This window comes from Thamnophis sirtalis, unplaced genomic scaffold (genome assembly GCF_051295495.1).
Source record: "Thamnophis sirtalis isolate CommonGarterSnake01/CBP01778 unplaced genomic scaffold, rThaSir2_p1.2 scaffold_2, whole genome shotgun sequence".
In the NCBI taxonomy this organism is placed as follows: domain Eukaryota; kingdom Metazoa; phylum Chordata; class Lepidosauria; order Squamata; family Natricidae; genus Thamnophis; species Thamnophis sirtalis.
In genome coordinates this window covers 104,734,730-104,806,484 of record NW_028261382.1, presented here as the reverse complement: position 1 = coordinate 104,806,484, position 71,755 = coordinate 104,734,730, and the positions used below count along the sequence as shown (strand labels likewise).

Below are 71,755 nucleotides of genomic sequence, written 5' to 3'. Positions count from 1 at the left end.
AAAATAGAATAGAAAATAGAATAGAAAATAGAATAGAAAATAGAATGGAATAGGGAATAGGGGTTGGGATGGGATGGGATAGAATGGAATAGAATGGAATGGAATGGAATAGAATAGAATAGAATAGAATAGGGAATAGGGAATAGGGGATGGGATGGGATAGAATAAAATAGAAAATAGAATGGAATAGGAAATAGGGGATAGGATGGGATGGAGTAGAGTAGAATAGAATAGAGTATAGAAAATAGAATAGAAAATAGAATGGAATAGGGAATAGGGGATGGGATGGGATGGGATGGGATGGGATAGAATGGAGTAGAATAGAATAGAATGTAATATAATGGAATGGAATAGAATAGAATAGGGAATGTAGGATGGGATGGGATAGAATAGAATAAAATAGAAAATAGAATGGAATAGAAAATAGGGGATTGGATGGGATGGAGTAGAGTAGAGTAGAGTAGAATAGGACAGAATAGAGTATAGAAAATAGAATAGAATAGGGAATAGGGGATGGGATAGAATGAAATAGAATAGAATGGGATGGGATGGGATAGAATGGAATAGAATAGAATGGAATAGAATGGAATAGAATAGGGAATGGAGGATGGGATGGGATAGAATAGAATAGAAAATAGAATGGAATAGGAAATAGGGGATTGGGTGGGATGGAGTAGAGTAGAGTAGAATAGAATAGAACAGAACAGAATAGAGTATAGAAAATAGAATAGAAAATAGAATGGAATAGGGAATAGGAAATAGAGGATGGGATGGCATAGCATAGCATAGCATAGCATAACAGAGTTTGAAGGGACCTCGGTGTTCTTCTAGTCCAATCCCCTGCTCAGGCAGGAAACCCATTTCAGACAAGTCCAATCTCTTGTTTAAAATTTCCGGTGTTGGAGCATTCACAACTTCTGTAGGCAAATTGTTCCACCGATTGATTGTTCTAACTGTCAGGAAATTTCTTAGTTCTAGGTTGCTTCTCTCTATCCAGACGACCACAGTGTGAAATCAGAAACTTAGACATTTTCCTTGGACTACGATTTGATCCTGCAGGGATCCATGAGTGGGCTGAAGTGCTGACAATTCTTTAATGCAACTAGGCACAATTTAACTGGCCTACATGGAAAAACTTTCCCAAGACTATCCATAACAATAATAACACGGGAGAGGTTGCTTTCTTAACAAGATCTAACGCCAAAGGAATCCAGACGTATCCATTGCAGTGAAAGTCTGAACCGCACGTTTTAACCAAATGACTTATTAAAGCCGCCAAAATATTTCTCTTTCTAAAGAGCCATCTCATAGTACTGGCTGACATGTAATAATTTGATCCCGGCTGAAACCAAGACCGTGCTAGGCAGGAAAGACGCCGGGTTTAATCTACGCAGTATAATTACAACGTATAACTTTGACAGATCTTCTAATATGATCTTTGCCTGAAGTCGGCGCGCTGGCTGAAAGGGCTGCGGATTCAAGAAACCCCCAACCTCTACAAATTTCATTTAGTCATTTTTTTTAGTCATTTTATTAAGATTTATAGGCCGCCCTTTTCCCTGAGGGGACTCAGGGCAGCTTACAATCACAGGGAAGGGGGTGCAATATCAAAGACAAACAATATGTGAACAAACGAAAGAAAATAATAAAACACAACTTGCATTCAACAGTCAACACTCGGGCGGGTAAATTGGGGACCTATCCCCAGGCCTGATGGGAGAGCCAGGTCTTGAGGGCTGTGCGGAAGGTCTGGATGGTGGTGAGGGTACGGATCTCGACGGGGAGGTCGTTCCACAGGGTCGGAGCTGCAACAGAAAAGGCTCTCCTCCGTGTAGTCGCCAGTCGACATTGACTGGCGGATGGAGTTCGGAGGAGGCCCAGTCTGTGCGATCTAATCGGTCGGAGGGAGGTGATCGGCAGAAGGCGGTCTCTCAAATTTGTATTTATTTAATTTATTTATTAGTTTGCCAAACATGTACAAGACAGCAGGTAGAAGTATGAACATGGACATGAACACAGGAAATGGGTATGAATAAATGGGGAGAGTAGGACAGGGACGATGGGTACGCTGGTGCGCTTATGCACGCCCCCTTTACGGATCAACCATGAAGTGACCATGAGGCGCCTCCTGCACCTCAAAAATAATAAGACCTCCCCCAAAATAAGGCCAAGCGCTTATTTCGGGGCATCAAAAGAAAAATAAGACCCTGTCTTATTTTCGGAGAAACACATTATCAAGAGACTCAAGAGGCTTTCTTTCCTCCATGCATTTATCCAAGCTACCATAGGTCAGAGAGGTGCGTTTCCTTGGCTATTTCTCAATGTGCTCTCATGCTATATTGATCTCTGCAGGCTGTTTAAGTGGATAGCTAAAATTGTTCCGCTAACGCAGCATCGAAATCGTTCCGGCTTAATGTAGCAGAACCATTTCAAAAAGAATAACCGGATAAATTTAGCTTGGAAGTATTGACCATCCTGTAAGTACATCCTGTTTTCCTTTCGTGGTGGGGGTAGTGGGGTGTTTATTCTCCCAGCTTGTAGCCTACAATTCTCGCTCAGTCACAGGTTCAGCTGCTGGGCGCCATTAGAATCATCCAGAAAAATAACAAGCTCTGGAATAATATCTCTAGGGCCTTGGGTTGGTTTTAAACCTTGCCTTTTCTAGAAGTGCATTTCTAGAAACTGTTGCGTCTTCTAGACACGCGTCTTGTAACGTTGCATTTTCTGGAAATGCCTTTTGTTTGCAACTTTCCATTTTCTAGAAAGGCATTTTGAGATGTTGCATTTTCTAGAAATGCCCTTTGTTTGTAACTTTCTAGAACTGCATTTTGAGATTTTGCATTTTCTAGAAATGCCCTTTGTTTATAACTTTGCATTTTCTAGAAATAGCTTTTGTTTGTAGCTGCATTTTCTAGAAATGCATTTTGAGACGTTGCATTTTCTAGAAATGCCTTTTGTTCGTAACTTTACATTTTCTAGAACTGCATTTTGAGATGTTGCATTTTCTAGAAATGCCCTTTGTTTATAACTATGCATTTTCTAGAAATAGCTTTTGTTTGTAGCTGCATTTTCTAGAAATGCATTTTGAGACGTTGCATTTTCTAGAAATGCTTTATGTTTGTAACTTTACATTTTCTAGAACTGCATTTTGAGATGTTGCATTTTTCTAGAAATGCCCTTTCTTTATAACTTTGCATTCTCTAGAAATAGCTTTTGTTTGTAACTTTGCATTTTCTGGAAATGCATTTTGAGACGTTGCATTTTCTAGAAATGGCTTTTGTTTGGGTCTGTGCATTTTCTAGAAGTGGTCATATGATCACCATTTGCGAAGACCTGACAAGCAAAAGTCAACAAGGAAGACAGACTCACTTAATGACCGTGCTACTCCCTTAATAGCTGCAGTGATTCACTACAACCTACGAAACTACTCCATTGGCGGATGTGATTGATGATACACCTTGAGGGGAAGATGGTGAAACAGGGTCATGATTGGGGTGTAAATTACCCGGGGTTGGCTTGCTTTAAAAGAAATCCAGTTATTTATTAGGAACTCCATGTCCACATGTTCCCACATGAAGCTAACTCTTACCCCAGGTAATTTACATCCCAATCATGACCCTGTTTCCCCACCCTCCCCTCAAGGTGTGTCATCAATCACATTCACCAACGGAGCAGTTTTGCGGGTTGTAGAGATCACTCCCCTCCGGGCTGCTGTGGGTAACTCTGGGAGATGGCCTTGAGAGAGATACGTTGGAAATGTCCTTCTGTTTTTGGCTGACATGCTGCTCTGTTGGTTTCCCATCCCCCTAGCCTATGGCAACTCGAGAGCAGGCCAGGATGCTTTGCAAGTTGGCTGCAAGGGAGAGATTTGCTCTTACCCAATAAAGAAGAACCGCATAGAGAGCCTTCTTCCCCTGCCATGCTCATTATAACATTCAGGAGAATCTGCCATATGTGGAAGCCAGGAGGACAACTTAGATGATGCAATGTCATATTTTCACAAGGACTAGCCTCAAATGAAAGGATCGCCCCCCCCCCCCTTTCAGGTTGAAAGCGGATGAATGCTATCATAGAAGCAAGGCAGGAAGGAAATCCACAGGAAGCGATCCTGTATTTATGGAATTTCAGCAGCCCAGCCACAGATGGCCCGGCCTCTCCAGGGAATCCCATCTGGATACAGTTGGGCTGCTACTCCCCAAATACTCCCAGCCTTGATTCATCTTCCAGTTGGCCTGCCCTCTCCTGGTGTCCTCGAAAGGACACCTCGCGTCATCGTATGCATTATTCCCAGCCAGACCGAGTTCTAATCCCTGCTCTCTGGGAAGTTTTTGTGGAGAAAGGTAGCTTATGAAGGATGCCACTCCATAGGATGGGATGGGATAGAATAAGGATAGGGATAGAATGGAATGGAATAGGAATAGGAATAGAAAACAGAATAGAATAGAAAATAGAATAGAAAATAAAATAGAAAATAGAATAGAAAATAGAATAGAAAATAGAATAGAAAATAGAATAGAAAATAGAATAGAAAATAGAATAGAAAATAGAATAGAAAATAGAATAGAAAACAGAATAGAAAATAGAATAGAATATAATAGGGATAGGGAATAAGAATAGAATAGGAATAGGAATAGGAAAGAATAGAAAAGAAAATAGAATAGAATAGAAAATAGAATAGAATAGAAAATAGAATAGAATAGAAAATAGAATATAATATAATAGGGATAGGGAATAAGAATAGGAATAGGAATAGGAAAGAATAGAAAAGAAAATAGAATAGAAAATAGAATAGAAAATAGAATAGAATATAATAGGGATAGGGAATAAGAATAGAATAGGAATAGGAAAGTATAGAAAAGAAAATAGAATAGAATAGAAAATAGAATAGAAAATAGAATAGAATAGAAAATAGAATAGAAAATTCAAATGATGTGCGGATGGGCGGGGGGGAGGGAGCTGGAACCGGTTCTAAACGGCACTGTAGATTTGTGGAATCTCTTCTATAGAAGAGGTTAGAACTGGCAGGAACCCACCCCTGCCTGTACCAGAAGGGGGTTGGACTAGAAGACCTCCAAGGTCCCTTCCAATCCTATTATTCTGTGTTGTATGTTTGTCTATCCACTGTCTTATGCAGAGCATTGGCTCCCTCTAGTGCTCTGCTAGGGAAGCGCGAATAAGAACAGATAGGTCCCCTTCCAAATGTATTTAAAGCAATAATGTCAAACTTGGTAAATTTAAGATGTCTTCAACCTTTATGATGCATTGATTTTAAACCCATTGATAGCTGAGGAATTCTGGGAGTCGAATTCTCAAAGCGGCTAAGGAAACACCAGTTTAAGGTGAATATCAAGAGTTTCCAATGCAGATGACCAAAGGCAGATAATTTTGTTCCATTTTACGACTGTCCTGGATACAGTTGTTAAGTGAATCATTGCAGTTGTTAATTTAGTCACGCGGCTGTTGTTAAGCGAAACTGCCTTCCTCATTGACTATGCTGATCCGAAGGTCACAAAACCTGATCACATGATCCTGGGACATCGTGACCGTCATAATTATGAGTCAGTTGCCAAACCTCCAAATGTTGATCCTGTGACCATGGAGATACTGCAACAGCCGTTTGAAAATCAGCCTTAAATCACTTTTTTTAAAGTGACGTTGTAACTTGGAGTAGTCACTAAGCGGACTGTTTGCGACACGCCAATACAGGTAGTCCTCAACTTATGACCACAATTGAGCTCAACATTTCTGTTGCTAATTTTGTTAAGTGAGTTTTATCCCATTTTACAACCTTCTTCTTCCCATAGTTGTTAAGTGAATCAATGGTGTCGATAAGCTAGTAACACGGTTGTTAAGTGAATCTGGCTGCCCAGTTTTGCTGATCATCTCACTTGTTACTCACATCGTGGCTTGTTAGAGTGACGGGATGTCACATAGAAGGAAAGAAAGGCAGATGTGAAGTAGCCACGTTCTCCACGCCACTCGTTCTTCTTTTGCAACATCGGATTTGTCATCGCCTTCCCAACTCTGTTTCAATGAGTACAATTTGTACTCGCCACTCTTAAGAAAGATGTGGTTAGGGGCAGGAAGTCCTAGGTAGACCAGACAGGAAATACAACCGGATGAGCTGATGATTTTATGCTTATTTTATTTTATTCATTTGCATCCTGCGTTTACTCTTCTTACAAATACCTCAAGGTGGTGAATTTCTCCAATGCACCATCCTCCCACAGCAACAACCATCCTGTGAGGTGGGTTGGGCTAAGAGAGAAAGACTGGCCCTAAGTCACCCAGCCAGCTTTCATGCCTAAGGTGGGACTAGAACTCACCATCACCTGGCGATTGGCCCAAAGTCATCCAGCCAGCTTTCATGCCTAAGGTGGGACTAGAACTCACCATCACCTGGCGATTGGCCCAAAGTCACCCAGCCAGCTTTCATGCCTAAGGTGGGACTAGAACTCACCATCACCTGGCGATTGGCCCAAAGTCACCCAGCCAGCTTTCATGCCTAAGGTGGGACTAGAACTCACCATCACCTGGCGATTGGCCCAAAGTCACCCAGCCAGCTTTCATGCCTAAGGTGGGACTAGAACTCACCATCACCTGGTGATTGGCCCAAAGTCACCCAGCCAGCTTTTATGCCTAAGGTGGGACTAGAACTCACCATCACCTGGCGATTGGTCCAAAGTCACCCAGCCAGCTTTCATGGCTAAGGTGGGACTAGAACTCAGCATCACCTGGCGATTGGCCCAAAGTCACCCAGCCAGCTTTCATTCCTAAGGTGGGACTAGAACTCACCATCACCTGGTGATTGGCCCAAAGTCAACCAAACAGCTTTCATGCCTAAGGTGGGACTAGAACTCACCACCTCCTGGTGATTGGCCCAAAGTCACCCAGCCAGCTTTCATTCCTAAGGTGGGACTAGAACTCACCATCACCTGGCGATTGGCCCAAAGTCACCCAGCCAGCTTTCATGCCTAAGGTGGGACTAGAACTCACCATCACCTGGTGATTGGCCCAAAGTCATCCAGCCAGCTTTCATGCCTAAGGTGGGACTAGAACTCACCATCACCTGGCGATTGGCCCTAAGTCACCCAGCCAGCTTTCATGCCTAAGGTGGGACTAGAACTCACCATCACCTGGCGATTGGCCCAAAGTCACCCAGCCAGCTTTCATGCCTAAGGTGGGACTAGAACTCACCATCACCTGGCGATTGGCCCAAAGTCACCCAGCCAGCTTTCATGCCTAAGGTGGGACTAGAACTCACCATCACCTGGTGATTGGCCCAAAGTCACCCAGCCAGCTTTTATGCCTAAGGTGGGACTAGAACTCACCATCACCTGGTGATTGGTCCAAAGTCACCCAGCCAGCTTTCATGGCTAAGGTGGGACTAGAACTCAGCATCACCTGGTGATTGGCCCAAAGTCACCCAGCCAGCTTTCATTCCTAAGGTGGGACTAGAACTCACCATCACCTGGTGATTGGCCCAAAGTCAACCAAACAGCTTTCATGCCTAAGGTGGGACTAGAACTCACCACCTCCTGGCGATTGACCCAAAGTCACCCAGCCAGCTTTCATGCCTAAGGTGGGACTAGAACTCACCACCTCCTGGCGATTGACCCAAAGTCACCCAGCCAGCTTTCATGCCTAAGGTGGGACTAGAACTCACCATCACCTGGTGATTGGCCCAAAGTCACCCAGCCAGCTTTCATTCCTAAGGTGGGACTAGAACTCACCATCACCTGGTGATTGGCCCAAAGTCACCCAGCCAGCTTTCATGCCTAAGGTGGGACTAGAACTCACCATCACCTTGTGATTGGCCCAAAGTCAACCAAACAGCTTTCATGCCTAAGGTGGGACTAGAACTCACTGTCTCCTGCTTTCTAGCCTAGTGCCTTAACTCCAAGATCCAACTGGCTCTTAGAAAATATATCATACTGAAGAGGAAAATATGTAAATACAACATGGGTAGGAGGGAAGGGAGAGAGGAGGAGAGAAGAAAGGAGAGGGAAAGAAGAAAGGGAAAAGGAGAGGAAGAAAGGGAGGGGTAGTAAGAGTAGGAGAGAGGGCAGGAAAGGGGACGAAGAGGGGAGAAGTGGAGGAGAGGAAGGGGAAGAAGAAAAGAGAAAGGAGAGGAGGAAAGAAGGAGAGAAGAAGGGAAGGTAGGAGAAAAGGAGAGAGAAGTAAAAGTTGGGTTATTGTAAGACAAGATGGATGTACGGGATGGCAGGAGAGCAATCTCGATTATACTATTAAATTTTTAGGGGAAGAATTGAATTGTTAAAATTGTTAAAAGATAACACATAATATTAACAATATCTACGGGAATGTATATTTGTGAATGTATGCATGAGAACAAAAATTTAAAACTTACAAAAAAAAGAAATCCCACTGGAATCCCATGCAGATTTTACTCCGTTAATCGGTGCTGACTCTAGGGGGCGGTATTTATCATCTGTGTTTCAAGGCTATTGAGCCAGTGCTGTCCAAAGATATTCCTGCGATCCTAATGGCCAGGGTGAAGTCACAGAACGCTGTTCCTTCCCAGTGAAGTGCTACTTATTTATCTACTCACATTTGCATGCTTTCACACTGCTAGGTTAACAATTGAAATTAAAATAATTTAAAAATCAAAATTACAAGGAAATTGGTACAGTTTTCCTGACTGTATGGATCAGTGTTTCCCAAACTTGGCAACTTTAAGACTTGTGGACTTCAACTCCCAGAATTCTCCAGCTAGCTCTTCTGGCTGAAGAACTCTGGGAGTTGAAGTCCACAAGTCTTAAAGTTGCCAAGTTTGGGAAACACTGGTATGGATGATCAGCCCGTGGAACAGACTGCCTCATGAAGTGTGCCAGGTTCTCTTGTACTGCAAAAGAGATGAAAGCTCCCTTGTAGCACTGATGCTATTACCTAGTTGGGTAATGAAACGTCTGCAAGGAAAACCACCAAGCTCAGAGACCACCAGGGACCCCGCAAACTAAAATAAAATTCCTTCATATTATTATCTAGGCTGAAGACATCTGATCTTGCATGACTGGGCAAGAGAAGGATCTGGAGAAATTTCAGGCTTCAAATTCTTAGAAAGGGAAACCAAAAATGCTGCTTTTTTAAATAAATATCACCACATCACCATGGAAATTTATAAAAGGATATTGCCCAAGGGGAAAAGCTGAATAACGGGACAACTAAACTTATCAACTAAACCCATAAATGGGAAGGCTGCTTTTACCCTCTTTGTGCACTAGGTGAAGTCATGATTTAATTATAGCTTAGAGAGAATAGAGCAGAATTGGTGGGATTTGTGTATCACGCAAGGTCATATTATCAGTACACAGATTCGCCCATGCTAACCCATGGCTTATTAAGTATGGCTTACTGAACAAACCACAGTTTATTGGCTGAGTGCCGAGAGATTGTTAATAGATATCCAAACAAAACTCCTTGGTGTGGGGGGGGGGGATGGTGATTTGTCAATGCAGCCAGTGTCTGGAGGGGGAGGGGGAGGAAACAAGAAAGGAAGGAAGGAAAGAAAGGAGAAAAAGAAAGAAAGAAAGAAAGAAAGAAAGAAAGAAAGAAAGAAAGAAAGAAAAGGAAGGGAGGGAGGATGGGAGAAAAAAGAAAGAGAAACAAAGAAAGAAATTGATGAAAGAAATGTCCTTCTGGGTTCGGCTCCAAGTGGGGAAAAAGACACTGTAGACATGGAGGCTGCTTGGAAAGATGGTTTTAATGGTGGACAGGACCACATGGCTTGAGTCCTGAACAGAAAAGGTGATCACATGCTTCAATGTTGGTGGAGAAGAAGAGAAGGGCCGAGGGAGGGGCTTGCTAGGCTTTTTATAACCTGTTTAGTCCCACCTCTCTGTTTCCTGTTCCTGTGTAAGAAATGTATTCTGATTGGTTGTCAGACTCCCATGGGGCCATGCAGGGGCAACTCTCTGGGCTGTGTTTTGAATCCAGGTTTGGTTGAGTTCTCAGATGCCATGTGGTCAGTTGGGGCCAATATTATCATGCTTTCCTGTAGCTGAAGTGGAGAAGTCTTTATTATGTAAAGTGGACTAGCTTGGCCTTCTTAATGGCCCATTAACAAAGTGGGGACGGGCAGGAAGCTACAGGCAGCTATTCTGTCTTTTAAAACATGTTTTTCTTTTCACATCCAGAGAAATTTTCTGTCTTTTCAATATTTCCTAGGATATTTCATTTTTCTGGGAGAGGGCTGGGTGATAACTTCCTACAAAAGAAAAAGAAAGAAAGAAAGAAAGAAAGAAAGAAAGAAAGAAAGAAAGAAAAGAAAGAAAGAAAGAAAGAAAGAAAGAAAGAAAGAAAGAAAGAAAGAAAGAAAGAAAGAAAGAAAGAAAGAAAGAAAAGGAAGAAAAGGAAGTGGAATAGTAATAAGGATACAAACTTGTTGGTTTTAGTAGAACATATAGTATCTCACCTTTGATCTGTGCCCTTCACAACAGGAGGCCAAAGGGCCAATCCTGGGAACAGAGGAAAGAGATAATGCTGATAAGGCTAGTGAGGAGTATTGTAAAGCCAGGATGTTATTCTATGATGTCTCTAACTGTATAAAAAGGAGCTACACCTTCTCTGAAGGGGAGCTCTTCCCTGTCTTTAAACTTTGATCAAAGATTAAATGCTGATTGTTATTCAAGCCTCTGTTTAAGTCTCATGCTTGGCTCGTTGTGACTTGGATGTGTTCTCAAACTTCCATGGGTCTGAACGTATTCTCAAACCTTACAGAAGAAAAGGAAGGAAGGAAGGAAGGAAGAAAAAAGAGAAAAAGAGAGAAAGGAAAAAGAAAGGGAGGGAGGGAGAAAAAAGAAATAGAAAGAAATGGAAAGAGAGAAGGAAGGAAAGAAAGAAAGGAAAGGAAAGGAAGGAAGCAGTGGTGGGTTTCAAATTTTTTTAGAACCTTTTCTGTAGGTGTGGCCTGCTTTGTGGGAGTGGCTTGCCGGCCATGTGACTGGGTGGGAGTGGCTTGCCGGCCATGTGACCGGATGGGAGTGACTTGGCAGTCATGTGACTTGGTGGGCATGGCCAACTTGTAAAATATGGTGAAACTCACTTAACAACGCTCTTGCTTAGCAACCAAAATGTTCCCTCAGAAACTCTGGCATTTGAAGCACGCAAGTCTTGAAGCTGTCAAGTTACAAGACCCTTGCACCCCTAACCCTTTAGAAAAAAACCCCTAGGGGTGTTCAAACTTGAGAGCTTTAAGACTTGTGGACTTCAACTCCCAGAATTCCTCCTCTTGCTCCTCATCTTGATGATGTGCGGAGAGGCGGGGGGGGAGGGAGCTGGAACCGGTTCTAAACGGCACCGTAGATTTGTGGAACCTCTTCTATAGAAGAGTTTAGAACTGGCAGGAACCCACCCCTGGAAGGAAGGAAGGAAGGAAGGAAGGAAGGAAGGAAGGAAGGAAGGAAGGAAGGAAGGAAGGAAGGAAGGAAGGAAGGAAGGAAGGAAGGAAGTTCATCAGGCTGGTCTTAGCACAATGAACTCTGACCTCGTCTTTTTGCTCTCCTGACTTTCTGGGGTCAACAGAGGAATGTTAAAGAGGAATAAAGAATTTCTACCAACCACATTCCAGAGTAGAGGGCGTTTTATTGCCAAACCTGTGTAATGCCACAGGCAGTCCTCAACTTACAACCATTCATTTAGCGAGTATTCAAAGTTTCAAGAGCACTGAAAAAACTGACTGGCATTTATGACGGCTGCGGCATCCTCACAATCACGTGATCAAAATTCAGGGGCTGCGCCACCAGCATGTTCTGTATTAATGATGGTTGCAACATCCCTTGGGGTCATATCATTTGAACCGTCACTAAATGAATGTCTGTAAGTCAAGGACTACCTGGAATAGACCAGAAACAAAGTGAGAAAATACTATTTGCATATCCCCCGGTGGGATCCTTTTTTTACCAATTTATTCAGGATGGAGTGTCCTTAAACATTGCAAGCTCCTAATCCTGGAACGACTCTGTGAGTCTGTGAGTGTGTGTGTGTGTGTGTGTGATTGTGTTTGTGTGTGCTGGATCCAAGTCCCTGCCAATCTTGAATGTTGATTCACAACTTAGGAGAGTTTCTCAACCTTCCCGAGGTGGATCTGGCCCCCTGAAATATGAAACCTGAACTTTGCTTGCTGGAAAATCAATAATTACCTCCGTGGCTTTCTGCCTTTTCATCAGACCAGGTTCTTCCGGTTTTCCCTCGGCAGTCAGGTTCCGCTCGAGCAGAGGTACGAGACCTTGTTTTGACTGTGTGGGACCGAAGCCCAGGTTGCGTTGGGAATCGGGCCCTGATCACAGCGTGGTTTCGTGGATGAGCTGCCGCCAAATTCAACTGCAATTTCTCTCCATGGAAATTGAGGCCAAGGCAGAAGGATGCTCTCATCGCAGGCTTTTGATTGGCTAGTGAGAATTTTAGGTTTCTGCTGTCGGTCGCTAAAAACGGAAAAGTTGCTGCTCCAAACAATGAAAGTGGGAACATCCGTCACTTGGTATAGGACGGTGATGGCAAACCTTTTTCTCATTGGAGAGCCGAGGTGGCGCAGTGGTTAAATGCAGCACTGCAGGCTACTTCAGCTGACTGCAGTTCTGCAGTTCAAATCTCACCAGGCTCAAGGTTGACTCAGCCTTCCATCCTTCCGAGGTGGGTAAAATGAGGACCCGGATTGTTGTTGGGGGCAATATGCTGACTCTGTAAACCGCTTAGTCCGTGATCTTCTTTTGTGACCTTCCGACAAGCAAAGTCAACAGGGGAGTCAGATTCCCTGAACAAACGGGCTACTAGCTTAACAACCGCAGTGATTCACTTAACAACTGCAGCAAGAAAGGTCGCAAAATGGGCCAAAACCAGAGGTGATATTCAGCCGGTTTGGATATGTTTGGTCACACCAGTAGTGGAAATCATGGGTGAGCCCACCTGCCTTGGCTCTCTGCTGTCCTATTTAGGCATGTTTCTGAGGCCGGGCGCATTTGCGGAAGGCACGCACGAGAGCAAAGTGCATGTCAACTTATAATAGCCAAGTTGGCATGAAAAAGGGAGGGAGGATTTCATGCATACCTTCAACCAGAGTCGGATCTCAGATTTCTACAGCCGGCATGTGAGGCGCAAAGTTCACAGCTTGCTGCAGCACCTCGTTGGTGGATATGATTTATGACACAGACTGAGGGGAGGGAAGACGCAGGGGTAAAGTGCAGAGACCATTAACTGGAAATCAGTTTCGGCTCCGCAGAAGAACATGCCAAAATGTTGCTCCTAATAAATGAATAGATTTCTTTTGAACTTTGTCTCGAGGTTCATAAATTAATTAGGGCATCCTTTGGAAACTTCACAGCGCATGCACGCAAAGCCGGGTGCATGCGTGGAAGGCGCATGTGTTCCTCCTTCCGGTGACAACGAGATGTGCAACCCACCACTGGGCAAAACTCAATTTACACATGTTTCACTTTACAATATAAATTTTGGGCTCAATTGTGGTCGTAACTCGAGGACTACCTGTAAACCTTTTTTTTTTTGCAAGGTTCACCTTTAAGATGCAGATTTCCCCTTTGCAAAATATGCCCATTTTTACATGCAAATGTGCAGGGCTTGAACAAGAGATGAATTAACCTTTGCCCTAAAATACTTTTGCTTTGACGTTCATCTTTCGTAGAGTTGTTGCAATTATTATATCTACCAGCACTATAAGGCCTGATGCCCTCCAATGATGTTTCCCAGCCCTCAGCCAGTAGGGATGCTGGAAATCTAAGTCCCAGTTTCATGAACCGTGTTGTGTGAAAACATTCAGATCTGGTTCACACCTTGCACTCTCTTGTGTAAGCTTGGCTGTAGCCTCCCTTGTCTCGCCCAACATACTTTGCACCGCACACACAGCACAGACCCTGCCATCTTTCCTGTTTCTCCATTACTCACCTGCAAAACATTTCACCTGGATTCCTTTCCAGGCATATATTGACAGGTTGAAAAGGGTTTCGATTGCAATTTCCTTCTCGGGCAGGAGATTGAAAACCTGTAAGCAAACAAGCAAACAAACCAACCAGATTATCTTCAAACACACACATATAAGGCTAAAAGAAGGGAATGTAACAGGTAGAGGAAGCCCTTGCCATATCTGGATATAAAATATATATCAAACAACCCTCTAGAAGTATAAAAATCATTTTAAAAATTGCTAACCAATTCGAAATCCTTTTTGGTACAGGTACTGGTCTACAAACCAGCAGGCAGTGAGTTCTAGTCTCACCTAGTTGAAAGTCGCCTAGGTGAAAGTTGGCATTAGGCATGAAAGCCAGTTGGGTGACTTTTGGCCAATCACCAGGAGATGGTGAGTTCTAGTTCTGGCTTACGTATGAAAGCCAGCTGGGTGACTTTGAGTCAGTCACCAGGGGACGGTATATAAGTCTAACTGCTATTGCTGTTGCTATTGCTATTGCTATGCTATGCTATGCTATTTTACTCTACTCTACTCTACTCTACTCTACTCTACTCTACTCTACTCTACTCTACTCTACTCTACTCTACTCTACTCTACTCTACTCTACTCTACTCTAAATTGCCTCCTTGTATAATCTTGTCATTTGGTCCTATCGCAGCCACTGAAGAGTAGTGCTTCTGATCGCATAAGGAGTTTTACTCCATCCAGGTAACTTCCGTTAGCAGCCCGATAAGGATCATATGATAGTGTTTCCTAGAAATAAACCCTTCAGTTTGGGGGTTGGTTATTTCAAGTGTACAAAACTGTTTGTGAATGATACCTCGGGCTTTGCACTTTTCTAGTTATTCTGCCAATGCTTTGCACTTTTGCACTTGGAACCAACCGTATTTTTGTATTCTGGAATGACTCATTTGATTAATGGTTTCTGGGAAGGGTTTTTTTTCTTTCTTTCTGTTCATATAATACTCCGTATAAACAACCAACCTTTGCCCTCTTCCTTCTTCGTTTCACCACTGCCTGCAACAACATCACGACACACAAACAGTTCTCGACTGGCGATCATTATTGGGACCAGAATTTGTGCTGCTAACCAAAGCAGTTGTTAAATGAGACGGCTCACTTTCATGACCATTTTTGCCACCTTCTTGAAGCAAATCACTGCAGTTGGTGTGAATCCAGCTTCCCCTGTTGGCTTGATGGAAGCCAGTTGCAAAGCTCACAAATGTGCAATCCCACCAATCCGGGATGCTGCAACTGTTGTAAACAGAGGCAGTCCTCTACTTATGACAATTGAACAAAAAATTTATGTTGCTAAGTGAGACATTTGCTAAAGGAGGTTTTCCCCATTTTACGACCTTTCTTGCCACTGTTGTTAAGTGAATCCCTGCAGTTGTGAAGTTAGTCACACGGTTGTTAAGTGAAATTGGCTGCCCCGTTGACTTGGCTTGCCGGAAGGTCTCAAAAGAGAATCGTTGGGACACTGCAACCGTCATAAATATGAGTCAGTTCCCGAGCAGCCGGATTTTGATCACATGACCATGGGGATGCGACAACGGTCACAAGTAGGAAAAATTGTCACTTTTTACAGTGTTTTTGTAACTTGAAAGGTCACTACTCTGTTTCCCTGAAAATAAGACCTCCCTGGATAATAAGGCCAATCGGGCTCTTGAGTGCATGCGCTAAATGCCGGGGCATAGCGTCTGCAACCCACCACTGCTTCAGGTGCTTTGGAAAATAGGCCGACCCCCTCTTCTTTGTGGCAGCCTTTCAAATATTCAAACACTAAATTCATCTGTAGCCTTTTCTCAGGTCTCCAAACACCACACACATTCCTGCTGTAACTGAGTCCGTTTACTTTGCAAAATAGTCCTTAATCCTGTAAATAATTATAGTCCCACCTGCCAGCACCACACCTCTTATTAGGTAAGCAACTGGCAGTTTGAGCAGCGGGTTTTATGCTGGTAATGTTTCTCTTTTATGCTTATAGCAATAGGCGGCCAGATTGTTGTTTTTTTTCTTGGTCACGAGGAAGACGGCCACGTTGCTCTGCTCCTCCTTCCTCTCCAGTGTGCTACGAAATGAAAATGGGATTTTCCCAGGGCAGAGAACTCTGAAGTGTCCAGAAAGGACAGTTTCTCTAAATCCAAAGGAAAGAAGAAATCAGCCATGGAACAGAAAGAAAATGTTCCTTTTTAAGGGGAAGCAATTGTTCACGGGATGGCACCTTTTTCTGGTTCGTTACAGAAACGAACGCTTGGCGTTTTTGTGCAGCCTTTCCTAAAGTGACATGATCCAGATATGTTCGCATTATTCCACATCCCAGAAAACAGGGTTTCGCCCAAATGTCTCAACAAATTTAAGGCGTGTTGACTTTAACGCCCAGAATTTGCAACAAATCTCAATGCATTTAAGATGTGTAGACGTTAACTCAAAGAATTGTCAACAAATCTCAACAAATTTAAGGTGTGTAGACTTTAACTCCCAGAATTTGCAACCAATCTCAATGCACTTAAGACTTTAACTCAAAGAATTGTCAACAAATCTCAACAAATTTAAGGTGTGTAGACTTTAACACCCAGAATTCTCAGCAAATCTCAACAAATTTAAGATGTTTTCATCCCCTGATTAATTGTTCTCAGGAAATGTCTCCTTAGTTCTAGGTTGCTTCTCTCCACCATTAGTTTCCATCCCTTGCTTCTTGTCCTGACTGTTCCCCCTGTCAGAAAACTCCTCATTTCTACTATCAACCAACGGTGCTGCAGTTGCCTTCAGCAATTGTGGGAGCTCCATGATCCCTGGAGGCTTTCAAGAAGCGACAGGATTGCCATCTGCCAGAAATGGTGTAGGGTCTCAAGTTTGGGCGGGGAGGGAGGGTTGATTGGATGACCTACAAGGTCCCTTTTGACTCCGTTATTCTGTAATTCTTAGTGTCAGGAAATTCTTCCTTATTTCTAGGTTGAATTTCTCCTTGATCAGTCTGTCAGAAATGATATGTGTATGGGAGGTCTCCTGCTTGGGCAAGGGGTTGGACTAGATGACCTCCAAGGCAGGGGTCTCCATCCATGGCCACTTTAAGAGCTGTGGACTTCAACTCCCAGAATTCCTCAGCTAGCTTGCTGTCTGAGGAATTCTGGGAGTTGAAGTCCACAGCTCTTAAAGTGGCCAAGGTTGGAGACCCCTGCTCCGAGGTCCCTTCCGACTGTTATTGGTCGGAAATGGGAGCGAGAGGTTCCCGCCCATTTTCCCTTCGAAGGCCTCGAGAGCCCGCTTCCTTTGCTCCTCGCCCTTCTGCGCCTGCGTGTGTCGCTCCTCCTCCGGGAGTCCATGGCCACGCCCCTCACCTCTCGGCCACGCCCCTTTTTCCTGACGGGGAGGCCGGCGCAGCGCTGTCTCCTCAGCAGTCCGGCTTGAGCCGGCGGGGCGGAGAGTGGTCCCTTTTTTTCGGCTCCCGGGCAGGCTCGGGGGGCGGTGGGGCCGGGCTGGGGCGATGGAGGAGTTGTTGTTGCCCACGGCCGTGCTGGAAGTCTGCGTCTTGGTCGGAGTCTCGCGGGAGAAAGCCAGAGAAGCGCGTCAGGTATAAACACGCGTGTCGGGGAAACGTCGGAATGCGTTTGGAGGCAGTTTGGCCCGCGGGGTGGGTGAGGGGGTAAAGGTTCGCCCGTGCCTTCGCTTCCTCCTCGGCCGCCTCGTTGCCTGGAAATCCGGCAGTCCCAAAGGTGGGAGCCTTTCGCAAGGAGGAGGAAGCTTTTCCCGGATCTACCTGCGGGTCGCCTCCTCCTCCTGCAAGACCTGGCGGCGATTTGCAGGCTCACCTGCCTGACCCGGAATCCAGGCTTCTGCTTTATTGATTTCTTGTATTTTTACAACCTTGGTATGAAGGTTGCCAGGTCTTGGCACGGATTAGGGGAGCATGTTAAAACCTTCCTTCCTTCCTCAGTCACTCCCTCCCCTTCTCTCTCTCTTTTCCTCCAATTCTTTTCCTTTCTTCATTCCTTCCCACCTCCCTCCCTCCCCTTCTTTTTCTCCCTCCCTCCTCTCCCTTCCTTCTTTGCTCACACACTCCCTTCCCTTCTCTCCTTTCCTCTCTCTCTCTTTCCTCCCATTCCTTTCCTTTCTTCATTCCTTCCCACCTCCCTCTGTCCCCTTCTTTTTATCCCTCCCTCCCTCCCTCCTCTTCCTTCCTTCCTTGCTCACACACTCCCTTCCCTTCTCTCCTTTCCTCTCTCTCTCTTTCCTCCTATTCCTTTCCTTTCTTCATTCCTTCCCACCTCCCTCTCTCCCTCCCCTACTTTTTCTCCCTCCCTCCCTCCCTCCTCTTTTCCTTTCTTCATTCCTTTTTTCTTCCCACCCTCTTTTGTTCCTTCTTTCTTTCTTTCCTTCCTCCTTCCCTTCCTTTCATCCCTCCCTTCCTTCTTTCCTTACTAGCACTAGCACTTAGACTTATATGCCGCTTCACAGTGCTTTACCACACTTTCTAAGTGGTTTATAGAGTAAGCCTATTGCGCCCCCCCCCCAAATCTGGGTCCTCATTTTACTCTCCTGGGAAGGGTGAGTTAATAGCACTAGACTTATATATCGCTTCCCAGTGCTTTACAGCCCTCTCTGAGTGGTTTATAGAGTCAGCCTATTGACCCCCAACATTCTGGGTCCTCTTTTTACTGACCTCGGGGGGACGGAAGGCTGAGTCAACCTTGAGCCAGTCAGGACCGAACTCTTGGCAGGAGTAGCCTGCAGAACTTCATTCTAATAACTGGGAGGGAGGTGAGAGACTGAAGGAAGGAAAGAAGGAAATGAAAGAAGGAAGGAGACGGAAGGAAGGAAATGAAAAGGAAGGAGAGAGATGGATGGAAGGAAAGAAGGAAATGAAAATGAAGGAGAGAGAAGGAAGGAAAGAAGGAAATGAAAGAAGGAAGGAGACGGAAGGAAGGAAATGAAAAGGAAGGAGAGAGATGGATGGAAGAAAAGAAGGAAATGAAAAGGAAGGAGTGTGGTTGTAAGTGTGAAAAACGATCCTAAGTCACTTATTTTTCAGTGCCGTTGTAACTCTGAACCGTCACTAAACGAACTGTTGTATGACGAGGAGTGCCTGTATTTCTTTTTGTCACCTTTGTATGAATCCACCAGATCTTGGCAGAAATTTGAAAAAAATGGCAAATAAACCCAACCCATGGACTACAGCAAGTCCTTGAGTTTTGACCACGACTCCGTTGGTGAGACAGTTGTTGTGTGAGTTTTGCCCCCTTTTACGACCCTTTCTCGCCATGGTTGTTAAGTGAATCACTGCAGCTAAGTTAGTAACGTGGTCGTTAAGTGAATCTAGCTTCCCCATAGACTTTGCTTGTCAGTAGGTCGCAAAAGCGGATCACGTGACCCCGGGACACCGCAACCGTCATAAATATGAGTCAGTTGCCAAGCGTTTGAATTTTGATCGTGTGCCCATGGGGCTGCAACAGTGGTCGTTAAGTGTGAAAAACAGTCATCGCTCGCTTTTTCCAGTGCCGTTGTAACTTCGCAAAGGTCACTGAATAAGCTCTTTTAAGTTGAGATTCCTATCTGTAATTATTGTGCGACCTTAAAGAGAGCTGATCGTGTTGTTGTTCAGCACTGTTAATTTCCCAGTGGAAAGGCTTGATTCTTAGGCTGAGGTTTGAATTTATTCGTTACTAGTGCTGATTGCACGGGTATTTTATTTATAGGGGGAAAATATCTGGACCAAACATAATTTCTAATGTTGGATTTTTCCCCTTACCAGAGGAAGCCCCCTTTAGGAGTACTGTGAAGCCGTTACCATGGCAACTCCACTGTGCTGTACAGTAGAATTCATTTTATGGTAGTACAGTAGAAGCCATTTTAAGGCACAACAGGCTGCATCTTAATAGAACACACCTACTCCGGAGGGGTGTTAGGAATGTCTTACCCCCACAATATTTGTTTCCAGAGAGTAAGTCATCTGTGTACCAGGTTTGGTTGAAATTGCTCGAGGCGTTCCACAGTTATGCTGGAACACACACACACACACACACAAACAAACACAAACACAAACACACTGCCATTTTTATATAGATAGAAGATTTTGAATCCATTAAATGTATTTTTCTGCTCACTTCATTATTAACCCATTATTTATTTATTAAGCTTATTTGGTACCCATCTCACTACAGGTAGTCCTAGACTTACGGCAGTTCATTTAGTGAACATTCAAAGTTACAACGGCACTGAAAAAAGTGACTTACGACTCTTTTTCACACTTGTTGCAGGATTTCCATGGTCACATGATCAAAATTCAGATGTTTGGCAATGGGGATACCAGATTTGCTTAACAACTGGGTACTACCTTATCAGCTGCAGTGATTCACTTAATGACTGTGGCACAAAAGGTCGTAAAATGGGGGCAAAACAAATGTCTCAACAACAAAAATTTTGGGCTCAATTATGGACGTAGGTCGAGGACTACCTGTGTTGGAGTGACTCTGGGCAGCTTTTAATACAGCAAAAACAAGACTATACAGGTAGTCATTGATTTGGTGACCAAAGTTACAACAGGGCACTGAAAAAAATTGATTCACATTTATGACTGTTGCAGATTTCCTGTGGTCCCATGGTCAGAATTCAGATGCTTGGCCACTGACTCACATTTATGACGGTTGCAGTGTCCTGGAACAAGGGATAGCCTTTCCCAACCTTCTGGCAGGCAAAGACAATGGGGGAAGCCAGATTCACTTAACAACCGGGTGTTACTCCCTTATCAACTGCAGTGATTCACTTAACAACTTTGGCAGTCAAGGTTGTAAAATGGAGCAAAAGTCACTTCACAACAGTCTTTGCTTAGCAAGAGAAATTTTGGGGCTCAATTGTGTTTGTAAGTGGAGATCTACCTGAAAAATGTTAAAAATGTTAACAAGGTTAAAATTAACAGGAATTCAATAAAATTAGCAATCAAGTAGACATAGGCATTGGTGGGGCCAACTTTCTTGGTCCACCTCTGAAAGCCACCATCTTTTTTAAAAATGTTTTTTATTAGGTAAACATTTAAAACATTGGACATAGTGCGACATTTCTGGCATAGTCATTTCCATGGAGTTTTTTTGATCTTACAGCAATAACAGTTTATATCCGTTACATAGGCGTGTATAGTCAGTCAAATTACCTACTCATTAATCCCTTTCATTATATAGTTACTATCATTACATATACATATCCAATTCCTACCTAGCGTACAATATTAATACCATATTTTCCAGTTCTTAGCTTATCTGTGTTTTTCTGTCCCAACCTTTTCTCTTCGTTTCTAACCATCGGTACCATTTGTCCCAGATTTCATGGTATTCCATCTCACCCTCGTCTTTGAGCTCTGGAGTCAGCCTGTCCATTTCTGCGCACATCAATATCTTCTTTATTATTTCTTGTTCCCGGGGAATCTCTTTTGCTTTCCCAATTTTGTGCGAAGTCCACTCTTTATTTATATATACATTATCTATCTATCTATCTATCTATCTATCTATCTATCTATCTATCTATCTATCTATCTATCTATCTATCTATCATCTGTATCTATCTATCTATCTATCTATCTATCTATCTATCTATCTATCTATCTATCTATCTATCTATTCTTTTTAAACAAAACAACACATACAAAACAAAGCAAGAGAAGAGAAAAAAAACCAGCGTTCTTCTATTTCATCAAGCATGTCGTTCGGTTACAGATTTTTGTGCATCAATTCTTAAGATTAAGATTAACATCAGTGGTTTTGCATTAAACATAACTAGATATTTCACTGAGGGTTGAGGATTATGTATTCAAATTACCATTAATATTCTTTCATTTGTAACAATCCTTATTTCCTTGAATTCATAATTATCTATCAAATAAGAATGAGTCTTTAAAGTATTATAATATCACCTGTCTCCAAGGAGAAAAAGCGGAAATTAGAACAAAGAATTCCCATTAATTTATAATATACATTCATATTTTTCAATTGACCATAATGTCACCACGAAGACCACTCTTGCTGCCATTAAAATATGCAATGTTAAATATAATTCACCTTTGCTATATTTTTCTTTTGCGATCCCTTAATAGAAATATTTCTGGCCTCAACTCTTCGATTTAACATCTCTTCCAACCACTTTCTTATCTGGTGCCAAAAGGCCCAGCTTTCGAGCACTCCCACCACATATGGTAGAAGGTCCCTAGCGTAACATTGCATTTCCAACATTGCCATTATCTTCTTGTTGTTGGGTTTTTAAAACCACTGTTATCTGACACTGGTTGCCCCAAAGGTGCTTTCTCAAGAGGCAACTGGACTTTCTGGTTCCAGCTGTCCAATTGCCTCTTGAAAAAGCACCTTTAAGCACAACGATGACAACTGGAGAACCTCCATAGACATTCAGACTCTGGTTGGCTATTTTTTTCCACCTCCCAATGACCATTTGCAGCTTCTGCCTCTTGCCAGTTTTTGTGTGCCAACATGTTGGATTCCTTGAGAGCATTTCTATTATCTGAAGTTGGGGAAGAGGTTGATTTGAGGCTCTCAACCCATTTCACATTTTTCTCAGTGATTGCAGACTTCAAATCCTTTGTGTACTAAGTTTGTTGACGGTACTTTGCTAATTTTAGGTCAGTCCGATCTGAAGGCAGAGGTGGGATTCGGCAGGTTCTGACCAGTTCTGGAGAACCGGTAGCGGAAATTTTGAGTAGTTCGGAGAACCGGTAAATACCACCTCTGGCTGGCCCCGCCCCCCATCTATTCTCTGCCTCCCGAGTCCCAGCTGATTGGAAGAGAATGGAGATTTTACAGTATCCTTCCCCTGCCATGCCCACCAAGCCACACCCACCAAGCCATGCCACGCCCACCAAGCCACGGCCACAGAACTAGTGGTAAAAAAAATTGAATCCCACCATTGACACCAACCCTTTCTTGCTTTTACTCAATTGTACCAGAGGTAGTATTCTACCGGATCGGATTGGTTTGACCGAACCGGTAGCGGAAATTTTAATAGTGCGGAGAACCGGTAAATACCACCTCTGACTGAGCCAGCCCGCATCTATTCTCTGCCTCCTGAGTTGCAGCTGATCGGGAGGAAATGGGAATTTTGCAGTAACCTTCCCCTGGAGTGTGGAGGGAATAGGGAATTCACAATATCCTTCCCCTGCCATGGCCACCAAGGCAGAGGTGGGATTCAGCAGGTTCTGACCAGTTCTGGAGAACCGGTAGCAGAAATTTTGAGTAGTTCGGAGAACCGGTAAATGCCACCTCTGGCTGGCCCCACCCCCATCTATTCTCTGTCTCCCGCGTCCCAGCTGCTTGGAAGAGAATGGAAATTTTACAGTGTTCTTCCCCTGCCACGCCCACCAAGCCACACCCACCAAGCCACGCCACGCCCATCAAGTCACGCCTACGTAACCGTTAGTTAAAAATGTTGAATCCCCCCCACTGCCTCAGGTGGCATCAGAAACCTTTGAATGCAATTTTAGAGGTTCCCAAAACGAACTGAAAAAAGACTATTTTACATCCATGACTGGGAAGGAATCCCATGATCATTGTCACATTTAAGAATAAAAAAAAAATTGCATTTAACATTTATTCTGGCCCCATTTTAAATTGCCCCGTAAGACTCTGGCCAAAAGTATCTTACTTTAGTTTAGAAAATATTAAGTATCTCTCGTACTTAGAAGGCCTGCCTGCGATTGTCATATTTATGTGCAACTCTTAGTTTGCACAAATGTTCCTAATGCAGAATAGCAGGGGGTTTTTTTGGTCTGTTTTGCATGATACATACATGTCGTAATAAGGGTGGGACGAAACGTATCTTCCCATTTGCAAAAGAAACAGGATGTAACTGAGCCGGTTTTATTTTTCTTTAATTGGCTGCAGTTTATATATCAATAGCATTGCTCATTTCCCTTCTTTATAACGTTTGTTTTTCTAGTTTAAGAAAATGCAGAATGATGAAGCTACTTGTTTAATTCTCATTCTTATTCGGTTAATTGCTACCGCGTTTGATGATAAGCAGATCCAGAATTAACCAAAGCTGTACTTTTGAAGTGGGTGATTAAATATGATTTTGTCTAATGCCTACGTTGTCATAACGGAGATGTTGCCTTATTTTTTTGGCCTCACACAAGTGGTTAATATTCCTTTGAGTTTGGGGGACTTGAGTGAGCCAGGAAAAATATTTTGAACTTGGTTGCTCATCTTATTTTATTTCTTATTTAGCTGTGTACCCCGAAGATAAGACCGGGTCTTATTTTCTTTTGACACCTGAAATAAGCGCTTGATATTTTCGGGGAGATCTTATTATTTTTAAAACGAGGGAGGCGGTGAGCATGGTCACCTCATGGCTGCTGCTGTGTTGCAATATTTTCAGGGTGGGCTTATTTTAGCACATGCGCTCAAAAGCCCAACCGGCCTTATTATCCTGGGAGGTCTTATTTTCAGGGAAACAGGGTAGGTTCAAGGACAAGCAGCAGATTACAGCACTGTGATTAGCATTAGAAGCATTAAAAGATACTAATAAATAGAAGGAAGTTCTATCTAGATTTGTGTTAGTCCTCTGCTTACAACCATTATTTAGTGACTGATGTTACAACAGCACTGAAAGAAGTGATTTGACCATTTTCCACATGGCCTTTGTGGCATTCCCCAGGATCGCGTGATCAAAATTCAGATGCTTGACAACTGATTCGTATTTATGACGGCTGCAGTGTCCGTCCCCCCGGGGGGGGGCATGTGATTTACCCTTTGCAATCCTTCCAACAAGCAAAATCAGTGAGGAAGCCGGATTTAGTTAATAGCCATGTTGCTAACTTTAATAACTGCAGCAATTCATTTAAAAACATTGTAAGAAAGGCCATAAAAAGAGGCGAAACTCACTTAACAACTGTCTCACTTAGCAACAGCACTTAGACTTATATACGACTTCATAGTGCTTTTACAGCCCTCGCTAAGCGGTTTACAGAGTCAGCCTCTTGCTCCCAACAACCTGGGTCCTCATTTTACCCACCTCGGAAGGACGGAAGGCCAAGTCAACCTTGAGCTGGTCAGGATTAAACTGCTGGCAGTGGGCAGAGTTAGCCTGCAATACTGCATTCTAGCCACTGGGAGGGAGGGAGGGAAGGAAGGAAGGAAGGAAGGAAGGAAGGAAGGAAGGAAGGAAGGAAGGAAGGAAGGACTTAGATTTATATACCGCTTCACAGGGATTTCCACCCCTCTCTAAGCGGTTTACAGAATCAGCTTGTTGCCCCCAACAATGTGGGTCCTCGTTTTACCGACCGCAGAAGGACGGAAAGCTGAGTCAACCTTGAGCCTAGTGAGATTTGAACTGCCAATTGCGGGCAGCCCGCGGTCAGCAGAAGTAGCCTGCTGTCCTGCACTCTAACCCCTGCGCCTCATACAACAGAAATGTTGGTCACAATTGTGGTCGTAAGTTAAGGACTTCCGAGAAAGTGAAAACAGCTGCCCAGGTTTCTCACACCCACTGTAATTTTGTAATATATGAGGTAGGACAAGAATGGCCCTACCTACCAAGGCTGAGACAGTGCCATGCCTAGCATGGTATAAAGTTTGCTTTTTTTTGCTCAGAATTAGATGATTTATTTCCTTCTGGTTCTGTGGACACTGCAACATATGTTGTAATGCGATGGCACAATCTCTCTCTCTCTCTCCAGGCTGAGTCATAGGGCTATTTCCAATCAGCTAATGAGGAAAAACAGCAGAGAAAATTTCCAAGGGTACTTATTGTTCCCCCTGCCTTTAAAAAAACAAAAGCAAAAAAAAATCCTTCATTTTTCTCTTGTCTGCGAGCGTGTTACTTTTTTCCAGCTAGTTTGTAAGTTACACAATACAATACAATACAATACAATACAATACAATACAATACAATACAATACAATACAATACAATACAATACAATAGCAGAGTTGGAAGGGACCTTGGAGGTCTTCTAGTCCAACCCCCTGCCTTGGTAGGAAACCCTATACCGTTTCAGACAAATGGCTATCCAACATCTTCTTAAAGACTTGCAGTGTTGGGGCATTCACAACTTCTGGAGGCAATTTGTTCTACTGATTAATTGTTCTAACTGTCAACACCTCTCCATTAATTAATTAGGAAAGAAAGACCACAAGACTCCATGTGTGGAAATCAAGTGTACTTTTACTAATTAAGAATGATTAAAGGCATAGCGAAGCAAAGTCTGATTATTTAGGCGCGAAAGCAATTGATATATAGAACAGCCCATTCCCCACCCCTTGGCATCACAGTAACAGTCCAATCATAATTCTTCCAAGTGTCAGGTGTGAGATAACTTCAAAAGGCATCACAAAGATGGAATGTCGGTGCCGTTAGTCCTGGCGGGAAACACCCATGCATGCGTAGTCCGATTAGCCGGTGAACTCCAGAACCTTCCTCCAGCACAATGAGTAACCCCTCCCAAAGACCATGCCCTCCCTCCCCGTTTCATGGCAGCCGAAGCGATAGCAAAGCAGAGGCTGACACTAACTGTCAGGACATTTCTCCTCAGTTCTAAGTTGCTTCTCTTCTTGATTAGTTTCCACCCATTGCTTCTTGTTCTGCCCTCAGGTGCCTTGGAGAATAGTTTGACTCCCTCTTCTTTGTGGCAACCCCTGAGATATTGGAACTCTGCTATCACGTCTCCTCTAGTCCTTCTTTTCATTAAACTAGACAAAGCCCAGTTCCTGCAACCATTTTACATACAGTTGCAAGAAAAAGTATGTGAACCCCTTGGGATTACATGGAGTTTTGCATGAATTGGTCATGAAATGTGCTCTGAACTTCATCTAAGTCACAACAATAGACAAACACAGTCTGCTGAAAATAATTCTACACAAACATTAGATGTTGCCATGGTTTAATTGCACATAACATGTAAACATTCACAGTGCAGGGAGGAAAAAGTATGTGAGCCCCTAGCCTAATGACGTCTCCAAGAGCTAATTGGAGCCAGGAGTGAGCCAACCTTGACTCCAATCAGTGTGATGATATTGGATGTGTTGCTGACAGCTGTTCTGCCCTTTAAAAACACAGACCTGTTGTGGGTTTACTGGTTTCAAGAAGCACGGTCTGATGTGAACCATGCCTCGCAGAAAAGAGCTCTCAGAAGACCTACGATCAAGAATTGTTGACTTGCATGAAGCTGGAAAGGGTTACAAAAGTATCTCCAAAAGCCTTGATGTTCATGTGTCCATGGTAAGACAGACTGTCTACAAATGGAGAAAGTTTAGCACTCTTGCTACTCTCCCTAGATGTGGTCGTCCTGTAAAAATGACTGCAAGAGCACAGTGCAGAATGCTTCATGAGGTAAAGAAGAACGTGGCACGACAAAACCGCGCTCGACTAAAGCGGTCCCGATTAAACCGCGCCGCTGACGTCATCAACAGGGCGACAACAGCGAGAGCGGAGAAAGAAGGGCGCTTTAAATAGCGCTTTGAAAGCAAGCCGATTCAACTTAAGGTAAGGGTTAGGTTTAGGGTTAGTTTTAGGGTTAGGTTAAGGGTTAGGGTTAGGTTTAGGGTTAGGATTAGGTTTAGGGTTAGGTTAAGGGTTAGGTTTAGGGTTAGCTTTAGGGTTAGGTTAAGGGTTAGGGTTAGGTTTAGGGTTAGGATTAGGTTTAGGGGGGTTAGGTTTAGGTTTAGGGGTTAATTTTAGGTTTAGCGTTTACAGTGTGCTTCTGTCTCCGCGCTGTTGTCGCCCTGTGATGACGACAGCTACGCGGTTTCGTCGAGCGCGCTTTAGTCGAACGCGGTTTTGTGGTGGAACCAAAGAAGAATCCTAGAGTGTCAGCTAAAGACCTATAGAAATCTCTGGCACATGCTAACATTTTTATTGACACATCTACAATAAGGAAAACATTAAACAAGAATGGAGTACATGGGAGGACACCACGCAGGAAGCCATTGCTGTCCCAAAAAAAAATATTGCAGCACGTTTGAAGTTTGCAAAAGAGCACCTGGATGTTCCACATCACTACTGGCAAAATATACTGCGGACAGATGAAACCAAAATTGAGTTGTTTGGGAAAAACACACAACACTATGTGTGGAGAAAAAAAGGCACAGCACACCAACATCAAAACCTCATCCCCACTGTAAAACATGGCGGAGGGAGCATCGTGGTTTGGGGCTGCTTTGCTGCCTCAGGGCCTGGACGGATTGTTGTCATTGATGGGAAAATGAATTCCAGGGTTTATCAAGACATTTTGCAGGAAAACGTACGACCATCTGTCTGCCAACTGAAGCTCCGCAGGGGATGGGTGACGCAACAGGACAATGACCCAAAGCACACAAGTAAGTCAACACAAAAATGGCTTCAACAGCACAGGATACGCCCTCTGGAGTGGCCCAGTCAGAGTCCTGACCTCAACCCGATTGAAATGCTGTGGCATGACCTTAAGAGAACGATTCACACCAGACATCCCAAGAATATTGCTACACTGAAAGAGTTTTGTGAAGAGGAGTGGTTCACAATTACTCCACATCGTTGTGCAGGTCTGATCTGCAACTACAGGAAACGTTTGGTTGAGGTTATTGCTGCCAAAGGAGGGTCAACCAGTTATTAAGTCCAAGGGTTCACATACTTTTTCCTCCCTGCACTGTGAATGTTTCCACGTTATGTTCCATTAAACCATGGCAACATCTAATGTTTGTGTAGTATTATTTTCAGCAGACTGTGTTTTTCTATTGTTGTGACTTAGATGAAGTTCAGAGCACATTTTATGACCAATTCATGCAAAACTCCACATAATCCCAAGGGGTTCACATACATTTTCTTGCAACTGTAGATTGGTGTAGTGGTGAAGGCTGCGAGTTCTAGTCCTCCCTTATGGATGAATACCTAATCTGGGCCAGCCATTTGCTTTCAGCCCAACCACCTCACAGAGCTGGGGGTATCTGGTGGGGAAAATGGGAGATAGAATAGAAAATAGAATATAAAATAGAATAGAATGGAATGGAATAGAATAGGTCTGGAAGGGACTTTGGAGGTCTTCTAGTCCAACCCCCTGCTTTAGCAGGAGACCGTGTACCATTTCAGATAAGTGGCTGTCCAGTTTCTTCTTAAAAACCTGCCAGCGTTCCAAGTATCATGCAGAATTAAATCAGAGTCCAAGGCAAAATGATCCTTAAAGTTCCAATTTGATAAGTCAGACATCTTAGCACATCTGTGAAATCCCAATTCTGGAAATTACATCGGATTCCCACCCAGTTGACAATTCATGATCTTGTCCCCACACCCACAAATCCATCACATGGTCCAATCTTCTTCCACGCTGGCATCTCCACCCAGCTGGTTCCGGTCAGGTGCAGAGGTGCGGAGACAAAAGATGACCTTGGGCTTCTAAAAAAGAATGACAACAACACATTCCACAATTCTACTCCTTTCTATTCCCCCCTCCCAACTACTACACTAATGAAACAGCATAATGAAATAAGAGAGAGTGTGGCAGGCCAAAGATCCTAAAAGGGATATAACTGCAGGCCTGACACCTACCAGTGATGAAGCACCCACAACATCTGAAAATAAGCCGTTCTACTTGTTAATTGTCCTCACCGTTAAGTTTCTCTAGATAATGAGGCGAGAGCTTCACTTCTAGGCCACGAACAAACAATCATATGTGAGAATTTTAGTTGTACATAGATGATATTCAAGGAGGTTTTGGAGAGCTATATAAAAATAAGCCCATGGAAGGAAAAGAGAGCAGCTTAATATTAAAAAAAGGTGACGTCACATATTGCCTGTCACAAAATCCATCCCAGTTTTCTTACTTTTGTTTTATGTTTATTTAGCTTGCACAACAAAAGGACGTGAGAAACCTCCCACTCGAACCTGAAGTTCTCTCCGTTTTTGTACCTCCGTTTATCAGCAAGGAAGATTTGCAAGCTCTTCCTCTAAATAGCAACGCTCTCAATAAGACCAAACGCCGCTCGTTCCGAAAAAGGAAGGAGAAATTTAAGACGGAGGAGGCCAAGACTGCGAACGGAGCCCCCAAAACACCCGAGGAGGAAGACGTCGCTGTCCCCAAAGATGTTGACCTGAATGGACTGCCCCAGCTTTGTTTTCCAGGTTATTTCTCTTTATTTATTAAGATTTATGTCTGTCTGTCTGTCTCTGTCTGTCTACCACTTACCTACATCTATCTGTCTGTTTTTATGTCTGTCTGTCTGTCTGTCTGTCTGTCTATCTATCTATCTATCTATCTATCTATCTATCTATCTATCTATCTATCTATCTATCTATCAATCATCTACCTACCTACCTACCTACCTACCTACCTACCTACCTACCTACCTACCATCTATCTACTATCTATCTATATCTATCTATCTATCTATCTATCTATCTATCTATCTATCTATCTATCTATCTATCTATCATCTATCTATCTATCTATCTATCTATCTATCTATCTATCTATCATCTACCTACCTACCTACCTACCATCTATCTACTATCTATCTATCTATATCTATCTATCTATCTATCTATCTATCTATCTATCTATCTATCTATCTATCTATCTATCTATCTATCTATCTATCATCTACCTACCTACCTACCTACCATCTATCTACTATCTATCTATCTATATCTATCTATCTATCTATCTATCTATCTATCTATCTATCTATCTATCTATCAATCATCTATCTATCTATCTATCTATCTATCTATCTATCTATCTGTCTGTCTGTCTGTCTATCTATCATCTACCTACCTACCTACCTACCTACCTACCTACCTACCTACACCACAATGTAGAAAAGATGTGGAGATTCTAGAAAGAGTGCAGAGAAGAGCAACAAAGATGATTAGGGGACTGGAGGCTAAAACATATGAAGAAGGGCTGCAGGAACTGGGTATGTCTAGTTTAATAGAAAGAAGGACTAGGGGAGAAATGATAGCAGTCTTCCAATATCTCAAGGGTTGCCACAAAGAAGAGGGAGTCAAACCATTCTCCAAGGCACCTGAGGGCAGAACAAGAAGCAATGGGTGGAAACTAATCAAGGAGAGAAGTAACTTAGAACTGAGGAGAAATTTCCTGACAGTGAGAACAAAGAATCAGTGGAACAGAAGTTGCCTCCAGAAGTTGTGAATGCTCCAACACTGGAAGTTTTTAAGAAGATGTTGGATAGTCGTTTGTCTGAAGTGGTATAGGGTTTCCTGCCTAAGCAGGGAGTTGGACTAGAAGACCTCCAAGGTCCCTTCCAACTCTGCTATTGTATTGTGTTGTGTTGTATTATATTGTATTGTATTAAGGACTACCTGTATGTTGGAATCTTTTGAAGACGTCGTTTTAGGGAGCTTTCCCCCCTATTTTATCATTCGATCACTAATCTGTATTGTTAATGTTTATAGGCTTATATTTGATAGCTTTTTGCTTTTATTGCTTCTGTGGAATTCTATGCCATGGAAGTGTATCAGCTTTGTATTCTGTGTAAGCCATTGAAAGTTTCTTGACTGCTGTATGGAGAAATGTGAATAGTCATAAATAAGAAAATTCCAAAGGTTTAAAAGTGAACGTTGAAAGTTGCAACAGCACTGAAAATTGTGACTTATGACCGTTTTTCAGAGTTACGACCTTTGCAGCATCCCCAGGGTCATGTGAACAAAATTCAGACTGGTTCATAATTATGAATGCCCCAACACTGGAAGTCTTTAAGGAGATGCTGGATAGCCATTTGTCTGAAACGTTATAGGGTTTCCTGCCTAGGCAGGGGGTTGGACTAGAAGACCTCCAAGGTCCCTTCCAACTCTGCTATTGTATTGTAAATATGTGAATTATGGTCCTTTTCCTGATATTCTGCGATATTCCGCGATCCCTGAGCTCTTTTTCTGCAATGCTTTTATTTATTTTTTTGTTTCATATATTTTTTTACAGGAGGATTTTATGTCACCTGTGAATCCAGAGAGGACCAATTTCATTTTCTCGTTTTCACAGATGTTTTAGGAAACCGAACTTACGGAGTTGTGGCCCAGTATTATCAGCCTATGCAAGTATGATTTTTAAAAAAAATATTTTGACCTTAATCAAGCTATTCCAGTGCTGGATCATTGACTAATTTCAGAATGTATTGATGAAAGATAGTCCTCTACTTACGACCAGCCCCTTAGCAACCATTTGAAAACCCCAAAAATGGGACTTAGAACCCAGATTCCAAGCTCCGACATCTTCCCCTGGCTCCCAAAATCATACCACTGTATTGTGCGCCCAGCAATTACGTTTGCAACCATTTACAGTGCCACGTGTCCTGTGAACCCCAATTGACAGTATATTTTAGTAGAAACCATTACCGTATTTGTCAGACTATAAGATGCACCGGTGTATAAGACGCACTAAGATTTTAAAGAGGCAAATAAGATAAAAAAGATTTTGTCCTTCCCAGCCCCCCAGGAGCACTCGGGCAGAAAACAGGCCATTTTTCGCAAAAAACTGAGTCATTTTTGCCTTTCCCCAGTCCTGCTGAAGCCTGCAGAGTGCTGTTGGCTGGGGGAAGGCAAAAACGCCTCAATTTTTTGCCAAAATGGGATGCGGAGGTGGAGCATCGGGAAGCCAAAAATGGCTATATTTGGCGAATAAGATACATGAACATTTTACATGCTCTTTTAGGGGGGGAAGGTTCATCATATACCCTGAAAAATATGGTAGTTACTGCTGGTTTCAATCAAAAACTGCTCCATAGCAAACAATAGGTGACTATGGCGGTTGCTGGGGGCTTAGCGTAATGATTGCTATTAAAAAAAGGTTGCAAAATGCAGTCCCGTCACGTGTTGGCTCACTTTACAACCATCCCAACTGTCTCCCTTACAGTCGTAACTCAAGAACTAACTTGATTTTGAGTCTTCATCTCTTGCTTTGAGATTTTCTTACTTTTGCAACTTGGTTTTCCAAGAGAGGCTATAACCCTTGATCATATTTTCTAGTCGTAAAATTCTGTCTCTTGATTTGGCTAACTTTGTAATATAGAGTGGTGTAGTTTTGGGTCTTTGTGTGTATGTGAATGACTTTCCCGTCCTTGAAAGGCAACTAAGTCACAAGCAGTTGTGTGTGTTGTTTTTTTTCTTTAGGAGGGACGCCTTTACAATGGGCAGGCACATTGGGATAAGCTCCAGAGCTCTAGATCTGATGCCTACTTCGTACCGTTCGCTGTTTGTGTCATATCCAGGTACCCATATTTCAACGCCTTGAAGGACTGTTTGTCTTGGTAAGGATAAATAATTTGGGTGGCTTTTTTCTTTGTGAGCTGCTGGGATAGAGCCACAATTTTCTTTGCAATTGCATGTAGTCCTCGACTTACAACAGTTCATTTACCAAGCAACCAGACAGGTTTCCAAATAGCATCCAAAAGTAAATCAGAGTCCAAGGCAAAGTATTCCTCAAAGTTCCAATTTACGAAGAGAGCCATGTTGGCACATCTGGGGAAAACCCGAATCTGAAAGCTTCCTGGTTTTCCCCACCCAGTTGAAAGTTCAAGATCTTGCCCCCACACCCACAAGTCCATCACACGATCCAATCTCCCACAGCTATGCTGGCAGCTTCCACCCATCCAATTCCGGTCAGGTGCAGAGATGCAGAGAATACAAAGGATGATCTTGGCTTTCTAGAAAGAATGTTGTTATAGCTACACAGCATCTAACTCCGTACAGTCCCCACTCCCATTTTCCTACAATAGAAAATGCATAGAAAGTATGGCAGGCCAAAGATCCAAAAGAAAAGATGGCTGCAGGCCTGACAAGCAGCTTGATTGGACCATGTGACTGATTGTTTGGGAAAGGAGGGTAAACTTTTACTTGTAATTCGGTGATACCGGCGGGAACCTTTAGAGTCGGTTTTCACCAGTCTGTTGACAATATGATATGTCCAATAAACCTGTTTGTTGAGGAACCTGCTTGCCTCGGAGTCCTGCTTGCATATTACTTGGAATCCTGACACCACTTTGCAGTAGCTTCTTAAAAGATTTTGATAACAAACGAGCTCTCCTGTTTCAAATTTTGCAGCTCCTAAATTTTTAAAGCGAGGTGCTGAATTTTATGTCCTACTGACTTGACTTTAATTTCATAGAGTAATAATAAGCTGGCAGGAGCGGAGCTGCAAAACGAGATTAAATTTGCACGAATTGTTCTGCAAGCTTCGTTGGTTTGAATCTTAAGATCCGTACTCGAAAAAGGAAAAGAACAGAATTGCATTAAATTAAAGAGCAATAGGATGGTACATTGTTTGCAGAAGAAGCAAATGTTTGAAAGGCATGGGAATTCTACTCACCTTACTTTTTTAAAAATTGCAGTTTGTTGCTACGGCTGAAGCCTTACAAAGAGTCAGAAGTCGAGGAACATATAAAAGAATTTGCCGCAAAGTTATCTCTGATACCCAGGCCTCCTCCTGGGCAACTTCATCTGGTAAAAATACTTAAAATATATTATACTTTCTATGACTTCCTGTGCTTTAGTGCAAACAAGGAGTAGTGTTTGAGAAGAGAACGGTGAGGATTTCCTTCTCGACCTTTTGTAAGCCCAACAGGAAACACGGATGAGATGAGCTAAATTTACTTTATTGTACACATTAACACAATCTCGTAAATCTGAAAGTACAGATCTCCCACTAACGCATTTTATCTGCTTGATCTATTAGGGTGGGTCTTTTTTTAAAGTTCCTATCTCTGGCTGTTGAGCAGCTGAGGGCTACCCATCCTTTTATCTGATCGTTCCCTAGATAGCATCTCTTCCTCTCGTCCCTCAAAAGTCATTCTCACACACCCTTTCAGTCGTTTTCCCACTGCAAAACGCCCGTCTTATTCTTTTCTTGATGCCTGTTGGGGCATTCACCATCCAAATGGAGAACGGCCTTGATTTCTCATGTCGCTAAACTTTCTCTTTCTCCTTTGCTCTTTCTGCCTTCCTAGGATTTCCTTGTTGATCCTCTTTTGTCTGAAGCCACTTTTGGCAAGAGGGATTCGAGCTCTTCTTTCCTTTCCCGGATCTCACCTTTCTGCTTTCTTTAACCTAGTCCCCCTTACACCTTTTCTGCACTCTGCGTAGTGTTGCTCACACCAAAAGAGAAAACGGAATCCGATGTAAGTATACCCAGGATTCTTAGATATACTATTGGAAATAGCAATAGCAATAGCAGTTAGACTTATATAAGCCCTATGAAGCGGTATATAAATCTAACTGCTATTGCTATTCCACTCCGATCCTCTTTAGAAAACGTGTTGTAATCTCCTTCTGCTGTTTGCGGCGATGAAACCCGCCATAACTGAACTCCCGCCATCTTTTTCCTCTTCTACTAGCTATTTAATGCGAAGCCCCTCCAAGTCGTCTTTCCATCTCACGAAGACCCCGACAGCCCGCTTGTTGATCTGGATCTACATCTTCCCTTCCTTTGCTTCAAGCCCGAACAGATTTTACAGGTAAAAGGGTCGTTTTTAAACTGATCGACGTTTTCTGCATCAATCTAGGAAAACCCGAAATGTGAAAGCTTCCAGGTTTTCTCACCCAGGTGAAAGTTCAAGATCGTGCCCTCACACACCCCAAAGTCCATCACGTGGTCCAATCTTCCACTGCCACGCTGGCAGCTTCCATCCATCCAGTTTCGGCCAGGTGCTGAGACAAAGGATGACCTTGACTTTCTAGAAAGAATGTTGTTATGGCTACATATCACCCAACTCCGTATAATCCCCTCTCCCATTTTCCCACCATTGAAAATGAATATTTATTTTTATTTTTTTATTTATTTATAAAATTTATATGCCGCCCAATCCCGAAGGACTCCGGGCGGCTTACAAAAAAGAGAGAGAGAGAGAAAAAGACACATAACCATTAAAAAAAAAACCTTTCTTTCTCTGTATTGGCTCATCCCAAGGGACCATACAGACAGAAAACCATTATTTTTATTGTTGCCTTTGTTACATTTGTGTTGCATTTATTTATTTATCAGCACAAATGCAATACACACACACACACACATACATACATACATACATACATACATACATACATACACGGCTGTGTGTGTGTATGTTCCAGCATAACTCTGAAACGCCTCGAGCAATTTCAACCAAACTTGGTACACAGATTATTTACCCTCTGGAAACAAATACTGTGGGGGTAAGACACCCGTAACACCTCTCTGGGTATGTGTTCTGTTAAGATACAGCCTGTTGTGCCTTAAAATGGCTTCTACCGTCCTGCCTTAAAATGGCTTCTACTCTACAGTGCTGTGGGAGTTGCCATGGTAACAGCTTCACCGTACTCCACAAGGGAGCTCCCTCTGGTAAGAGGAAAAATCCAACATTAGAAATTGCAGCGACGTTCATGGAAGGAGGGTTGGGATAAATAAATCCTCTGGCAACGCCGGGTTGCCAGTTAGTATATGTATAAAAGGGATGGTGATCTGTTGGTTTTCCTTTCTTTCCAGATACTTACCTGCATTTTAACTGAACGGAAAATTGTCTTCTTCTGCTCCGACTGGGCCCTGCTGACCCTCGTAGCTGAGTGCTTCATGCTGTACATCCATCCCATTCAGTGGCAACACACGTTCGTACCCATCCTATCCCGTCAGATGCTGGATTTTGTCATGGCCCCCACCTCCTTCCTGATGGGCTGTCATATCGACCACTTTGAGGAGGTTTGCAAGGTTGGTTGGGAATTATTTCTAGATCTACAATTTATTTATTTATTTGTGTTTTTTTAATCTCATCTTTATTAATTTATATACAAGTCAAGGCAGTCAACATACCTAATATCCTTCTTTCCTCTCTTCTCCCCACAACAACAATTTTATGCTTGTTGGGTTGAGCTGAGAGAGGCGATTTGTTCCAGTATTGCCCAGCCGGCTTTCATGTCTAAGGTGGGACTAGAACTCACCATCATCTAGTGTTTAGCTCAAGGCTACCCACTCGGTTTACATGTCTACGTCAGGACTAGAACTCACCATCACCCGGTGATTGGCTCAAAGTCACCCAGCCAGTTTTCATGCCTAAGGTGGTACTAGAACTCATCATCATCATCTGGTGTTTAGCTCAAGGGCACCCACTTGGTTTTCATATCAAAGTCAGGACTAGAACTCACCATCACCTGGTGATTGGCTCAAAGTCACCTAGCCAGCTTTCATGTCTAAGTCAGGACTAGAACTCACCATCATCTAGTGTTTAGCTCAAGGCTACCCACTCGGTTTACATGTCTACGTCAGGACTAGAACTCACCATCACCCGGTGATTGGCTCAAAGTCACCCAGCCAGCTTTCATGTCTACGGAGGAACTAGAACTCCCAATCTAGGTTAGCTCTTTCACCACAACACGGAAATGGTTCTCAAACTTCACTTTTATCTTTACACAAGCTTCAGAGAAAGCTGTAACCAAATTGCATTTGTTTATCCGGTTGATAAAAATATTATTTGCTATTGCTCTGTATTCAGGAAATCTCTTAACCACATTTTATCAGCTTGTCAATTACGGGATGCATTTAGATTTTTAAATTGCGCTATCCAATCCCTTGTGGCATACGTGTTACAGGATCTTGACAGAAGACTTTTTTTAAAAAAATGAATGTCTTAGGGAAAAAAATGGCATCCGGTTTTTGATTTTTATTTTATTTTACTAAAAACACAAAGACGTTAGTGATTCAATATCCATAGATTAGGTCAATAGCTCAGCAGGCACCTAATGAGATTTCTACATTAACGTATCAAAGACTTGTTGCCTGTTAAAACAGCCGATTATTTTTAAGTCTACAAGAAACCCAGAAGTGGGAATAAGCTACCCCACTGAAGATTTAGTATTTAATTAGTTATTAAATTTACATGCTGTCCATCTCACTATCAGACCCGATCTGCTGCTCCTTGGCTCCCAAAAAGACAGTCCCCCCCCCACCCTTCCTCTGCACCACTTTGGGCCAATGCAACTTTGTGCTAATGCCCTTATAACCTCCAGCTTAGACTACTACAAACATATGCTCTGCATGGGCTGCCCTTGAAGACTGTTCGGAAACTTCAATGGCTGGTAGAATGTAGGTTACAAGATTGGTGAATGCATCAGGCTAGAAATTAGGAGATCTGGTCTGGCCGTATGGAGAAAGCCAGCCGAGTGACCTCCGGCCCACCACTTTCTCTCAGCCCCAGGAAGGAGACAATGGCAAACCATTTCTGAAAAACCTTGCAGGCAGTTTCTGAGAATAGGACACAACTGAATGGAGTGGGGGAAAGGGGGAGGGGAAGCTAAAATTTACCAAAAAGCAACTGGGCGTTCTTGTTTTTTTTTTTTCCTTTGAAAATGTTTTGCTTCTCGCTCAAAAAGCTTCTTCCATTCTGACTTCTGTTCTTCCGTTCTTGGATAAGAAGTGAAACATTTGCAAAGAAAAAAAAATCAAGGAAGTCCAGTTGCTTTTTGGAAAAGCGCCTTTGGGGCAGGAGTGGGCTTCAAAAATTTTGGTTCACTGACAAATGCGCGCTCGACAAAAGCGCGCTGACGAAACCGCGGTGAGAAAACCGCGAGTTCAAAATCACACCGACGAATGAGCGCAGAAGCGCGCCAACAAAAGCGCGCCAACAAAAGCGCGCTCTTAACCTAACCCTAACCCTAACCCTAACCCTAATCCTAAACCTAACCCTAATCCTAAACCTAATCCTAAACCTAACCCTAAACCTAATCCTAAACCTAACCCTAAACCTAATCCTAAACCTAACCCTAACCCTAAACCTAACCCTAAACCTACTCCTAAACCTAATCCTAACCCTAACCCTAAACCTAACCCTAAACCTACTCCTAAACCTAAACCTAATCCTAAACCTAACCCTAAACCTAACCCTAAACCTAACCCTAACCCTAACCCTAACCCTAAACCTAACCCTAAACCTAACCCTAAACCTACACCCTAAACCTAACCCTAAACCTAACCCTAACCCTGAACCTAACCCTAAACCTAATCCTAACCCTGAACCTAACCCTGAACCTAACCCTGAACCTGAACCCTGACCCTAACCCTAATCCTAACCCTTACCCTAACCCTTAGAGCCAAGGTGGCGCAGTGGTTAAATGCAGCACTGCAGGCTACTGCTAGATCAGCAGGTCAGCGGTTCAAATCTCACCAGCTCAGGGTTGACTCAGCCTTCCATCCTTCCGAGGTAGGTAAAATGAGGACCCAGATTGTTGGGGGCAATATGCTGACTCTCTGTAAACCGCTTAGAGAGACCTGAAAGGCCTATGAAGCGGTATATAAGTCTACTGCTATTGCTATTGCTGCTATTACCTTAACCCTAATCGCGCTTCTGTCGGCGCTCTTTTGTGGGCGCGCCTTTGTGGATGTGCTGTCGATGTCGCAGTTTTATCGCCGCGGTTTTGTCGGCGTGCTGTTGTCGGGCGCGCATTTGTCAGGTCACGAAAATTTTAGCAAGGCGTTCTCTGCCCAGTTGCTGGGTGAGCGTGGCCATGGTGGGTGTGGCCTAGTCTGCCTCCTGCACCACCGTGTGGGGGCCTCTTTGCCCTCCCCGGGCTTTTCTTGAGCCTCCGGGAGGGCGGAATGAGCCTCCCTAGGCACCGGAGGCCCATTTCCTGCCCTCCCGAACTTCCGGTAGGCCCGTTTTTCGCCCTCCCCGAGCCTCCATGTAAAACGGACCACCTGGGGACTCTGGGGAGGAGAGGGGTGGGCGGGGCCAGCCAGGAATGGGATTTGGAGGTTCTCCGAACTGCACAGAATCTTAGCTAGAGAGTTCTCCCCAGACTCTGCGAATCCCTGCTTTGGAGCAACCATGATCTGGATGACTGAGAATCTCCACAGACAAGCTAAAATTAAAATTGTTTGTGTTCTTAGTCTGCCACGGGTGACATCTGTTTAGCGGATCGTTGACTTCTATTTTTAACTCTCAATCTTCCCCCCTTTTTTTTTTTGGTAACAATCAGGAAGCCGACGACTTAATTCTAATCAACATCGATACTGGCGATATCGCTCAATCTATGTCCTCTGAAGAGGAAACTGACATTCCAGATGTTCCAGCAGAAGCAGCCAGAGTTTTTATAGCAAGGTAAAAAAAAAATCAAGATTGTTTTCCTTGCTTCCATTAATAAGTCAGAACAAAAGACGTGGCTGGATTCACAAACCTTGGTTTACAGCATCAGGGTTAATGGCTGAAACTTAAAGATCATTCAAGGTGTCTGTGTATCCAGCTATTTACCCTGATTAAATGAAATGCACAGGTACAGTATAGGTGGTACCTTGCTCAATAGTAGTAATTGTGAGAGGGATAGCAATAGCAATAGCAGTTAGACTTATATACTGCTTCATAGGGCTTTCAGCCCTCTCTAAGAAGTTACAGAGTCAGCATATTGCCCCCAACAACAATCCGGGTCCTCATTTTACCCACCTCGGAAGGATGGAAGGCTAAGTCAACCTTGAGCCGGTGAGATTAGAACCGCTGAACTGCAGATAACAGTCAGCTGAAGTGGCCGGCAGTACTGCACCCTAACCACTGCGCCACCTCGGATCTTGGAGTCCTAGTGGACAACCATTTAAATAGGAGCCAGGCGTGTGCAGCAGCTGCCAAAAAAGCCAACACAGTTCTAGGCTGCATCAACAGAGGGATGGAATCAAGATCATGTGAAGTCTTAATACCACTTTATAATGCCTTGCTAAGGCCACGCTTGGAATATGGCATCCAGTTTTGGTCGCCATGATGTAGAAAAGATGTGGAGACTCTGGAAAGAGTGCAGAGAAGAGCAACAAAGAGGATTAGGGGACTGGAGACTAAAACATAGGAAGAACGGTTGCAGGAACTGGGTATGTCTCGTTTAATAAAAAGAAGGACCAGGGGAGACATGATAGCAGTCTTCCAATATCTCAGGGGTTGCCACAAAGAAGAGGGAGTCAAACTATTCTCCAAGGCACCTGAGGGCAGAGCAAGAAGCAATGAGTGGAAACTAATCAAGGAGAGAAGCAACTTAGAACTGAGGAGAAATTTCCTGACAGAACAATTAATCAGTGGAACAGAAATTGCCTTCAGAAGTTGTGAATGCCCCAACACTGGAAGTCTTTAAGAAGAGATTGGATAACGATTTGTCTGAAGTGGTGTAGGGTTTTCTGCCTAAGCAGGGGGTTGGACTAGAAGACCTCCAAAGTCCCTTTCAACCTCTTCTCTTCTAAATTTGGATGAATAATTATTCCAAAAACTAATGTATGGCAGTGTTTTCCCCCTTACCACCGTTGGAGCATCCCTGCAATCACATGACCAAAATTCAGATGCTTGGCAACTGGCATGTACTTACGACGGTTGTAGTGCCCCGGGATCGTATGATCCCCTTTTGTGACCTTCTGACAAGCAAAGTCAACGGGGAAGCCAGACCCACTTAACAACCGCGTTGCTTACATTAACAACTGTGGCAATTCACTTAACAACAGTGGCAAGGAAGGTCGTAAAATGAGGCAAAGCTCGCTTAGCCAGTGTCTCGCTCAGGCACAAAAATGTCGGGCTCCATTATGGTCGTAAGTCAAGGACTTATAGCGACAAAAGAAAAGCAGGGCTAGGGGGTGACATGATAGCAGTATTCTAGTATTTGAGGGGCTGCCACAAAGAAGAGTGGGGGGGTGTCAACCTATTTTCAAAAGGTAGGACAAGAAACTAAATAAGGAGAGAAACAACTTGGAATTAAGGAGAAACTTCCTAACAGTGAGGACAATTAATCAGTGGAACAGCTTGACACCAGAAGTTGTGGGTGCTCCCATCACTGGAGGTTTTTCAAGAAGAGATTGGACCACCATTTGTCTGAAATAGCAATAGCAATAGCAGTTAGACTTGTATACCGCTTCATAGGGCTTTCAGCCCCCTCTAAGCGGTTTACAGAGTCAGCATATTGCCCCCACAGTCTGGGCCCTCATTTTACCCACCTCAGAAGGATGGAAGGCTGAGTCAACCTTGAGCCGGTGAGATTTGAACAGCCGAACTGCAGAACTGCAGTCAGCTGAAGTAGCCTGCAGTGCTGCATTTAACCACTGCGCCACCTCGGCTCTTGATAATAGGATTACCTACTTGAACGGGGTTGGACTAGAAGACCTCCAAGGTCCCTTCCAGGCTCTGTCCTGATTGATCGGCCCCTTGTAACGAGTCATGCTCTTCTTCCCGCAGATCTGAAAACCTTCAGTTGCACTACGACCTTGAGCTCTGCCATCTGGGCACCTCCACGGACTTCATCGACATCCAAGGGCGACGGAGAAGCTGGCAGCGCAAGCTGAACTCTGAAATTCAACAGATTGCTCTGCAGCTAATCGTCAATATCTTTAAGTGGGTGCCCAAAGATTTCCTTTCAGAGGCCTTTAGCCAGTGGTGGGATTCAGCCGGTTCGCACCACTTCGGAAGAACCGGTTTGTTCACTTTCTGAGCGGTTGGGTGAACTGGTTGTTGGAAGAAATCATTAGGGCAGAGAACCGGTTGTTAAATTATTTGAATCCCACCCCTGCCTTTAGTTCTCTCCTCCACCTTCGTACCATCACCTGTTCAAAAACCGAAACCCTTCTTCAAAGGAAGGGATAAACGAGCCTTCTTTTTGGCGCCTCGAGAGAGAATTCTGGGTGGATTCAATGGATGGTCTGTGGGTTTACACCATTCATTAATTCTTGGGGTAATCCCATTTTTATCAACAGGGAGGTGAAAGATCACTTGAACTATGAACACAGAGTATTTAACAGTGAAGAATTCTTAAAGACAAGAGCAATAAATGATCAGCCTTTTTACAGAAAGGTAAGACAAAGCTTAACACAAATTGTTCTATTAGTTCATGTAATTAAAAAAAAACGACAGCTGTCATGAATATGAACCAGTTTCCCAGTGGGCCAATTTTGATCAATTGACCACGGGGATGCTGGAACGGTCGTAAGTGTCAAAAATAGCCAAAAGTCACTTTTTTCAATGCCTCTGTAACTTCAAAACAGTCACTAAGTGAATGGCCGTAAGTCGAGGACTACCTGTACTGTGGGTAATGCCTTCTCTCGTGCTTTTACAGGTACTGGAAACGTACATGTTCCACGCTTTTCTCAAAGCTCGCCTTAACCGAAGGATGGATGCCTTCGCTTACCTAGAGCAGAGCACCCAAAATGAAGAAGACAGGTAAACCTATTTTTGTATGATGTAGGTCAGCGATGGCGAACCGTTTTCTTATGGCGTGCCAAAATTGTATGTGCGCATGCACACCAATTCAATCCTTTCCACCCACCTGCGCATGCACGCGTGACCCCGCCCTCACGCATGCACGCACAACCCCTTCCCAGGGTCCGGAAGCTTTCCTGAAGGGAGGGCGAAAACGGCATCCCCCGGCTCCCTGGAGGCCCTCTTTCACCCTCTTTTTTGGGGGAAAAAGGTGCGTCTTATACTCTGAAAAATATGATATATTGTAAAACAGACACTTAAGATGCTTGCTCTTCTCATTTTGGAGCATTGTCGGGGTGGTCACGGCCCCGCTCGCATGAGCCTCATTGCGGGCACCCGTGGTCCCACTCGCATGAGGTGAGCCTCATCGCGGTCTCTCGTGATCCCACTCGGGAGAGCCTCGTGGGTATTCGCTGCCCCACCTGTGTGAGCACCAACACAGATATCGGCACTGAAAATAAGGACTGATGACTGTTGTTCACACTTCGAACTTTGCCGCATCCCCATGTGGTCATCATGTGATCAAAACTCAGGTGCTTGGCCACTGGTTCATATTTATGACCGTTGCCGTGTCCCCAGATCACACGAACCCCTTTTGTGACCTTCTGACGAGCAAAGTCAAGGGAGAAACTAGATCCACTTAACAACCTGGTTTGTTAACTTATCAACTGCGGTGATTGACTTCACAACTGTGGCAAGAAAGGTCGTTAAGTGGGACAAAATTCACTTAATGAACTGTCTCACTTCACAACAGGAGGTTTGGCCCCCATTGTGAATTCGATGCTTAGTGCCTGTCCTTGTGCTGCTATGATTATGTATCTATGGGGATGTATTTTGTGTTTTATGTGTATGTGTGTATACAGGTAGTCCTTGACTTACGACTCCAATTGATCCCAGAATTTATGTTGCTAAGTGAAACATTTGCTAAGTGAAGTTGCCCAATTTTACGAGCTTTTTTGCCACAGCTGTTAAGTGAATCACCACAGTTAGTAACATGGCCATTAAGTGAATCCGGCTCCCTCATTGACTTTGCTTGTCAGAAGGACGCAAAAGCGGATCACAGGACACTGCAACCGTCATAAATATGAGTGAATTTTGATCGCCTGACCCTGCAGATGCGCCAACGATCATAAGTGTGAAAAACGTCCCTGCGTCCCTTTTTTTCCAGTGCTGCTGTAACTTCATACAGGCACTAAACGAACCGTTGTAAGTCGAGGACCAACTGTATGTTTCTTCCCGTAGATTCAACTTCCTGGTTGGGAATCCGAGAAGGCTAACGATGGAGAAAATGATTTCTAAAAGATTTAATCCTCAGTTCATGCTCAGCAGGCGGATGGGGGTGAGTCTGCCTGATCTGCACGACATTAAGCAGAGCGACGGCCCAACGAGGAATTTATCCCTTCGGAGCGTAAACACTACACAAGGTAGGAAATGCAGCCCAGCTGCCATTGTTGCTTGACTTATTTGAGTGACTTATTTAATCCATGTTGTGGATTAGTGTTCTGGCCGAGGCTTCCCAGCAGCACGAAGCCGAGTCCTCGTCCCGATAAACTCCTTTTATTTAATTGACAGTGAATTCTTCTCCAGCAAAGTCTTTCCTCTCCCACAGCCTTTCCAGATAGTTCACAATTTCTGACCTTTATCAGGCTTGGAGAGCCGCCAGGCCGATATCTTTCGGACGCCGCAATGCTTGGCAAGAATGACGGAATGGACTAATGGTCTCCTGCAAACTCCACTCCCCTGTCGCTCCTCTTTTATTTCCTCTGGGAGGGGCCATTCACTTGTGGCCTTACTCCCAAGTCGACCTCTGTTCTATAGCTGTTCCCTTTGTCTGGCAACTCTGTGCATGCGCACACTGGGAACAGGCTCCAGCTGTTCTTCTGCCTCACTGATGTCTGACTCTGAAGTCAGCTGATAGCTGTCGGACGGCTCTGGCCCCCTCTCTGCCTCCGACACAGAACCCTCATCAGAGCCTTCCCCAGACTCCAGGACTGGCCCATGTTCCTCCCCAACCTCCTCACTGTCCGAATCAGCTGCCAGCTCTGCTGACCGCTGGAGGACCACAACAACTTCAGCTGACCACTAGCTGCAGTAGTTCAAATATCATTGTCTCATGGTTGGCTCAGCCTTCTGTCCTTCTGAGGTGGGTCAAATGAGGACCCAGATTGTTGTGGGGCAAGAGGCTGACTCTGTAAACCGCTTAGAGAGGGCTGGAAAGCACTGGAAAGCGATATATAAGTCTAAGTGCTATTGCTACCCGTCAGTCTTCGATCTCTTGGCGGAGAAGAAATATATAGAAGTTCAAAATGAAACCAGAACATTAACGGAAAACCTCGGTACCTTTTTTTTGTAAATGTCTCTCTCCTTCTTCTCCTTTTTCTAGCTCTGTTAATATAGTTTTTTAAATTTATTTTCCATTTTATAAACATTTCATCTCTCCTTAAGCAGTGTATTGTCTAGGTACAAATATTTCGGTTCAATATCCTTCCACAAATTATATAAATTGAACAATTATACCATGTGTAACTCTTCATTTCCTTCATAACGTATCTTCTAATAAAAATGCAATAATAACATTAAACATGATTATTCTCATCCTACTCATGTTATCAGTTGCCATTTTATTCTTAAGCTCTATCTTAATGTATTTTCTATTCTTCTTGTCTTCTTCCTTTATTTCCAATTTCCTTTTTTATTCTCCAACCATTAATGCTTCCCATATCATATAATAATCAGTTTCTTCCTTCTCCTTAATTGCTAGTGTTAGTCTATTCATTTCTGCGCATTCTAATATTTTCCTAATCACCACCGCTTCAGTAGGAATCTCTTCACTTTTCCAACATTGTGCAAATACAATTCTAGCTGCTGTTAACACATGAATAATTCCTTTTTTTCTAGCGAAAAGATCGATTTCGAAACCCATCAGCACTTTCAAGATTCCAGAGATCCATTTGCCACTGCTGGGTCAGTGCGTCCAGTCCTATTATGTCGATTTTAGTAATCATCTCAACAGAGCCATCACCATTTTATCTCCAGAGAACTCTGCACTTCTGGCCAGGTATTTCTACCTTCGGGGACTTATAAGTCTGATGCAAAGAAAATTCCTAAATGCCCTTTCGGACTTCCAAAACCTGTACAAGACGGACATCGGGATATTCCCCACGGACCTCGTGAGAAAAATGATCGAGAGTCTCCCACCCCAGGATCGCTCCCAGGCAGATCAGAAACCCGAACTGAAGAGGTTGATCAGTCATCTGCTGGACAAACAGAGGGAGGTCACCAAAACCGACGACCACGTGAAGAAGTTTGAGCTGCCAAGAACTCACATGCAGGTGAACGACTTCGTGAAGCGCATCCAGGAATCTGGGATTGTCAAAGATACTGACACGATCCACCGGTTGTTTGACGCGTTAACCGTAGGTAAGGGGCAAAAACAAAAGAGAAACTTACTCCCTTCTTAGAAACATTGGTGAGAATTCCCAAAGAGGCAACGTTTCACTTCTCACCCAAGAAGCTTCTTCAGCTCTGACTGGATGGTGGGGAATGGAAGGATTGATACTCCTTGCAGACAAAGCTGGGCATTTGCATCCTTTGAGAGGGTCATTGAGGCCACTTGGAGGTTTATCTGTGTCCTCAGGGTGCAAGTGGTTCCTGTAATCTGCATTTTTTTCCCCTATGGAAATCAATCCCTACTCCCACACCAATTCAGAGGGTTTTCATCCCAAATTGCATAGCTAAAGATCTATAGAGGTTCTCCATCATCCAGGTCATGGTTGTCCCAAAGGTGTTTTTTTCAGGAGGCAACTGGACTTTCTGGTTTTTCCTTTTGAAGACGTTTTGCTTTCTCATCCCAGAAGCTTCTTCAGTTCTGACTGGATGGTGGGGGACGGAAGGATTGATGCTCCTTGCAGACAGCTGGTCATTTGCATCTCTTGCCCTCTGGTGCTTTGGAAAATAAGTTGAGCCCTTTTTCTTTGTGGCAGCCTCCAGTATACTGGAATATTAATTAATTAATTAATTAATTCATTCATTCATTCAATTTCTATAGCCACCTGTTCTGACTCCTCTCCTCCATCCAGGAACGAAAGCCCAAACCCACGTAACTAAAAAGGTTTATTTTAATCAGTCAAGACTCTCATTGGCTGCAAGCCACATAAACATAAAATTATGCATGAATTATAGTTAAAATTATAGTTAAAATTATAGTTAAAATTATAGTTAAAATTATAGTTAAAATTATAGTTAAAATTATAGTTAAAATTATAGTTAAAATTATAGTTAAAATTATAGTTAAAATTATAGTTAAAATTACACTTAAAATTATACTTGAAGTTATACATGAATTATACTTAAAATTATACTTACTTAAAATTATACATGAATTATACTTAAAATTATACTTAAAATTATACTTAAAATTACACTTATTACACTTAAAATTATACATGAATTATACTTAATATTTTACTTAAAATTTTACTTAAAATTTTACTTAAAATTTTACTTAAAATTTTACTTAAAATTTTACTTAAAATTTTACTTAAAATTTTACTTAAAATTTTACTTAAAATTTTACTTAAAATTTTACTTAAAATTTTACTTAAAATTTTACTTAAAATTTTACTTAAAATGGGCAGCCGACACTTTCCCTCTCTTTATGTAACATTTGATGTACAGGAGATCTACAAACGTTCATTACGGTAAACATTTTCTTCATTTTTAAGGGCAGCAAAAACAAATTGACCCGGAAACATTTAAAGATTTTTATACCTACTGGAAGGAAACAGAAGCAGAAGCCCAGGATGTTGCCTTGCCGCCCAGAGTCATGGAACACCTGGACAAAAACGAATGTGTTTACAAGTTATCCAACTCGGTGAAAACGAACAAAGGAGTTGGCAAAATCGCACTGACCCCGAAACGCCTGTTTCTCTTGAGGGAAGGCGCTTGTCCCGGCTATCAAGAGATCGCAACATTCAGGGATATAGAGGTGAGCTCAACAAAAGTTGCGTTCAACTTACGACTGTTCGTTTTGCAACTGTTCGGAGTTCTAACGACCCAAAAAAAGGGATTTATGACCATTTTTCACACTCACGACCCTTGGTCACGTGATCCCCGTGGTCATCCCTGTGGTCACGTGATCAAAACAAAGCTGTTACAGAATCTGTTAGTCCTGCTATAGATATTTTGAAACCTCCTCCCAGAGATAAGCAAGAGAAACAGACCGTAAAGTCGGTGCGTGGGGTCTGTAACAATGCTTTGAGCTCTAAGCATATTCGAGTTTGTAAGCAGAATCCTGAATAACAGGAAGCAAGCTTCCTATAAGCTTCTCCGCTGTCCTCACCACTCTCTGTATGGGCTTTCTATGTGAGGCACTGCTGCCATCAAACCAAACGGGGATGCAGTTTGTTAAAACGCTCTCAATTGTGCCTCCTGTAAAAAGTGGCCAGAACAGAAGATCCAGAGAAAAAATAGATTTTCCCAATCTGGAGGGGGAATAGATTTTCAACACTGAAAAATACACAACAGGACACTGTGGGCCTCCCAGATGTATTAGACCTAAGTCCTCAGCGGGCTGGGGCTCCTGACATTGGTAGCAAAACAACTGGAGAGCCCCCAATTACCTTCACCCCATGAGAGTTTGGGGGAGGAAGGCGGCCATGAGAAAAGATGAAAACAGAAATGTGTGTGTGTGTGTGGCCTTATTGTGGTTCTCAGCTCTTCCTTTTCTACGTTCCCCTTGCAGGAAGTGAGGAATAGCACTGTCACTTTTCTTCTCCTCAAGATTCCCACACTGAAGATAAAAGTCAAGTACAAAAAGGATGTTTTTGAAGCAAATCTGAAGTCCGAGTGTGATCTTTGGCACTTGATGGTGAAAGAGATGTGGGCTGGGAAGAAAATGGCAGATGATCACAAGGTTCGGATGTTGCATGATTTAATAACATGGCCGGATGTCTTACAATCTTTCACTTTCTCAGTGTTAGGGTTCTGTTCTGACCCCCTCCTCCGTCCAGTAACGAAAGCCGAGACAAGCTTAAATGGAATGTTCTTTAATAACAAGACCAGAATTTCGGTGGCTGAAAGCCAAGTAAACAAACAGATAAGGACCTTGGCAGCAAGTCCGACAAACCTTGGCAGCAATTCGGACAAACCTTGGCAGCAATTCAGCCTTCCAAGTTAGTTTCTCTTTAATCAAAGTGTTGACTTCTGCAAGAAGGGCGTTGCACAAGCAGTCTTTTTTATAGTCTGGAGAGGAGCCTAATGACCATCAGCTGAGCGTAATTACCTCCTGTAATTACATAATTGCTCCTGACGCCGAGTAGTTCTTCGATGGCGTGCATCCAGGAACAACTCACTGTTGGTTTCTGGATCACACTCCCTTGTCTCCTCCCCACTGATCCAAGGCTCAGGCTCCACCTGGTGGCTAACCAGTCTCTCTGCGCCCTGCTTGGAGTTGGAACCCTGTCCAGGGTCCTCCACATCCTCCAGGGCTGACTCATAGGGCCCCTCGCTGTCGGAGTCTGGTGGCAGCTCCAACGGCTCCTGCTGGGCCACAACACAGTTCCAAATAGCATCCAAAAGTAAATCAGAGTCCAAGGCAAAGTATTGCTCAACGTTTCAATTTATTAAGAGAGCCATGTTGGGACATCTGGGAAAACCCAAATCTGAAAGCTTCCCAATTCCCACCCCCCCTAGTTGAAAGTTCAAGATCTTGCCCCCACACCTACAAGTCCATCACATAGTCCAATCTTCCAATATCATGCTGGTAGTTCCATCTATCCATTTCCCTTCAGGTGCAGAGGTGCAAAGACAAAGGATGACTTTGGCTTTCTAGAAAGAATTTTGTTATGGCGACATATCATCTAACTCCATACAATCCCCACTCCCATTTTTCCACACAAAAATGCACAGCAGCATAATAGAAAGTATGGCAGGCCAAAAACCCAAAAGAAAAGATGGTTGCAGGCCTGATGCTTAGATTCATATTTTCATGTGACTTTTCCAGATGGCAAGATTAATAATTGAGTGAGCAAGACAACTGTCGTCCAAGCTTCCATATTAATGAAGCTTAACACCTTCCCTGCTGTGGTTCAAACAATTTGTTGGAAGCTGCCTCTCTTCAACGCTTCTGAATTTTTCTTACTTGTGTCTTGGTCTGATTTTATTGTGACCCACCACAAGTAACATCAGAACCACAACCTTACAAAAATCGCTTTGTGGATGAATAATGCTGCAGCGATGTAGCGAAAATAGACATCAAGCGTAGAGTAGACAGTTTCTACCTGTTCAAATTTCCAAACTATTTCCAAAGAACGTTATTTAAAGATGCCAAGCATTACATCACCCTGGATTTATTTCAAACATCTCCTGCTTTATTAACCAATTATATTGATTAGTCTTTAAGGATCCAAAGAATTTCAGAATGAAAGAGTTGGGAGGGAGGTCTTGCAGTCCATCCCCCTGGATTTTAATTGAATTTGTCTCTCCAAGGACCTCAAACATAGTGTCAAGTAATACACCATCAACAAACAGGACTCCGAGGCAGGTAGATTCCTCAAAGAACAGCTTTATTGGATATATCATATTGACACAGAATTGGTGAAAACCGTCTCTGAAGGTTCCAGCGGTTTTCACCTAATTAAAAATAAAAGTTTATCCCCTTTCCCAAACAATCAGTCACATGGTCCAATCAAGCTGCCGTCAAGTTGCCTGGTGACTTCACTCCTCCTCTCTCTGGCCACCTGTGGGAATGTCCTTGGTTCTCAAGAGAAAGTATTTTGTTTTGGCTAAAAAACCCCAGCTATCTCCATTCTCCATTCTCCCCACCCTAGCCCTCGGCTCCAGTGTGGCAACACTGAAGCCTCAAAATGGCTTCGGACAGGTCAACTTCAGAGTTCACACACGAGCTGCTTCTCCCCAAAAAAGGCAAAGTTGTACTTTAAGGAGTAAAATCTGCAATTCCACATTCATATTTCGGTTTCTTATATACAGAATATTGTATGTTAAGAGGCCCAGAACTCTATACATGATCCTCCAATGTACGCTGGGGAAAATTCACATGGAATCTCATGTGTAAAACACGTGCAAGTTGCAATCGGGTTTGTGACACCTGGTGGTTCATCTCAACATCCTATCTCTTCCGTTTCAGGATCCACAGTACCTTCAACAAGCCCTCACCAACGTCCTTCTGATGGACGCCGTAGTGGGTTCTCTGCAGTCCTCCAAAATAATCTATGCTGCTTCGAAGCTATCTTACTTTGACAGGATGAAGAACGAAGGTGAGCTGGTGGGTCGTTTACAGTAGATAACATTCTTCTCATCATCGTCTTTTAACGACCCCCATAATCCCTTGTGGGGTGGAGTCTGGGCAACTGAATGGAGCTGAGTGTTTACTGGCCAGATGCTTTTCCTGTTGCCATTGCGGAGTTATATTCAGCAGATATAATCTTAACGTGCCCAGAGAGAGAAATATCAGTCTCTACCTAGGATCGAAATCACAGCCTCCTGATTGTGAGGTGAGAGCTCCACCTGCAGGCCATACTGCACCACTCTTTTGGTGGTGTGAATTGTGTGACCTTCTTTACGTTCTTGTGTTAAGTTAGTAGTCCAAGTGCAGAGTTGCAAGTGACCATAATGACCTCCTAGTTATGAAGGATGCCAAGAATTGCTATATATCACTTACATGGCTTTCTCTGGGGAGAGCTTGCCTTTTCTTCCTGATCAGTCTTCTCTCAGTTCCTTCCCGATCAGCTGGGACTCGGGAGGCAGAGAATAGATGGGGGCGGGGCCAGCCAGAGGCTGTTTTTACCGGTTCTCCGAACTACTTAAAATTTCCGCTACTGGTTCTTCAGAACTGGTTTCCTTTTGGCCCTATAATCAGAGGTGGTATTCAGAAGGTTCTGACCACTTCTGGAGAACCAGTAGCGGAAATTTTAAGTAGTTCGGAGAACCGGTAAAAATCGTCCCTGGCTGGCCCCGCCCTCATCTATTCTCTGCCTCCCGAGTCCCATCTGACCGGGAAGGAATGGGGATTTTGCAGTAACCTCCTGCCACGCCCACTAAGCCATGCCACGCCCACCAAGCCACGCCCACCAAGCCACGCCCACAGAACCTGTTGGGGGGAAAAATGGAATCTCACCACTGCCTATAACCATCTTTAAACATGCCTGTCTCCTGCTTGTCCAGGGCCCATGATGGTCCCCAAAACAACTTCTGAAACACTAAAGCATAAGATCAACCCATCAGCTGATGAAACCTTCCCACAAGCAGTGGAAGTCTTGCTGTACACACCAGGTATGGAATTGAAGGTGGCCTTAACTCATGATGTAACCTGTCCATTCCCTACGTTCATTAAAATGGGGGGTACAGTGGTATCCCAACAATGGTCCCAGGTTGTTGTGGCCTGCCAGCAGAGCTGGCAGTTGAGTCGGACAGTGAGGAGAGGTTGGGGAGGAACCTGGGCCAGTCCTGGAGGCTGGGGAAGGCTCGGATGAGAGCTCTGTGTTGGAGGCAGAGAGGGGGCCAGGGCCCTCTGACAGTTATCAGCTGCCTTCAGAGTCAGACATCAGTGAGGGAGAGGAACAGCTGGAGCCTGTTCCCAGTGTGCCCATGCGCAGAGCTGCCAGAAGAAAAGAACAGCGTAGAAATCAGGGTGGACTTGGGAGGAAGGCCACAGGTGGACGGTGAATGGCCCCTCCCATAGGAAATAAAAGAGGAGCAAAAGGGGAGTGGCCTTTTGCAGGAAACAATTCGTTCGTTTCAGGAGTGTGAAGATCTGTCCGTGAATCTCAGAGACTCTGTGCCAAGACTTTCCTTGCACTGCACTTGGAAAATACTCAAATGGCAGCTTTCCAAGCTAGATAAGGTCTGTGGTGATAAATTCACCTTTGAAGGACTGTTTGCCAGGCCTTCGCTGAATGTGAATGAGAGGAATTCACATTCGTTTCATAAAAGGGGTTTTGCCGGGACTAGAATCTGCTTCGTGCTTTTGGGGGAAGCCTAGGTGAGTTCTGACGTGGACAAAGAAATGCCTAAACCCATCCAGCTTCAAGGCTCAGATGTGGGACCACTGATCTTCACTGAAGGCCAACTTTGGGTGTTGCGGGAATTGTTCGGGATCCAAGATCTACCTTTATACCCATGAGAAAGTATTCAGCAAATGACATCGTAAAGGAGGAGGAGAGAAGATGTTCTCAAAAGTCTGTAGAGATTCTCACTCATGCAGGTTATGGATGTCCCCAAAGATGCTTTTTCAGGAGGCAACTGGACTTCCTTTTTCTTTGAAGACCTTTCCCTTCTCATCCGAGAAGCTTCTTTAGCTCTGACTTGGGGAACGGAAGGGTTTATACTCCTTGCAGACAACTGGTCATTTGGGGAATGGAAGGATTAAACATTAAACAGAAATCCAAGCTAGAACTAAAGAGACATTTCCTGGCAGCAATCAATCAGTGGAACAACTTGCCACCAGAAGTTGTGGGTGCTCCATCACTGGAGGTTTTCAAGAAGAGTCTGGAGAGCCACTTCTCTGGACTGCTATAGGATCTCCTACTTGAGCAGAGGGTTGAATTAGAAGACCTCCAAGCTCCCTTCTGTGTTCTAATATTCAATAGCATTCTTTGTTGCAGCACCAAATGTGTTGCTGTGATCCCTTGCAATGGCCCGTCATGCACACTGGACCAAGGAGGTTGACTGCAAAGCCTTCTAGGCGACTGCAAATCTTGGGAATATCTAGTTTTTTCATAAACTAGTTGATAACCCGGCATTGCCCAGGTATCTATTTCTAGGGGGGAAATGTCTTGGGCCAAACGTAATTTCTAATATTGGATTTTCCCCCTTACCAGAGGGAGCCCCCCTTGTGGAGTACTGAAGCCATTCCCATGGCAACTCCACTGCACTGTACAGTAGAAGCCATTTTTCGGCAGTAACAGTAGAAGTCATTTGAAGGCACAACAGGCTGTAGCTTAACAGGATACACACCCTGAGGGGTGTTATGGGTGTCTTACCCCCCACAGTATTTGTTTCCAGAGAGTACGTCATCTGTGTACCAAGTTTGGTTGAAGTTGCTCGAGGGGTTCCAGAATTATTATGCTGGAACATACACACACACACATATATATAAATAAATATATAAATAAATAAATGGGAGACTAGTATAGAACTATTTCAAGCTATTTAGCTCTCATCTGTGACACAACACACACACACACACACACAAACACACACACACACATACATATATATATATCGTGTGTATGTGTACACACCATATATATACACACCATATTTTTCGGAGTATAAGACGCACCTTTTTCCCTCAAAAAAGAGGCTGAAAATCTGGGTGCGTCTTATACACTGAATACATCATTTTTTGCCTCTCAAAGCCCTGCCCCCTTCACCAAAATGGCCGTGCAGAACCTGTAGAAGGCTTTCAGAGAGCTCCTGGGGGGCTGGGGAGGGCAGAAATGAGTGAAAAACGGGCTGTTTTTTTGCTCAATTTTGCCCCCTCCCAGCCTCCAGGAGTATTCTATAAGCCTCCTAAAGTCTATGCATGCACTTTTTTTGACAAAAAATGTGCCCGTTTTGTTTGCCCGTTTCGTTTTTGCTCCCCCCAGGAGCACTCTGCAAGCCCCCTAAAGGTTTTTCATGCCTTTTTTGGGGGGAAAAAACGGGCCGTTTTTGAGAGGTTTGCAGAGTGCAAAACCCTTTTAAAAAAAAGCCTCTTCAAAACCTTAGTGTGTCTTATACTCCAGTGCGTCTTATACTCTGAAAAATACGGTATATATATTCCAAGAATATAATGTAAAATTCTCCACTCTTTAGGGCAGCTGGAACCCACAGAAAAACATGGAGAAGCCCATCCAAAATTATGGTGCGCTTTGAACGGAGGGAAAGTTGTGGTCTTCGATGCATCAACGTGGTCCCTACAGCATTCTTTTAAAGTGGGGAACTCCAAACTGGTAGGTGACTTTGACGATGGAATTATCACGGACGTTTTCAAATCATACTTCGAAATCTTTCCAAGTCTGCGGAGATCCTCAGTCATCCAGGCCATGGTTGTCCCAAAGGTGTTTTTCCAAAAAGCAGCTGGAATTTCTGTGTTTTTCCTCGAAGACATTTCGCTTCTCATCCGAGAAGCTTCGTCAGTTCCGATGGGCTGAACTTGATGAACTGACGAAGCTTCTTGGATCGGAGGCAAAACGTCTTCGAGGAAAAACACATCTTTCAAACTTCTCAAGTATCTCACTCTGGTTTGATGGCTTTCTTTTCATTTGTTTTAGCAGATAAGGTTCCGTGTCCTTCACATTGGCCTTTAAAAAAAAAAAAATTGGTAGTAGAGTGTCTCTCAACCTCAGCAACTTTAAAATACGTAAACACTCAAAATTTCCCAGCCCAGGTTGCTGGCTGGACAATTTTGAGAGTTGAAATCCACACAGTTGCTGAGATTGAGAAATATACTAAAACTAGCGGGATACCCGTGCTTCACAACAAAACTAAGTGATTGGGCAATGCAAGAGAAATCCGGTTCATTCCAGTTCAATCCGTTGGCTCAGTGGTGGTCGGTGATTGAAACACATAAGGGAATATCGCTCCCAGCAGTTCCATAGGTGGAAGGCGTAGACATTTTGGTGAGGTATCGACGTTTAGTACTTTAAGAAGCCTCAGACCGCTCCTGAGTGAAGGAGTGGAACGTCTGCCAGTTTGAACTGAGGTAACAGAATGTGAGGCAACTGGCAGTTGGAACATAGTTCTTTTCAGGTGGGGAGGGGGAGTAGAATGTCTAACTCCTTAGCATCACAGCGTGTTAATATAAGGCAACTGGCAGTTGGAACAGAGTTCTTTTCAAGTGGGGAGGGGGAGTAGAACTCCTTAGCATCAGAGCGTGTTAATTACTGTATAAGAAATACTAATGACCTGTTGGTCATTTTGAAAAATCCTTTCTTAGCGAATTTGCTGGGGAATGTGCTTTTCCATACAGTGGTCTACTTTGGTTAAGGACCCAGTAGAGGAAGGACCACATATCCTTCTCCAGCCTCTTCTTCGGAAGAAAACCATGTTTGTTTTGGGGCTCTTCCTCTCTTAAAAAAAGGCATATTAAAGCAATTACTTGTGCTATTCATATTAGTAGAAGTTTCTGCTCTGGAGAACACTCCACTTTTTATTTTAGACCAGTTGATAACCCAGTGTTGCCCAGGTATTTATTTATCCTAATCCTGTATTAGACAGGATTTCTAATGTTGGATTTTCTCTCTTAGCAGAGGGAGCCCCCTTGTGGAGCACTGTGAAGCCATTACCATGGCAACTCCACTGTGCTGTACAGTAGAATTCATTTTATGGTAGTACAGTAGAAGCCATTTTAAGGCACAAGAGGCTGTATCTTAACAGAACACACACACATTGAGGGGTGTTAGGGATGTCTTACCCCCACAGTATTTGTTTCCAGAGAGTAAGTCATCTGTGTATCAAGTTTGGTTGAAATTGCTCAAGGCATTCCAGAGTTATGCTGAGACATACACACACAGCCATTTATATAGTATATACATATATATTAATAATACAATACAATACAGAAAGAATTAAACAATCAATTTAATGAATAATCTAATATACTGAAATAATTAATAATCCCCATGTATCTGTAGATTTCTAATGGAGTGGTGCGGTGGCCTAAAGGTGGAGCCTCTCACCTCACAATCAAGAGCCTTTGAGTTCGATCCTAGGTAGAGGCAGAGATTTCTCTCTCTGGACACAATGAGAATATATCTGCTGAACAAAACTCCGCATTGGTGACAGGAAAGGCATCCGGCCATTAAACGCTCCACTAACTCCATTCAGTTGCCCAGAGTCCACCCCCACAAGGAATTATGGCATCATTAAAAGATGATGATGATGATGATCAGTAGATTTTTAGTAAATAAAAGTGGGGAAGAGTCACATACAGTAAGTTCTTCAGAGGTTTTGAATTACATCTTTCTCTCTCTCCCTCTCTCTCCCTCTCTCTCTGTCTCTCTGTCTCTCTCTCTGTCTCTGTCTCTCTCTGTCTCTGTCTGTCTCTCTCTCTCTCTCTCTGTCTCTTTCTCTCTCTGTCTCTCTCTCTCTCTCTCTGCCTCTCTCTGTCTCTCTCTCTGTCCCTCTCTGTCTCTCTCTCTCTCTCTCTCTCTCTCTGTCCCTCTCTGTCTCTGTCTCTGTCTCTCTCTCTGCCTCTCTCTGTCTCTCTCTCTGTCCCTCTCTGTCTCTGTCTCTGTCTCTGTCTCTCTCTCTGTCTCTCTCTCTCTCTCCCTCCCTCTCTCTCTGTCTCTTTCTCTCTCTGTCTCTCTCTCTGTCCCTCTCTGTCTCTCTCTCTCTCTGTCCCTCTCTGTCTCTGTCTCTGTCTCTCTCTCTCTGTCTCTCTCTCTGCCTCTCTCTGTCTCTCTCTCTGTCCCTCTCTGTCTCTCTCTCTCTCTGTGTCCCTCTCTGTCTCTGTCTCTCTCTGTCCCTCTCTGTCTCTGTCTCTCTTTCTGTCTCTCTCTCTGTCTCTCTCTGTCTCCCTCCCTCTCTCTGTCTCTCTCTCTGTCTCTCTGTCTCTCTGTCTCTCTCTCTCTGCCTCTGTCTCTCTCTGTCTCTCTCTCTCTGTCTCTCTCTCTGTCTCTCTCTCTCTGTCTCTCTCTTTCTCTCTCTTCTGTCTCTCTGTCTTCCTCCCTCCCTCCCTCCCTCCCTCTCTCTCTCTCTCTCTCTCTCTCTCTCTCTCTCTCTCTCTTTTCTTCAGAAATGTATGATCATGGCAGAACAAAGTCAAGTTTGGATCGGCTCTGCAGATTCCGTCATCTACCTGATCAACACCCACAGCATGTCTTGCAACAAGCAACTGAATGACCATCGCTACGAAATTGTGGACATCGTTGTGGGTACCAAAGAGAGTCTACCCAGGTGGGTGGAGGATGGCAGGGATGGTGGCCCTTATTAAAAAAAAATCTAGAGGAAGAATTTCAGGAAGAGCCAGCAATAGCAGGAGCTGATCTGGAAAGCCCGGAATTGGTCTAGGTCTCCGGTGCAGACAATCACTTAGTGCAGTGTTTCTCAACCTTGGCAACTTGAAGATGTCTGGACTTCAACTCCCAGAATTCCCCAGCCAGCGAATGCTGGCTGGGGAATTCTGGGAGTTGAAGTCCAGACATCTTCAAGTTGCCAAGGTTGAGAAACACTTGACTTGGTGCCTGTTCAAAGTTATGACAGACCTTCCTAAGGGCACTTTTGATTTGGTTCCAAGGTTCTGACAGATCCTTCCCCCCCCCCCCCTTAATGGTCATAGCACCTGCCCTTCGGACTCTCGACTGCCAGATGACATTTACAGCTGCTTCCGGTATCCTATGGTCACATGACCATGTTTTATGCCATCTTTTTTTTACCAAAAGGCACTATTTACTTCTGGGGTTTTTGGCCAAACTTCCCCATAACAAACCACGACCACCACAAAGACAGCCCTAAACTTGGGTCAGTCTTATGGGTAATTCATTAGGGCAGGGACGTCAAGGCCTGGGGGGGGGGGGGCAGATGCGGCCTGCGGGGTGCTTAGATGTGGCCCATGGGGCCGTCCTGGAAACAGCGAAGGACTGGCCCGCGGTGCCTCTGCCAGTGAAAACGGAGCTTGTGAGGGGCGCGTGCAGCCCTCCCGAGCTCCGCTTTTGCTGGCCGAGGATTGCAGGAGGCTGTCGCAGCTGAAAATGGAGCTCAGGAGTCCATTTTTGCTGGCAGAGAGTTGCAAGAGGCCGTTGCAGCTGAAAACAGAGCTCAGGAGCCTGTTTTTGTTGGCAGAGGTTACAATAGCAATAGCAATAGCAGTAGACTTATATACCGCTTCATAGGGCTTTCAGCCCTCTCTAAGCGGTTTACAGAGTCAGCATATCGCCCCCAACAACAATCCGGGTCCTCATTTTACCCACCTCAGAAGGATGAAAGGCTGAGTCAACCCTGAGCCAGTGAGATTTGAACCGCTGAACTGCTGATCTAGCAGTAGCCTGCAGTGCTGCATTTAACCACTGTGCCACCTCGGCTCGGTGGGGGCTGTTGCAGCTGAAAATGGAGCTCAGGGAGGCTGTTTTTGCTGTCAGAGGGTTGCAGGAGGCCGTGGCACGATAAAACCGCGCTCGACTAAGCCGCGCCCGATTAAACCGCGTCGCTGATGTCATCAACAGGGCGACAACAGCGAGCGCGGAGAAAGAAGGGCGCTTTAAATAGCGCTTTGAAAGCAAGCCGATTCAACTTAAGTTAAGGGTTAGGTTTAGGTTATGTTTAGGGTTAGCTTTAGGGTTAGGTTAAGGGTTAGGGTTAGGTTAGGGGTTAGGATTAGGTTTAGGGTTAGGTTAAGGTTTAGGGTTAGGTTAAGGGTTAGGATTAGGTTTAGGGTTAGGTTAAGGGTTAGGTTTAGGATTAGGTTTAGGATTAGGTTTAGGATTAGGTTTAGGGGGGTTAGGTTTAGGTTTAGGGGTTAATTTTAGCGTTTACAGTGTGCTTCTGTCTCCGCGCTGTTGTCGCGCTGTTGATGACGTCAGCTACGCGGTTTCGTCGAGCGCGGTTTAGTCGAACGCGGTTTTGTGGTGGAACCGCAGGAGGCAGGCGCAGCTGAAAACGGAACTCAGGAGCCCATTTTTGCTGGCAGTGGGTTGCAGGAGACCGTCGTAGCTGAAAATGGAGCTCAGGAGCTGGCAGAGGGTTGCAGGAGGCCATCGCAGCTTAAAACGGAGCTCAGGAGCATTAGGGCCATAACTGGAGAACTACCTGTGCTGATCTTTGCAAGGGTTTGTAAGACGTGTGTTTCTTAATCCCTTCGAGCAGCGAGGTGTATTCGTGCAGCGTGGACGGCACCGTGATTGCCTGGAACATCAGCTCTCTGAAAGTGAACCGCAGGTTCCAGCTGCCCTTCAACCTGGTGACTTCGATCCAGTTCTACAAGCATCGACTTTGGTGCTGTGAGTTTCCAGCATCGCACGCTCAGTGAACTTCTAAAATACTTCCTACTTTAAAGTACTGCACCTTGCCTTTAATCTCAGCCCTTTCCATCTTTCTGTATTGTTCCTGGGGCATCCTGATGATGTCAAGATGACAGATTGTTGTTGTTAGTCACAAAATCATGTCCGACCCATCGCAACCCCATGGACAACATTCCTCCAGGCCTTCCTGTCCTCTACCATCCTCTGGAGTCCATTTAAACTCACGCCTGCTGCTTCAGTGACTCCATCCAGCCACCTCCTTCTCTGCCATCCCCTTCTTCTCTTGCCCTCCATCTTTCCCAGCATGAGGCTCTTCTCCAGGGAGTCCTTCTTCCTTCTCATTAGGTGGCCAAAGGATTTGAGTTTCCTCTTCAGGATCTGGCCTTCTAAAGAGCAGTCAGGGCTGATCTCCTCTAGGACTGACCGGTTGGATCGCCTTGCAGGCCAAGGGGCTCGCAGGAGTCTTCTCCAGCATCAGAGTTCAAAGGCCTCCATTCTTTGGCGCTCAGCCTTCCTTATGGTCCAACCTTCACAGCCGTCCATTGCAACTGAGAAAACCACAGCCTTGACTATAGGCACTTTTGTTGGCAGGGTGATGTCTCTGCTTTTTAGGATGCTGTCTAGATTTGCCATAGCTTTCCTCCCCAGGACTAAGCATCTTTTAATTTCTTAAGAAATTAGAAATTGAAATTAAAAGATGACAGCAGTTATAGATTAATCAATCAATCAGAAGTGGAGCTGGAAAGGACCTTGGAGGTCTTCTAGTCCAACCCTTTTCTCAAGCAGGAGACCCCATATACCATTTCAGGGAAGTGTCTCTCCAGTCTCTTCTTAAAAGCCTCCAGTAATGAAGCTTTCCACTCTGGTGGCAAGTAGTTCCACTGGTTAATTGTCCTCACCGTTAAGAAGTTTCTCCTTCATTCCAGGTTGCACCTCTCCTCAATTAGTTTTCAACCATTGCTGCTTGTCCTGCTCTCTGGTGCTTTGGAGAATAAATTGACCTCCTCCTTTTTGTGGCAGCCCCTCAAATACTGGAAAAATGCTATCATGTCGCCCTAGTCCTTCTTATCTTTAGACTAGCCATACTCAGATAAATAGGATGTCAGGGTAATGATGATTTAAAGTTGACCAACCAAGTAAGTTTGCAATTTAAGATGATGAGATGAGGATGGATCAGCAGAGGTATTGCCGCTTTAAGAAGCCGGGTATTGCCACTTTAAGAAGCTGTCTATGTAAAGGAGGCCATGAAAGGGCATATCGCTCCTTGTGTTGTATCTCCATTGTAGTTCTCTGTGTAGAGTTGAAGATTGATTGTTTGTTTGGTATTTTCCTAACGTGTATGTACCATATTTTTCAGAGTATAAGACACTCCGCAGTATAAGATGCACCTAGCTTTTGGGGAGGAAAACAAGGGGAGGGGGGAAATCTGCCTCCCAGCAGTTTGCCTCCTTGCAACAAACAGCAAACAGTACAGAAGATATACACTGTTTGTATATTTCAGACTGTACTTGTACAGAGGCTGTTAAAATTAATGTGGCTTTCTGGAAGTATACGTTATTCTCTGCTATTTAAAAGAAGATACAATAGAACTGGGCCTCTTCAGATCAAGCATTTATTTTAAAAAGCTTCTTCATTTTGTTAAGCTGTCTAGAACAATAATAAAAACTTATTTAAAAAATAAGTCTAATAATTTGAACATTCTATAGGCATTTATAGCTATTCACTTGCCTCCTTGCAGCAACAGCAAACAGCCTGTTTCAGTTTAGTCTGATTAGCAGAAGAAAAAATCTTCCTCCCAGCAATTTGCCTCCTTGCAGCAAACAGCAAGTTTCACTTTCAATTTCATTTTCAGCACAGGCCTCCCAATGATCAGCTGTTTCAGGCTGCAGGGATTGGCATAGCCTATTGCCGCCTCCGCAAGCCCCATTTCCCCCGTTTGCTGCAAGGAGGTAAATTGCTGGGAGGCAGAGGCCAAAGGGTGGGGGTCGGTGGGTGGGCGGGGCTACATTTGGTATATAAGACGCACCCAAATTTTCACCCTCTTATGGGGGGAAAAGGTGCATCTTATACTCTGAAAAATACGGTATCTATACATCGGTCTTGTATATAACCACTGTTTAAAAGACAAACACGGAGGTTTGTCTCAAATTAGTAGTCACTCTGTGCACACTCTGACGTAAGTTTTATCTTGTCACTGCAACAGTCATAAGGGTGAAAAAACAATCACAAGTCCCCTTTTTTCAGTGCTGTTGTAACTTCAAGCGGTCACTCAGTGAACTGTTGTAACTCGAGGACCACCCGTACCGGATGGGACTAATACCAGATTTACCGCTTAAAGCCCTCTTGCTTTTCGCCTTTCTCTCGCGTCGCGGTTTCTCTCGAAGGCCTTGTTTCCAGTCCTAAACTCTGCGCTGTCTCTTTGCTTTAAGGTATACAAGACTACATCGTTGTGGTCACCACAAACGGGATGGTTCGCCAGAAGGTGAAACTGGAAAACGTGCCCACCGACCCCCTCACGCCTCTGCTCTGCTTCCAGTTGTTTCCTGAGGTAATCTATTCCTAGGATTGAACACAGGTAGCGTCCTGACCGAGGCTTCCCAAGAGCCTGAAGCAAACTCCTTGTCCCGACAAAAAACCCTTTTAGTAATTTCCTCTGAATTCCGCTCTTTCACATCCCACAAAGTCTTTCGAGAGAGGATTTACGGTCACAGACCTTATCTGGCCTGGAGAGCTGACAGGCCGATATATGCAAAACTTAGCAAGGAGTCTCGGAGAGTCAAGAAACCAATGAAGCGAAGTAATTGTCTCCTGCAAACTCCACTCCCATGTTGCTCCTCTTTTATTTCCTCTGGGAGGGGCCATTCACCGTCCACCTGTGGCCTTACTCCCAAATCGACCCCTGTTCTTTAGCTGTTCCCTTCGTCTGGCAACTCTGTGCATGCGCACACTGGGAACAGGCTCCAGCTGTTCTTCTGCCTCACTGATGACCGACTCCGAAGGCAGCTGATAACTGTCGAACGGCTTAGGCCCCTTCTCTGCCTCCGACGCAGAGCCCTCATCAGAGCCTTCCCCAGACTCCAGGACTGGCCCAGGTTCCTCCCCAACCTTTTCACTGTCCGAATCTGCTGCCAGTTCTGCTGGCGGGCCACAACAAGTAGTCCTCGACTTATGACCGCAGTGGAGGCCAAAATTTGTGTTGCTAAGTGGGACAGCTGTTAAGTGAATTTTGCCCCGTTTTACCAGCCTTCCTGTTCCAGCTGTTCAGTAAACCCCTGCAATTATTAAGTTGTTACCCCAGTTGTTAAGTGAATCTGGCTTCCCCGTGGTCAAAAAGTCGCTAGAGGTGGTCACGTGACCCCGGGACACCGCAATTGTCATAAATATGAGTCACTGGCCAAGTTAGGAACACGGTCGTTAAGTGAATCTGGCTTCCCCGTTGATTTTATTTTTCGTCAGAAGAGTCGCAGAAAAAGGGATCCCACGACCCCGATACGATGCTGCAACCGTCATAAATATGAATCCGTGGCCGAGGGTCTGAATTTTGCGATCCCGTCACCGTGGGACACTCCCAGCAGTTGGCAAGTGTGGAAAAACAGCCATAAGTCGCTGATTTCAGCGCTTGAACGGTCATTAAATGAATCATTTTCAGTCGAGGGCTACTTGTAATTTCTACCCGGGCTGCTGTGGCAGCTTCAAGCAAAGCCCGCCATCCGGAATCTTCTAGGCCAGTGTTTCTCAACGTTGGCAACTTGAAGATGTCTGGACTTCAGCTCCCAGAATTCCCCAGCCAGCGAATGCTGGCTGGGGAATTCTGGGAGTTGAAGTCCAGACATCTTCAAGTTGACAAGGTTGAGAAACACTGTCCTAACCACTGCTGGGGAATTCTGGGAGATGAAGTCCGGACATCTTCAAGTTGCCAACGTTGAGAAACACTGTTCTAGGCCCTTGTCTGACGTTGCCTGTTTCTCTTTCTTGGGGCCTCAGCGGGGCGAAGTCTGGGCTTCCTGGGCCGGCAGCTGCGAGCTCTTGATCTGGAGCATGGAGGATTTCTCCACCCCCTTGCAAAAGATGAGCCTGCAGGATTGCTCCGAGATCACCTGCATGATCAAAGTGAAAAACCAGGTAAGCCAAACCTGCAGGGATTCCTCGGGATCTTCCGCTGTAGGGATTTTGGCCAGTGTCGTAAGGGCGTCGTGGAATTTGGGGAACGGCAAGTCCAACAGTTTGCTTAAAATGAGAGACAGTTTGGTCTAGTGGTTAAGGCAGGAGGCTAGAAACCGGGAGATGGGGAGTTCTAGTCCGGCTTTAGACAGGAAAGCCGCCTGGGTGACTTTGGGCCAGTAATTAGGAGGTGGGGAGTTTTAGTCCTGCATTAGGCATGAAAGCAAGCTGGTGACTTTGGACCAATGACCAGGAGATGGGGAGTTCTAGTTCTGCCTTTGGCATAAAAGCTGGATGCCTGACTTTGGGACAATCATCAGGAGGTGGGGAGTTCTAGTCCTACTTTAGACATGAAAGCCAGCTGGGTGACTTTGGACCTATCACCAGGAGATGGGGAGTTCTAGTCCTACTTTAGACATGAAAGCCAGCTGGGTGACTTTGGGACAATCATCAGGAGATGGGGAGTTCTAGTCCTACTTTAGACATGAAAACCAGCTGGGTGACTTTGGACCAATCACCAGGAGATGGTGAATTCTAGTCCTGCCTTAGGCATGAAAGCTGGATGCCTGACTTTGGGACAATCATTAGGAGACTGAGTTCTAGTCCCACCTTAGGCATGGAAGTCAGCTAAGTGATTCTGGGACAGTCACTCTCAGCCCAACCCACCTCACAGGGTTGTTGTTTGTCGGAAAAACAGGAGGAGCAAGGAGCATTAAATATATTTGCTGCCTTGAGTATTTAGAAAAGCAGCAAGGAACAATTTTTAAAAAGCCGTAAAAATGTCGTAAGTGTTCGAAAGGACAGGGTGGACAAGAATCGGCTTCCCTAGACCATTTACAACCTTATTTTATTAATTAATAGAGACAAAAATATTACTACACCTAGGATGGCTCAAAGCTCCCAGCTCAAAGGAAGAAGGAAGGAACATTCAATGAATTTTTTATAATAAATCATCTATTATGGGGCCAGAGCTCTGATTTTATATATGGATATGACCACTAGGGGGCAGTGAATGACCATTGAACCTACATTGCATTGCATTATAGCTACAGGTGTAAAACCAGGAATATATGCTGAAATATTTTTCCCCAATACGAGGGCATGGCCTAACATTAGGCCTCTAATTGGCTAGTCCTGTGTTTTTCAAACGTGGTCACTTTAAGATGTGCGGGCTTCAACTCCCTGAATTCATGAAGGCATGGCTGGCTGGGGAATTCTGGGAGTTGAAGTCCACACATCTTAAAGTGACCTCGTTTGAAAAACATCGTTGTGATCTCAGAGGTCAAATAAGGTAGGTTTGTACTTTTTTTAGACTGTATTTTACCTCTGGTGAAAATCAGGTCTGACTAATTGATCCTCACTTTTTAATCATTGTTCTGTTGCTTTAAAAAAATCCCTTTTTCTGCTGATGATATTGTAATAAACTCTATAACAGCCATAGAAAGATGGATGGATGGTAAATACAAACATTTGCTTTGCATGGATGGATATTTGAGCCACGAGAGATCCATTTTCAAAGCAATAGCAATAGCAGTAGACTTATATACCGCTTCATAGGCCTTTTCAGGCCTCTCTAAGCGGTTTACAGAGAGTCAGCATATTGCCCCCAACAATCTGGGTCCTCATTTTACCCACCTCGGAAGGATGGAAGGCTGAGTCAACCCTGAGCCGGTGAGATTTGAACCGCTGACCTGCTGATCTAGCAGTAGCCTGCAGTGCTGCATTTAACCACTGCGCCACCTTGGCAGAAAAGATGACCTGGAATATCAGGTCATATCAGGGGATACTCATGTCGTAATGGCTGTGAGTTCAATCCTAGGTGGAGGCAGATATTTCTCTCTCTCGACACAATGAGAATAATCTGCTGGAAAAAAGCCTCCTCGTTGGCGACAGGAAGGGCATCCGGCCAGTAAACACTCAACTCCACTCAGTTGCCGAGACTCCACCCTGCGAGGGATTATGGGGGTCGTTAAAAGAAGATGATGATTCACATTGTAATGCTGAAGAAAAACATCGACTTTTCTTAGGCTTGTGCACTTGTTACGAAAAAAGAACATTGAGTTTAATAAATGCCCAAGGCGTAACAGACAAATCCACGCGCCTTCCGAGTTTCCCCAAACCAGGGGTCAGCAACCTGCGGCTCTGGAGCCGCATGTGGCTCTTTCATCCCTCTGCTACGACTCCCTATCGCTGAAAATATATGTCGCAACCCCCGCCAGCACGCCATTTATTGAGTTTTTCGATCCCTAGTAGGCCAACCATGGATAAACCCAAGAATAAAAGTTTTGGAAGAAAACGGAATCTTTAATTCAAATTACATACGCTAGTTTTGGAGGCGCTCAGGAAATAATCAGCCACGGGAAGGTTTCTGTGGCTCCCGGTGTTTTTTCTGTGGGAAACGGGTCCAAATGGCTCTTTGAGTGTTTTAAGGTTGCCGACCCCTGCCCCAAACCCTTCAAGCCCCTCGTAGACGCCTTTTTCTAAAAGTTTGGTTTCCTTTCCAGATGTGGATTGGTGGCCGAGGACTCTCCCAGGGCACGGTCAAAGGGAAAATCTACGTGATGGATACGGAAAGGAAATTGGTGGAAAAAGAATTGGTTGGACACACGGATGTGGTGAAGTCCTTGTGCTCGGCCGAGGATCGCTACGTTCTGAGCGGAGGGGGAAAAGAAGAAGGGAAGATTGCAATCTGGAAGGTGGAGGAGAGTTTGGGCTTCCAGTTCATTTAATATCATTCGAAAACCTGAATGGAGAAGTTAACGTTTCTTTTTAATTTATTTCTACCCCTTTCAACCACAAATTCCATACTAAGAAGAGAGTGTGAATAGAGAATCCCTGGAAATTCCTTAATGCAGGGTCCTCGACTTAATAACAGTAATTGAACCTGGATCTATAGTCATAAGTTGTGCCAGTCGTTAAGCAGGTCATCTTATGACCAAACCAATCTTAGGACTTTGTTTTTCTGTAGTGGTTGTTAAGCAAACATGGCCGTCATAAGGTGAACCCACGAGGGGGGGGGGACATAGTCAGAACTTTGAGTCTGGGTAATTACCTTTTGAGGAGTCTGTCGTAACTTCAAATGGTTGCGAAGTGGCCAGTCTTTAAGTGGGGACTGACTGTACCAAACTCTCCCGAATCCGCATTTCAAAACCAGTTGGGGGTCCCTTGTTTAGACTGTATATAGGTAGTCCTTGGGTTACGATCACAATTGAGCTCAACGTTTATGTTGCTAAAGGAAACATTTGTTAAGTGAGTTTTGCCCCATTTTACGATTTTTCTTGCCACAGCTGTTAAGTGAATCACCGCAGATTTGTTGAATCAGCAACCTAGTTGTTAAGTAAATGTGGCTTCCTCGTGGACGTCACTCGTGCCCAAAGCGGATAACGTCACACACACAAATGCACACACACACACACACACACCCAGGACCCTGCAACAGTCATAAGTATGAACCAGTTGCCAAGCGTCTCAATTTTGATCGCATGACCACAAAGATGCTGCAACAGTCATAGGTGTGAAAAACGGTCGTACGTCACATTTTTCACTGCCGTTGTAACTTCGAAGGTTCACTAAATGAACTGTTGTAAGTCAGGGACTACCTGTCATCTACCTGGTTCAGGATTTGGACCTCTGGGCTTACTGAAAAGCGAAACTATTCACCGTCCGATTGCACCGCTTAAGTAATGGGTGTTAAATTTTGATTTTGCAAAATTTAAAATAAGCCGCGTTGGAGGCATCATCGGAGAGGCCCGCTGCGCTGAGACTGGTGCCGAGCTCGGAGAAGCCGTGTGGAAACTCTTCTGCAAGACTCCACAAAGAGAATCGATCCTTTTCTCTCCAGCGGTGGTCTGCTCTTAAGATTTATTAACAGGCTAGCTGGATACCCGTGCTTCGCGACAAAACTATGTAACTGGGCTATGCAGGAGAAATCTGGTTCAATCCGTTGGCTCAGAGGTGGTCGGTGATTGAAACACATAAGGGAATATCGCTCCCGCTGCCTAGAGTCCGGAAGCAGTTCCATAGGTAGAAGGCGTAGACATTTTGGTTAAGTACCGACATTTAATACTGTAAGGAGCCCCAGGCCGCTCCTGAGTGAAGGAGTGAAATGTCTGCCAGTTTGAACTGAGGTAAGGGATTGTGAGGCAACTGGCAGTTGGAACAGAGTTCTTTTCAGGTGGGGAGGGGGAGTAGAACTCCTTAGCATCACAGCATGCTAATAACTGTATAAGAAATGCTAATGATCTGATGGTCACTTCGGAAAACCCTTTCTTAGCAAGCACCTAGAAGCCAAGAGGAACATATGTGCCAAATTTCAAGTTTGTAGGCTTTACGGTTCTGGAGATTTCGTGATGAGTGAGTGACATTTCACTTTTCTATAGAGCAGTGTTTCTCAACCTTGGCAACTTGAAGACGTCTGGACTTCAACTCCCAGCATTCGCTGGCTGGGGAATTCTGGGAGTTGAAGTCCAGACATTTTCAAGTTGCCAAGGTTGAGAAACACTGCTATAGAGGGAGATTAACAGAGTTGGAAGGGACCTTGTAGATCTCTAATCCAACCCCCACCTAAGCAGGAGACCCCACATCATTTCAGACAGATGGCTAATTTCTACTAATTCAGTCACTATGTTGAAGAACGAACTAAGATTGGTTTGGCATGATCTGTTTTTAACAAGCCCATGCTGACTTCTACTCGTTTCTAGATGTTGGCAGATCTGTTTTTTTTTTAAAAAATATCTTTTCCAGTATCTTCCCAGGTATCGCTGTTAGGCTGACTGGTCTGTAGTTTCCCAGGTCTGTTTCCCCCTCGCCTTTTTTTTTTTTGAAGATGGGAACCATATCAGCTCTTTTCCAGTCCTCTGGTAGTTCCCCCAGGATTTTTGAAAGACGTGGTACAGTATTTTCTGGGATGTATTCCGTCAAATGATTTGTATGGATCAAGATCAGACAGATGTTCTGTTACCCTTTTTTTAATTTAGTGAGAGCTGCTTGGTAAAAGAATTTAAACCTTTCCCAAGAAAGCTCCTATTGCAAATGTTGAATGGGTTAAAGTCTCCGTGAGAGACTTGAGAGACCGCCTACTGCCAATTACCTCCACTAGACCAATTAGATCCCACAGACTAGGCCTCCTCCGAATTCCATCCGCCGGCCAGTGTCGACTGGCGACTACCCGGAGGAGGGCCTTCTCTGTGGCTGCTCCGACCCTCTGGAACGAACTCCCCGTGGAGATTCGAACCCTCACCACCCTCCAGGCCTTCCGCATAGCCCTTAAAACCTGGCTGTTCCGACAGGCCTGGGGCTAAAGACTTACAGCCCCACTCGAATGGTATGATTGTTGTGTGCTTTTAAATTGTGTATGGTTTTTATGTCTTGTAACTTGTCTGTTTTTCCCCTCCCTTGAGTTGTGAGCCGCCCTGAGTCCCTTCAGGGAAAAGGGCGGCATACAAATAAAGCAAAATGATTTAAAATGATCCGTTTCTTAGAGAAACAATTACATATTATTTCTTGTTGTCCACCGTTTTCCTATTAAAATAGGAAAGGCTTGTTTGCAACAAGAAGGGGGGGGTCTTTTGTTTGCTAAATGGACCTCGCCCACATCGTCTCCCCCTCCCAAAATCTTTATTTTCTCCCCCATTCTGAATATGCCCCTCTCCCATTTTGTAGTATCATTCCCCAACTCCATCCAGTGTTTTAAAATACTGTACATTTTTGCAATGAACGTTGGTTTTTCCTAGCGGTGGGTAGGTGGCTGAGCAATACTTATACCATATTGTAAATATTAAAGAATTGTGTAAGATTTCGAATGCAGGTGTGGTTTCATTGCGAAGGGTGACAGGCTTCTAATAAAACCTCATTTGAAAAGCGTTGCCGTGAACTTTTTTTTTTTTTTTTAAATGATGCTTAAACAGCTACATGAAATGCCAAAGAAACTTAGTATTCAGTGCCAAAAAATCATAGACGAAGCACAGACAAAAAAAAGTCAAGATATCCCACAGAGGAGAGCGAATGTTCTATCAAGTTCCCAGTGGAGTCTCCAGAAAATCAAAGACAGAAAAAGATGAAATGATGGTTTCATTGCATGAAATGCAGAGCGCTCTTCACATCCAGGACCAGCAAGCAAAGAAATCAGGGGACAACAGTACTACACAACACACGAAGTCAGACATGGAAAGATACAGGGAACTGTGCGGGTAGTCCTCATCTTATGGCCAGAATGCCAGTTGTCAGTCATTAAGGGAGTCACATGTTTGTTAAGTGAATCACACAACTTTTAAGAGAATTTATTTTCCCCATTTTGCAATATTTCTTGCCACAGTTGTTAAGTGAATCCCTGCGGTTGTTAAGGTGGTAACAGGTTGTTAAGTGAATCTGGCTCGCCTATATTGACTTTGCTCGTCAGAAAGTTGCAAAAGAGGATCACATGTCAATTGTCATAAATATGAATCTTATCAAGCATCTGAATTTTGATCATGTGACCGTGGGGATGCTGCAACGTCCGTAAGTGTGAAAAATGGTCATAAGTCACTTGTTTAAGTGCCGTGGTAAGTTGGAACAGCCACTAAACAAATGGTTGTAAGTCAAGGACTACTGTACCAATTTCCTGGGCTGAGCACTGGTATGAGTGGAGCTTAGCAGCGTCCCAATTCTTGCAGGAAGTTTCCACTTACTGTCAGGTGAGCTGGCCTCAATCCACGTTTCTCTAGCCATCCGTTTGCCTGAGAAAGCCCATTCAAGAGGGGGAAAGTAATCTTAGGCTTAAGGATTCCATCTGTGATGGTTGGGAATTAGGAAAACGGGAGTCTGGAGGTCCTCACCTTGGGAAGTGTCGATGAAAATTGCTTGCTCGGCAACAAAACACACATCGAAATGCGCCCCTACACAGCAGGTCCTCTGGCCATGTGGGATTTTGGCAGAAGGAGCTCTTTCCCACCACCGGCTTTTCCTTGTGCGCGTACCCTCACTCAGCCTTTTCCCAAGTTCTTCTGTCTCTGGATTCTGGCAATCACGGAGACGGGTTTCCGAGAATTTATAAGCAACGCCAAGCCTTGTTGATTTTGTCGATGTTCCGTCAAGGGGCCAAGCCTGGCTCCTGACCTCTGCACCTGGAGATGGGCTGACCTCCCCGCTAACACGGTTGAGGGCAGACAAGCCCGTTTGCCGGAACGGAAAAATGACATTTTAAAGAAAGAGAAGAATGATGTTTTAGCAGGGGTGGAAAGGAGCTGGAAATCCTGATCTTCACTGGGCTTATTTGAATATTTGCCAAATATATATTATTTTTTGGGTGGGGTGAAAGGAAGTTACTTCTCTAACTTTCTAGCTGTCAGTTGAGGAAATGGGTATGTCGACTTTAATGAAAATAAGGACTAGGGGTGACATGATAGCAGTCTTCCAATGATTGAGGGGTTGCCACAAAGAAGAGGGAGTCAAGCTATTTCCCAAGGAACCTGAGGATAGAACAAAGAAGCAATGGGTGGAAACTAATCAAGGAGAGAAGCAACTTAGAACTAAGTAGAAATTTCCTGACAGTTGGAACAATTAATCAGTGGAACA

General features: G+C 44.2%; 1 protein-coding gene across 2 annotated transcripts; it reads left to right on the top strand.

The window, feature by feature from the left end:
* The first annotated feature begins 17,354 nt into the window (after positions 1-17,354).
* On the top strand, positions 17,355-68,620 carry DENND3 (DENN domain containing 3). 2 transcript variants are annotated; one of them, XM_087706640.1, is made up of 23 exons: positions 17,355-17,513; positions 29,745-30,021; positions 31,838-31,953; positions 33,025-33,122; positions 34,242-34,353; positions 35,244-35,363; positions 36,371-36,589; positions 39,850-39,971; positions 42,066-42,221; positions 42,581-42,677; positions 42,940-43,043; positions 44,325-44,506; positions 45,981-46,502; positions 47,807-48,069; positions 48,826-48,996; positions 51,229-51,358; positions 52,266-52,373; positions 54,900-55,036; positions 57,823-57,983; positions 59,889-60,022; positions 62,473-62,591; positions 64,028-64,165; positions 66,709-68,620. In XM_087706640.1, the coding sequence occupies exons 1-23, from the start codon at positions 17,427-17,429 to the stop codon at positions 66,931-66,933; spliced, it is 3,798 nt and encodes a 1,265-aa protein (XP_087562766.1). In that variant the 5' UTR covers positions 17,355-17,426; the 3' UTR covers positions 66,934-68,620. The 2 variants fall into 2 exon arrangements, with proteins under 2 accessions (XP_087562766.1, XP_087562765.1); XM_087706639.1 differs by having other exon boundaries at positions 17,356-17,513; positions 33,025-33,161.
* Positions 68,621-71,755: the final 3,135 nt, after the last annotated feature.

What these genes read in the sequence shown, in the direction of transcription:
- DENND3 (XM_087706639.1), top strand. Translation starts at nt 17,427, where the DNA reads ATGGAGGAGTTGTTGTTGCCCACGGCCGTGCTGGAAGTCTGCGTCTTG. An exon ending in CTCCTGGGCAACTTCATCTG is followed by an intron (nt 34,354 to 35,243) that starts GTAAAAATACTT and finishes CTCTTCTACTAG; the next exon opens with CTATTTAATGCGAAGCCCCT. An exon ending in ACTTTGAGGAGGTTTGCAAG is followed by an intron (nt 36,590 to 39,849) that starts GTTGGTTGGGAA and finishes GGTAACAATCAG; the next exon opens with GAAGCCGACGACTTAATTCT.